We start from the raw sequence: 53,502 nt of genomic DNA, 5'->3' as shown, positions 1-53,502 counted from the left end.
CAAATTTACCGAAAATCCACTCTTGCGCATTGACAGGGTTTTTTCCTTAGGCTTAATATTATTTTCCATCCAGGCTAGGTCAGCTACATTAGCATGTTCCAGCAAATAACCGGCTTTTCTCAAGCATCGATGAATTTTTAACGAGTGAAAGGGAAGAGATAAAATTACCATTGTGAGTAAAACTTGATCTCAAATCAATGCTTACTGTTTTTGACCTATTGATAAAGGACACGGCTACGTAGGAATGACTGTTTGAGAATAGACATCCGCGCACGGCAGACGGAATTGCATTCAAAACGGGGCCTTCATTATCTAGTTTAATTGTAATACAAATTGTGCATAATCCAAATCTTGAATACTTTTACGATTAAGTTACGTCATATTGATGTAAAATTGCGGGGCTGAATAAAGTATGCCCTTGACTCATCCTACCATGTTTCCTTTGCTTAATGGTGCCATGTCAAAGAAAACATGCCAGGTTCAACAAGCCAATACACCTTATTTTCACTATAGTACACCTCATCGATTAATATTGTTATGAAATTGACTTCCCTGTGGAATATTTTACTATGCGTGGTGTTAATTGTTAAATGCTCAAACAAAAAAGGATTGACTTTCATCGCAGTTCAAGCACGAGTGACCATTTTTTCACGAAAAGTCAATTCTGAAAAAAGTCTGGTTGCTTTTTTATTGGTTGTCAATTACGACTTATGGTATCATTTTCACTTGGGTTGCTTTTTCGAGCAAAGCAAGCACATTAAGGTTAAATATGTACAATGATAGATAAACAGCGTCTCATATCATTTGCGGTTCAAGATCGAATTCTTAAGAAAAAAATGGCCATTGTTGTTATGGCTGGCACTCTCACTTCGATTAACGCCTTCCGGCCCCTTTTCTCTACACTACCGCTCGTTTTAGCCGATATGGATTATGTGAAAAATATACCCCAACGTTTCAAAACTGATATTCTCTTACTATCAATGAAAACTTTTTAAATGGGAAAAATCGACCGAAATGACAAAGGATTTCGAAACCCCCAGATGTGACCATTTGAAAGGACATTAATTTTACTGCAAAAACTAACACAAACATTACGCACATCTATAACGTTTTTCTCTTCTGTTTTTTTCTTTTTTTTTTTTCTTTTTCAGTACATGGGAACTAAATTGGCAACAATACGCTGGCTAGTTAAAGGCTTAATCGCACATCAAACACCTGCATCTGTGAGTTTCAAAATGTTCCTATTTGCTCCGATTCGGAAAATGAAGTTTCATTATTTGCTCCCTAGCGAAAGTTTGTCTCCGCTTATTTGCCAACTTTACACTAGCGCTTACTATTCTTCCGTCAATGTTTGTTGATCTCATATGTACCTAATAATGTAATTACACTTGATTGTTTTATCGAATAAATGAAATTTAGCGAGCATTTAATTCCTAAGAGACCGAACGTTACTTTGCTCAATTTGAAAAACTTATTAGTTTCCTTTGAACAAAGAAATCTAGAAAAAGACTGAAATCTGAATATATATAATATTACACATTACACGAGACGACCAATCGGTGCTACTGTTTCGATCGAACATCCAAAGTTTTTCAAGTCAGTTAATGAATCGTTTACCAAATCGTAAGATTAAAAAATGTGAATGAATGAATGAATGAATAAATAAAAAAATAAATAAATAAAGACTAATATACCGATCTTTCAATTAATATATTTTATCAAAATATGCGGATAGGTGAATTAATTGAGGTTATATAACATTACCCTTTTCCTGAGAAAAACCGAACATTTCTGAGAAAAAAGGAGCCTTATATAACATCATTTCCCTTGATCACTTCTGGGTGGTTTAAATGAATTTTGACCTACAAAATCTATAGTAATACATCCAGATGAAGCTGTTCTCTGGATTTCACAGAAAAAAATCTGTACACAACAGCAGTTTGATTCTTGTCAATTATAATTTGCATTCAAAAAATATTGCCATCGAATTATTTAGACTAAGAGAATGACAACGAGACCCGAAGAAGGCATAGAAAAACATTCACCAATGAGAGCGAAATATTGAATTATTTTCTTTCCTTATCTCTCCAACCACCGCGAGGTCCATCATCATGTAAATCACCCTGCCAATATTCATATCACTTAATTCGGTTTAAGACGCTGATAAACTTTTTATCGTCAAATTTTATTTGACTGAAACTAAAGCTGTATAATAGTTACTTTTAATTAGCAATGACAAACTTGAAGCACTCAAACAGGACATACGATACTGGACATCGCTCAAGGGGTTGAAACGCTATCCGTGATATTCGAATAATGAAGTCATAAGTGACGGTAATCCTTCGCAATCGATTGAATATTAATAACTTGATCATATTTGTTCACAAGAAGACACAATAGGACAGATATACAAGAAATGCTTTAAGATTTATTGTTGCCAAGCTAACGTTTGAACAAGTGGACGCGGCCTAAGAAAGACCGGAGGTGCGCGGTGGATGAACGAGGCGAAATGGTGCTATTGTCGGATGGAATTAAACGAGTAAAGCGTTAGAGTTAAGGTTTTTTTTTCTACGATGACTGAAACACCTGTACCCCAAGGCTTTTTCCACATAATTTATTTTCTCTTTTCTTCGATATTAGTTGTCGATTCATATTTCATCTAATCGGGGAGGATTGCCGGTCGATTACTCGCCGAAGGCAATTTTACATTGAAATGAAAATTTGTCAGTTTTATATGCAAACGTTTTTGTTGCGCTGGCTGAGTTGTTGATTTCTTCTTTATAGCTCTTAAAACGATCTCCTTCAACACGGTAAATTGAGGGGGAAAAAAGAATTTGGAAACTGACACCTTCAGCATAATGGCTGAACCGGGATAAATTAGCATTGGGCCCAGATTTCTGCGCAGTACTTGCGCCTTGATAGCAGTTCTTTCAATAGTAATGAAAGTAAATAAATAGGAACGTGAAATGACAAAATTGAATTTTCCTTGATCCTCCTACCACCGCAGGCCATCCACTTAAGTTTTAGAGAAAAAAATGTACCAGTTTCCAAACAATGCGTTTGAAACATTTGATGAACAGTATCCCTGTTTTTCGCGCACACGCCCGACTCGAACCTACTACGACGTCGCCTCAAATTTTCACAAATAATTCTAAAATGTCGCTATCGTCGCGAGGCAAGATGCGGCCTCCTGCGAGAACCTATAATAGAGCTCTTTGATATCGATACAGGGCTAGATTTCCATGTGCGTCGGTAGACCGCGACACGACTTGACAGCCTTGTTGTTTTTGAAAACGATCTGCGTTGTTCAATCGTAGTCAATTTCAATTCATTTTACTGACACTTTGGTGCGAGGGATAGGTTTCACTTTCTAATTGAACCACAACTAAACGGGGCATTTTTTCCACAAAAAAGTTATCCACTCAAATGCAAAGGTGTCTGGGACAGATAAACGCGTTACTATTTATGTCATTTAACGAGGTTATCGGGAAACTTTAATGAAAAGGGAATAGATGCAACACGGAGGCAAAGGTTGTGCTCTCGGTGGCTTTATGCGCAAAATAATATTCTCCCCATTTTGTTTTGCCCACCCGTATCTCTCGCCATAACACAAGCATACTCTCAGTCAGGTGAGTTCAATTTCCCTGGCGGAGACAAGATAAATGTTTTACGATCGATTCAGGGAAAAACACAAAAACTCAGTTTACAAAATTGACGATTTCTGTTATCACATGACTTCAGGTCCCCGTGAATTACCACCGGTGAGACCTCTAAGGACCTTTTTGTTTTCTGGTAGTTTTTTTTTTCAGGGCAGGTTAAAAAAGATGAAAGGGCTGGATGTGGAATGACTAGACTAAACACAAATGTTAGAGGATGTATTTAAGACATCGCTGTTCCGAATCACGTATCAGTCACTGCAATAGAGAACACTTTTCCAAACTTACTAATTAACAGGGTGACTGACCGAGTAACTGTAAGAGAATTTTCAATAATTTAATGGAGTAAGCAACGCTGAATAGAGAAAAGAAAAAAATCACTCTGTTTGAACACCTTGGACAAAGAAAGAAATAAACCCCTACATGTGATCAGTTGTGGTTACTTTCAATGCATGCAAGGACGCAAGAGCGTTTTAGAATGACTGAAATCAAAATCCAACGCACTTCACCTGCGTTCCACCGAATATGACGGCGATTATGCTTGTATCCTTCAATTGTAACCATTCATTGCACGTCAACAGTGAAATAGCGGAGTTTTTGTTTGTATGGCCACTCGATACATTTGAAGTTTGGCGAAATTATACCCTAGCTTGACAGGTGGGGTAGAAAGTGTTCATTTCATCAAAAAGGATTTCATTTCGATTTAATATTCCTCAACCTCTGTTCCATAACCCAAATTGACCACGGATGGAGTAAGAGGCAACTGCAACCATTGTAAACGATGAATTCTTCTATCAATACTAACATCATTGTTGACGCACGTGTGTCACAGAAAAATGTTTTAAGTAACCGAGCTTTATGAAGCTAATAAACATCACAAATCTTCGCTGAAAAATTTGAAAAAAAAAAAAGAAATTTCAAATTTCACTTCACAAGGCACATTTGTCCCTCAAAAAATTTGCATTTTTTTAAAACTTATTTTGCAAAAAACTATAGATGCTCATGTAACAGAAGAAAACAGAAAAATAAAATTTCTAATAAGTTAATTTGTCTCTGATTTATCTTGGAAATACCGCTTTTAAAAAGCTTTAAGTCTAGGAAACCTGGATTTTTATAGAAAGGGCATGCTCGACAAATTTAATTGTTTGAAAATGAGTGTTTTATCAGCGTAATTTAGAACAAACAAATTCGAGTTGCTAAGACATGCTCTAAAATGGTCAATAACACCTGAATTTGGCATCTGAAAAAAAGATTCTCCCCGCAGAAGAAATGCTCAAATAGGTTCATTGAAGATGTATATCGCTCAGCTTTTGAGACAGAGATCTTTTCATTAAATTTCAATTAATCTGAAAATAAACTTAACAGCGGAAAGAGAAAATGGCCAATAATCATTCATTGCAATCGAAATTCTGATGAGGAAATACATACTTAACGATGAGATAAAATCAATTCCTCTAACACGAATACAAACACCTCTTTAAATTCAGTTCTTTTTTCAGCAAAGGAAAATTTCTAAAAAAAAAAAAATTGAATTGTCAAGTGTGGCAATGGTAGAGCTTGTTTCCTCATAATTTATGACAGGAATTGGAAGTGGCTGATTGAAAACAGTCGACCCCACAGAAACGTACACATGTTGTACGAAAAGTCAACGACATAAGATGCTGTGCATTTCAAAGGCCTTGCAAGGAAGCTCCACTTACGACAAAGTTGCTACTGATTACGCATCGCCAGGAACCGAGGGAGTATCCGCACCGGGATCCGCAAACATGACCCGGGCCTTTCGCACATGTTACCACTCACAGCTAACAGTTTTCAAAAATGAGACGAAGAGTTTATTAATTAGGACAAATATGTAATGAAATGGTTTTTTCCCAGGTTGATTGGCTGTGGTTCTTTCTGAAACTTTTTTCCATTTGAATGTGATGTAACTGAAATGTCCGATTCAAATGACTCTTTATACTGAAGCCCTTGCTTATAAAAATATGCATCATTTATTTAAAGGATTTGCTAAGTTTTTTATGTATTTTATCTTGAAAGTATTTTTTAACTTTCTTCTTCATATAACCATTATTATAAATAAATAAATTTAAAAAAAACATTATCAGTTATAATTTTAAAAAATCATTGGACCGTCGACGAGTTTAAGGATATAATAAAGCAGATCGAAAAAGGGAACTGTTTTTGGAATTAAATCCCTGTAATAAAGTTTATCCATAACTGTTATATAGAAGTAATGTATGTCCGACAACCGTGTCCATCATCGCTTCCACCTCAGCTTGTAAAGCAGCCTTGTATAGCTTCCAGCGCTTGTTTCAACACTGATCAAACTGTTGGTGACTAAACACTCGAGTCCATTTCAATTTACTTCTTGATAATCAGGTCTACGATAGCTTAACGCTATTACCGACGACCTTTCGCTGTCTGTGGAGAAAATGTTGCTATTTTGTGCCCCGCGATACCATTACATTTCCCGCATTTAAGGAGAGATAAACTAATCATGCTTTCTCCGCGAGGAGAGGAGCGGGTCGTTAAACGTTTTGATTAAATTTGCCGTGAACTTTGCGGCTTTAATGCTGACCCGGCATCTCAGAAAATCAAATTTAATGAATTTCGATCAAGCTATTACGGTCCCGTTAGTCACGACCCACCACGCCCATTTTTCAGCGGAGATATCCACTTGGTGGGTTAGCCCTTTCCTCGGTGCACTGAATCTATCCTTTGTTCAATGGGATTCTCTTCGCGGCAATTAACACAATCGTTGATGACCGCCGTAGTCGCGTGACAACCCTGTCCTTTCCATTAGCCTTCGATTTGTAACATCAACATTGGGCAGAATGTGGGGATTCTTGAAAACAAATCGACAAATGCACGCAATTTTAGCAACATGCTAGAGGAATACACTTTATTTCATTTCTATTAATTAATGATGCGCCTTCGTTGCAACGAGATTGCGAGGTACAACACAATGTTCAGAGATCTGCACTGCAATCTCACCTAGAGCATTCGCTTCATTACGCAGGCCACCATTCATACTGCAACTAGATCGCGTTACAAGCTTTCAATTCAATTGCCCATTACATTGAAAAGGGGGCGCATGCTGTAAGATTTAATACCTTTGTCCCGAGGCAAGTACAGTGTTGTCCCAGGGGCTTCGGATCAAATTTCGAACTCAATATCTCAATTATTCATAATCTCAAAATGGCACACAATAAAGTTACATGAAAATAACTATTCCTAAGGTAGATAACAATGTCATCCCAGGCACTTAAAATCGGTTCCCATGCACTGCTTCAATTATACACTATTAAGTGGTTTGTATGCATTGTTGCCCGAAGCGTAGAATCAAATTTCCAGAGACTCTCCTTTAAGATTAAAATTACACAGAGTATGTTCTAAATATATGCATCAAGGTTATTGTTGCAGGCACGTTGGAACAGATTCTGAGGACAGTCCTTTTCAATTACATGCTAATCTCATGTAGCACATACACTGGATATTTGATGGAAAACATCAACTTATACATATTTTCAAAGTCATACCAATGTCAATTTGCAACTGAGCACCGAAATATACTAAAATAACACTTCCTGACACATTTATCTCTTATAATAGTACAGTCATGTAAAATAAATGTAGAGATGATTAAAAGATTAAATGTTTCTGTAAATTATTAGATGTTAACTAAGCAATAACACGTAAACATGCTTACTACTAGCTACATAATATTTGGGTTTACAAAATATTTCAAGAGTTGTACTACTCATGAGACATTAGATACATAATTTAAAAAAAAGGCAAAAAATGAGTAAAAACAATGGCCTTAAGTTCGGATTCACCTGAATGGGCAACCATTAGCCCAGTGACCTCTGTGCCCTGAAAGATGGAAAAAGAACATGTTATATGTAAATATATAAAGCTGAAGCTTCACTTTTTGCCTGCATATTTAAAGTGGTCTCATTGTATTTTTGTCATAATTCCCAACTTTTCTTATACTGATATATTACTTATCAGATCTGAACACTTTTGCCACATTATCCAAGTGAAAATGACACCAAATTAATAATAAAGTTATTTTAATAACTTGTTTTTTAAATCTCATTTCTGTGACAATGGAAACAAAACAAAAAAGTTAATATAATTTATTAACAAAAGACAAACACACTGAAAAAAATGACCTGGTTACCAAATCAAACTATATTTAATTAATTGTTAAAGTGATTGTACTACATGTTTCTTTTTATATTTTCTTTTTAAAAAGCTTGTGTCCTAGAGGTGTATTAAACCTTCTTTAAATAATGAAATTAAAATCAATTCTAAAATATTTCAAATTTAATTTTCAGGGTGCCTCTAAGAACTTGACAGGTAAGAACTTGTGGGTACTGGAACTTGGCAGTGACAACAGATATATACACTATAAAATGGACAAGGATGCAGGGAATATTAGACTGCATTTTCCATCCCAAATCATAAATACAGTCCCTTTTATAACTAAGGTAAATTAAAACAGTTTTAGTCTGACAAACATGAGCATAAAGCCAAACTTATTTGCCAAGGATAAAAAAAATCTCACACTTTCAAATCCCCTGTAAATAATTCTGTTGCCTGGGGAAGTTAATCAGTTCCAAAACACGAGTCTTAATGTTGCTTTCATCACAATTACAGTTTGTATATCCTTAGTCAGTCATGGTTTTGGAATTTATTGTAACAAATAATTCTGAAGAAAGTGGTTGGTGCCTTTAAGGCCAAGGGGTTGGGGGTCACTTAGATCTGAAAACCAACAAGAATTTCTTATTTAAATCTGGTTGGGAAAAATCATGTCTGTCATCTTTGTGGTGCACACTGGTGGAAATCTGTTTAACAAAATTTCTTTAAAGATGCATATGAATTCAATTTTTTGACACAAGATTACCAAATGCCACCACATAGTTTCAAATAGTATAACTAAGAGAAATACCAAAGACATCATTTTATATTACCTGAAAAATGATATTTGAATGGATTTTTCCACTTGCTTTCTATGCTGTATATAAATGGGTCAGAAAAGTATGTCAGATAAGTAAGTTAAGTTTATGACCCCAAAATTTTAAGAAGGTGGATATTAAAGCTCTTTTATGGCTGATCAAATTATTAATTCGGTTTATCCCTTGGCATGTTCACTTTATTTGGGTCATATAAGAAAGTAACAGAAGTGCTTTATATGTGTTACTGGGAATCCATGCCCCACTGTTGCTTGGTTCATATGTACCTTAAAACATATTTCAAAACTCACCACAGTTGTAGCACTGTCCATATCCTCCATAGTAAACCCCGTCTTCTCCTTCTACGCTCACTTCACTATCCTCCTCATCCTCATCTTCATCCTCATCCTCTGAACTACTCAGATCAATGACATCATGAGCTCTAGGAGGAACTCTGTGCGTTTGAAGAGATTTCTGTTTCTCATCTATTACTGCCTGCTCCTCTGTAAAGGAAACGGGGACTTCAGTTAACATTTAAGAGTTTGATATTTTTGTTAATTAATTATGAATGTGTTCTTTTTATACCTACTCAAAAACAAAGATCACACATTCTGATATGGGTACAAAGAGGTTTGTTTGTATTTAGTTAATAACAAACATTTCAGTAAAAAGTTTTTCTCTGACAATCAGACTCTTTCTATGAAATCTGATATAGCATTATGTTCATCAAGCAACCTCACTTATTGATAATTGAAATAAAATATTATACCTTTCCTACTCTCTATTAGTATTTTCCTATTCTCTTTCATCTCTTCACTCAAGTGTTCCACCATCCTGTCAATATAACTATCCAGAACTATGGACCTATTGAAATAAATAAATAAATAAATAAATAAATAAATAAATGAATAAATAATAACTAGAATAGCAGTTAGAGAGCACAGCCTGCCACGAAGGCATTCAAATCTCAACTAATTAATTGATTAATTGATTAATGGATCATGAAAGCTAGCCCATTTCTAACCTATCCAGCAAATTTCATCAAAATTCACCCATATGTATAATACATGTTGTGTTATTATTTTAGTTAAATAACAAAACAACAAAGTTAAAAACACTATCTCTACAAGAGCAATGAAATATGCATTTCAGTTTAAAGAGAATATTAAAAGAGCCCTGTAACTAATAATGTCAACATAAGCAACAAAAATTAAATAAGTGTTACTTAAATGTGCCAGCATGCATTCAACTGAAATACATTTTCATGTTTTAAATGCACCTATAAACACTTAGAGAGCACAATCCCTGCCAAGACAAATAATTAAGTAGTAATTAACCATTAATTAATCAAAGGATTATATAATTAATTAATCAATCATCACTAAAATTTTTAAACAATACCTCCTTTTAGGAGACAATTAAGATAAAAGTATGTTATCAACTTCAAAACTCATTAAAAAACACAAGCATGAATTTGTCTAAGAGGATAATACATACCTATTTTTAAATGTAATTGCTGATCTACAAATTGGGCATTCTTTTTTCTTCTCTATCCACTGCCCAATACAGTATGCACAGAAAGAGTGTGAGCAGTTCAGAGATGTGGCCTGGAAAAAATTATAAACATTACATTTATTATAAACAATATTAAAGTAAACCAGGACTAACAACATCTTTACAAAGCAAATAGTCTTATGTAGTATTATGTCCGGAAGTCTTAGTCACAAGAAAAAGTGTTAATAGCCTTATGGGTTTGGGCAAGCTTGTTCTCTTTCTCTCTCTCCTTACACTATGAACAAGTTATACCATATGGTTTCATATTTTTTTGTCTTACTCTGAAAATCTTATCACGTTTCCAATGTGAACTGGTTCTTGAATGTAATGATACATATGCAAGCTAGCGTTTCACAAACCTGGATGAAAAGTTCATTACATATGCTGCACTGCAATTCTGTTTCCATAACATCAGCAAAATTGGTCAACACATCTTCCCTAGCTTTCAACATTTGCTCTTTAGTTTTTTCATTTTCAATCTTAGTTTCATTCAACTGACTTTCTAACATTTTCTGTTCCAGTTCTTTGTTTGATATTATTTTTTCAAGGTTCTCTTTTTCCTTCAGCAGTCTGTTTTCCAGGTCTTTGTCTTTTTCTTCCAATTTTCTTTCCATCTCCTGTTGTAAGTCTTTCTCAATCCTTTCTTTCTCTTCCAGAAGAGCATTTCTCTGGACAGTTAGTTGTTGTCTCAAAAGTTCCTCCTTTTCCTGTAATTGTTTCTGTACTTCGCTTTTCATTTCTTCTTCAAATTTCTTTCTTTCTTCTTCCATGTTTGCCTAAATGCAATGTCAAAAATTAAAGCGACAAACTCCATTACATTCCCCAGTTTTTAATGCTCTTAAATAAAACGTTATTATACTTCCCATGTAAAATTCCATCAGAACTTAAATATTTCAAATTAAAATTTTATATCTTTAATTTGATAAGGTCCTGAAATGAAAAGGCGGATTTAAGTGAAAAAATGCCCTAACGATGTGGTAAAAGTGAGACTTTCAGCTAAAAGATTATCACTCACTGAAGAAACAAACAATGAGAAAAGGGGCCTTTGTTTTAAGTAATAATTTCTCATTGTGATAAAATTCCTAAGCCAGATTATACACCATTTATGTTATCCCTACCCTTTGTTCCTCCAGTTTTAGCCTTGCTTCTTCTTCTTTCTGTCTAATATCTTCTATCATTTGTGCTTCAGTCTGTTCTCTTTCTTTAAGTGCCTGCACCATTTCTGAGATCATATTCTCTGCTTCTTGGAGTTTCTGCTTCTGGTCCTAAAAGAAATAAAGTCAATCTTCAGGGTAGTCTGTGCAAGATTTTTACACTAAATCTCTTTTTATCTAAAAAAAATATCTACTTCACACAAATTATTGCTCAGCCTCTCTCTCCATTTGGATTAAGTGATATGTACCAATGCTAATTAAATAATTAAATCTTAATAAATCATAACTCAATTAGACTGCCATGTTGTCCTTACATTTCATAAGGAAATATGGACGCCAGGTGAATTTATTTGAGAGGTTTTATTATTTTGAAGGTCCGAATTGGAAAAAATCAGTAGCTTTTTCTGGATATTCAGACATGAAAAATGTCTTTGGGACTTTTTTTATAAGTGTGCAGTATACCTTAAGCTATTCACATTTTTTGTGTGACCCTAATAATCAAGTCTTACTGAAACAATAATACTGACATCTATTCTCTCCATAAATAACTTTCTCAATCTCACTACCTGTTTTTCAAGTTTGATTCTCTCTTCATTTTCTCGGAGCTGTTTAAACATCTCTTTTTGTGCTGCTTCCTTTTCCTCTAACTGTTTTCTCATCTCTTCCATCTCCTTTTCTGCAGCTTTCAACTTCTCCTGATGCAGGCGCTCTTGTTCCTCTAGCTGTTTCTTCATTTGCAAAGATGGCGACCAAACTGCGCCCGGATTTCTAATCTGTTCTGAGTGCGGATGTTTGAAAACATGATCATATTTTACACATTTACTTTTTGAACTTACACTGTCCTCGGAATGTTTCCTTTTGGATGAAATTTTATCAATCATTTTTGACTTGACTCTAAGGCAAGTGTGATATTGAAATACAACTACTGGCTCGCTACTGGCATTATTTGGAGGAATTCCCAGCTGAATCCTGTCTCCGTCTTTGAGCAAATAGGGCTGCGAAGGAATTAACTGCTTATCATTGACTTTAACTCCATTAAGGCTCTAAAAACCAAAATAAATTAATAAACATCCTGTCATTTCATGAAAAATCATGACATGCATTTTTGAGATTCAAAAATAATTTGAGTTATTGGGGTTTAAGTCTTGAAGTATTCATTTTCGGCATACCTGATGTTTTATCAAATTATACTTAAAATAAGACATAAAGCAAACTTAAGACATACTTAAAACAAAATAGTTGAGATGTAACCACTGGTCCTATGGCAAGTACCTTGTTATCTGTAATAGTCCAAGAACCATCCTGTAGTTTCTTCAATACCGCATGTTTTCTTGATATCATGACACTGTCAGTGATGCATATGGCATTTTCTTTATGTCTTCCAATGATGACCTGGGATACAAAAAAAAAATAATAAATAAATAAAAATAAAAATAAATTATATATATATATACAGGGCTTGACATTAAGGGTGGCCCACTGGCCCTGGGCCACTGAAAACCAACCTGGGGCCATTGAATCGCTGGGGTCACTGGCCCAAAGAGCAAGTAAAATGTCATATGTCAAATCATCCTTGCAATATTTACCGATATTTTGGGCCAGTATCGAAAAAAGTTAGTGTCAAGCCCTGATATATATATATATATATATATATATATAACACTAAGAATTTTGATGACAAAGTATTTTTACATCTTATGGCATTTGGAGCAGTGAATGAAAAATGAGACTGACAGAAGAAATTAATAAAATTTATTTTCACCAAAATTTGCAGATTGTATGCTATCGAAGAATGCAGATTGCATGTTATTGAGGAATGACTATAAAAATAAATTCACACAAATGACTGGGACAAATGTCTACACTCTGTTTCAAACTAAAAATTAAAGCCATGAAAGTCCATGTCATAGCTGGGAAGGAAAAACAATATCAATGACACAGAAAATAACAAAGTTGCAATTCCATGTTAAGCTTTAGGGCACAATAGAACTTTCATTCTACACAGACAGATCCAACTTCATGGGGACTGTAGCACGAAAATTCATGTGTTAGCACTCCTATTGACGATTCTAATATGTAATGTGTTAGCACAGACAGTACATATCAGAATCGTCAACAGGAGTGCTAACACATGAATTTTCGTGCTAGGGGTCTGTTGCTGAACACTGATTAACAGATTCACATACCCCCTAGCATTTAGTAGAATACAGAATAGCTGGTACAATACATGAACGTTGGAAACAAGAGAAGGGCACATTGATTGCATTCGTCGAGTTCCTAGGGAGTTTGGTCGATCTAAGTAGAACAATAGTTTCAACTGGGAATGAACCCTTGGTGAAGTTAGTCTGCCTCCTGCACTCCCATGAAGTTTTTATATTTCTCTCGTTTACTGATCTTGATGAAAATGCTTCATTCAACATGAAATAAGCGCAAATCACACAAAAAAACTTGATGAGATAAGCGATTAAATATAAAAATTAAAACATAGGTATCACATGTACATTTACTGTACATGTACTTACTACTTGGGTCCGCGTCGTGGCAAGTTCCATTTTAGCACCTATTTACACATCATCTTACAAAAGCTATTTAAGGATAATGGCTATAAATGTCAATAAAATATTTCTTAGATTTACCTCATTTTTGTTTTCTAGTGGCTCTATCCTTCGTTTGTTTGATATCTCTCCAACTCTGCGAAGACAACAAATGAAAGTAGCCATTTCGGACCCCGCGCTTGTGAAAACGTCATCAGATTTACACTAAAAGTGATGACGAAAGAGGATGTGCCCAAACCTGCGCTGCGCGAAAAACTGCGCACTATCTATCTTTTGGAAACCTGCCATTTTGGATTTCACCATCACGTGTAAGTGTGTTTAGTATAAATACGATATTTTGTGCTTTAGTACGATCTAACGATGCCTGATTTAGCTGTTTAAGCAAGCCCAAGAAGTAAACTCTTTGGTGATATAAGTATCTTTTCAGAGGTATGTTCTTTAGTTTAATAATTGGTAGGTTTATCTGCCATAACTTTGTCACATTCGTAGTCCAAGCTGTCCAGTTTTCTTTTAAAATTGTGGGAATCATGCAACCTTACAGATACTTTTATTTTGCGCAAATGTGTTCCCTTTTTGTCGAGTAGCTTCAAATAACTTGAAATTCCTCGTCAGATTGTGACGTACTTAACTCTGGTTGAATGGCATGTTAAAGAAACTGATACTGTTAGTGATTTTTCTCTAAAACTGAAATATTGATGTAAAGTTGGTAATTTTTTTTTAATTTCAGGAACCCACAAAATGCAGTTGTTTGTTCGTGCTCAACACACTCACACCCTTGAGGTGACTGGCAATGAAACCATCGCTGATGTAAAGGTACTTGTAAACATTTTTTACTGCTGCTGTATCACTAAACCTTTATATCAGTAATAATAATACACGTAAGTGAACCAATGGTACAAAGTTATGATTGATCAATAAGACATCAGAATTTCATTTCAGTTGTGCAATATTGTTATGTTTTTGTCATTTAGCCATAACATGCCCATCAGTCACAAATGGTTAAGAAATATCACATACATTCAAATAATCCGTAATACAATAAGAGCATAGAATATTTACATCGTTGTAGATGGTAATGATAATAGTTTTTCCATTATATTCACTTCTGTTCATGTCCTTTTCTAGGCCCAGATCACCGAGATTGAAGGTCTGCCTGCCGATGACCAGGTAGTGACCCTGGCTGGAGCCCCCCTGGAGGATGCTAGCACACTACTGGCCTGTGGACTCACTGACCTGTCCACTCTTAATGTGGAGGTCAGAATGTTGGGAGGTAATTTTTTTTTTAAGCGATGAACTGACTTTTCATGTTAGCCATCATATTGCCTTTGTAGTCCTAACTTGTGTTTCTGCCCCTGTATTACAGTTTTCTTTTTGACAAAGCATGTAGTTTTTTATGTACAGACACAGATGTGTCTGTACATATAGCCATCATCTGCGTCTGTCGTCGTCGTCGCCGTCGTCGCCGTGCACTTTTACCGATAACATGATAAGTGGAAAACCATTTTACCTTTTGACTTGAAACTTGCAGAACTGATGAATATTCATAATACGCAGGTCAAGTTCGAAAATCAGCATGATCGGGTCACTTTTAGGGAATTTGTGCTGTTTTTTCACTTTTTTCAGCATATATGCAGCACCGATAACACGATAAGTGGAAAACCATTTTACCTTTTGACTTGAAACTTACAGAACTGATGAATATTCATAATACGCAGGTCAAGTTCGAAAATCAGCATGATCGGGTCACTTTTAGGGAATTTATGCTGTTTTTTCACTTTTTTCAGCATATATGCAGCACCGATAACACGATAAGTGGAAAACCATTTTACCTTTTGACTTGAAACTTACAGAACTGATGAATATTCATAATACGCAGGTCGAGTTCGAAAATCAGCATGATTGGGTCACTTTTAGGGAATTTATGCTGTTTTTTCACTTTTTTCAGCATATATGCAGCACCGATAACACGATAAGTAGAAAACCATTTTACCTTTTGACTTGAAACTTACAGAACTGATGAATATTCATAATACGCAGGTCAAGTTCGAAAATCAGCATGATTGGGCCATTTTTAGGGAATTTATGCTGTTTTTTCACTATTTTTAATATAAATGCAACACTGATAACACAATATAAGAAAAACGGATTGGCCAATTGTAATTATACTCACAGGAGTGGTCAATCTTACTAAAACGCAGGATGAGTTCGAAAATCAACATAATCGGGCCATTATTTTAGAAGTTATACTGTTTTTTCACATGTCTTCAGATTCAATTATTAGGCATGTTAACAGTCTCATTATTTAACTAATAAGATGCCTAAAAGTGTTTGTTTGATATTTCCTGCATCTTTACAACATTGTTAGTTGATTATGTAAAAAACATGGTAAACTTGTTATCATGTATTGTGTAATAAAGTGTCAAAAATGGAAATAAACTCATATCATTGCAGTTTGTCAGATTCAATCATCCACTATGTTCAGAATCTCAGAATGGAGGAAATTGGACATTTAACACTGTTCTATTGATAGTTTTCCCATCTCATCAATTTTTTTAGCTGGTCATATAAAAATGGCAGTAAAATGTTTATTTTGTTTTATGTTAAAAAAGTGTTAAAAATGGAAAGAAACCCATTTCAGAACAGTGCTGTCTTGTTTACATTTTGGCATTTTCAAGGTGTGACTTTGAAGTTCCATGGGCCTGAAGACCTTTGCTAGTCACATTTTCTGAATATCTGTGATACAAATATTTTATAATTAAAAATTGATGGTCATTAAGCTGTTAAACATTATGTAATATTGCATCAAAATTTGAAGAAACCCCTATTTTGGGCACTGCTTCCATGATGACCATTTAAGGAAAATCATGTCACTTACTGTTCTCAAACTTACAGGAAAGAAACCTGGGACTAAAATACAGCTTCAGTAGGCAATGCAGTCTGTTTGTTTTTTTTTTTTCTTTCTTTTTTTTTTTTTTTTTTTTGGCAGTTAAACAGTTTTTTGTGAAAATTTAATTTTTCACATATTGGCATTTACAAGGTGTGACTTTAAAGTTCCATGATCCTGAAGACTTTTGCTTGTCACATTTTCTGAATGTCCATGTTACTTATATTTTATTAATAACATTTGATTGTCATCATGCTGTTCAACATTATGTAATGTTGCATCAAAATTTGAAGAAACCCCTATTTTGGGCACTGCTCCTATGATGATCATTTAAGGGAAATCATGTCACTTACTGTTCTCAAACTTACAGGAAAGAAACATGGGTCTAACATACAGCTTCAATAGGCAATGCAGTCTGTTTGGTAAATTTTTCTGGCAATTTAACAGTTTTTTGTGAAAATTTAATTTTTCACTTATTTGCATCTTTATTTTCTGTTTTTTTGTCTGTACATTTGACAGCTTTGCTGCCTTGTTTACAAAACTGTCTCATATACTGAAATGAAATTCACATCTTGGCAGGGATCATCTAGGATGCCTAAAAATGTTGCACAACTCCATGTAACATGAAGTGAGGTTTCACAGGGTTTAAAGGAGAGTGAGATAAAGAAAAATAATGGTAGACCAATAGATTCAAATTCAAAGTGGTAAAGAATAGAGTCAGACAGATTTTATCCAGGGATGTTTTCCGATCTTTTTAAGTTTTGTAGAATTAGTCTTTTCACCTTTTGCTATACCTAAGACAACATTCCAGGCACGTAGACTAAGAGTTTCAAGTTAATTGCTAAAAGGATAACCCTACTGGATTCTTACATATTTTCTGGTCTTAAATGGCATTATGGAGTGCCAACAATTACATTTTAGGCAATCTCTGATGGTTTCCATTGATTGGATTATTTTGCTCTTTATGTACTATCTATATGACATAAAATAATGTACTATCTATATGACATAGAATAATGGTAGGCTCATATTCTAATTACAGGTAAAGTGCATGGCTCTTTGGCTCGTGCTGGGAAAGTGAAGGGACAGACACCCAAGGTAAACTTAGTGAAAAGTGACGTGCTTCATTGGAAACACAGTGATAAACTTAACTGATATATCTTTAACAGCTTTCTCACACTTTTACCTGTAGAGTCCCAAATCGATGCTGCTGCCTTTTTTTAAGCAAGGGTGGTCATTTTTATTGATAACAAAATATTGCATTATTTTAGAACACCTTAAAAAGGAATGGAGTAATATTTAAGGCAACAGAAATTTCACGAATTGTTGAAACACAGTTGTTTTTTTTTTTTTTTTTTTTTTTTCTGTCAAATAATGTGTGAATGTTTTTGGCATTGCTAATTGGTCACAGAAGAAAAAAAAGATGAGGTGCATATCAATTCTTATCAGTTCTTTTTCTTTTTAGGTTGAGAAACAAGAAAAGAAGAAAAAGAAGACTGGCCGTGCCAAGCGTCGTCTACAGTACAACAGGCGCTTTGTGAATGTGGTAGCCACTTTTGGCAGAAGGAGAGGACCCAACTCCTCCCAATCATAAATTAACTGTTATTTGTGTACAGAAGAAATGGTTGCTGTATAAAGACAGATTTCACAAGCAAAACAATCTATAGAATAATAAAACCATTTTGAATCAAATATGGCATTTTTAATTATCATTGTCTATAACTGTTAAAAATTATGCCGGTGAAAGTTTTCAGGATTATGCCCTATTTCAGGATTTTTAGTCTTAATTTTGTTGCTGTTTTTCGTATAGTTTACACGTGCTGAAAAATAGCAAGTAATGTTTTCTGAAACACCTGTGGGAATAGAAACATATATAAAATAGATGCACACAAAAGAAGAAAATCAAGAATAACATGATGAAGGGACACCTAAACAAAATAGTTAACATCTGCAGTTGCAACACAAAACAAATTACAAATCTGTTGATAAGAGCACATGAATAAGGGGAAAAAATGAAGACACTAAAGAAATACTACCCTGTGTGTGATCCAAGAACTTGGAAGTCACCCAATAAAAGGAAACGGCCGTCGCCGAAACTTGAATAACAAAACTGGTGGCTGGGAAAGCTGAATATTATCCGAAGAAAATAAAGTCACAAAGTAACAAATAGCCGTCCCCAAACCATGAAACCACATGATGGCTGGTAACCAGTGTGCAAATAAAGTAACGTAACTAATATTACAGTGTAGCTGCTAAAACTGCGGGAAATTATCTCCGTAGCTAAAAAGCTGAATGACTTCTCACTGATGCAGCTCGATACAAATAGTTCCCAGAACATCTTTCATAAAATATAAATGCGTGTGCCTAGATACACAGCAGCTAAGACATTCCGTAACCCTATGCATCTGTTATCACCTTGCCTTGGTCAACTACTTAAGGTCAAAATGTGCAGATACAAGACCCAATTCCTATAAACAAAAAGTTCATGTATTATCAAAAAGTTGTTACCACCACCAAAACAAACCATTTCCTACATAAATACAATTAATTTTATGTCTCCTTGATCAAAACAGGTTCAATATGGTGTCAGAAGAATAGAAAACGTATGTATCGGTAACGTATGAATCATATGAACGTAACATATAAGAAAAGCGGCATGAAAACATGCGACAGCACATGTACGACGTCTCATGCACCCACACAGTCGTGACAACAGAGAACAATGGAATTAGAGAACAATACCTTAACATAACGTATGTATCGATAAATTATGTATCATATGAACGATTTTCACAAATAATTAAAGGCAAGAAACTTTTTTTTGTCCCGTTTTCTTTTATTGTATTGTAACAGAAAAGTAAAATGTTGGCCCACCAAACAATATAGTCATGTCGTATACCGTAAGAATAAGGCGTTTGCTCACAAAACGGACAACAAACAATGAAAACAAACAATGCAACAAATTAATTCATACATTTTTATTGGTTGTTGTCCGTCTTGATAGCAAACGCCATTTTCTTACGGTATACTACATTACAATAAAAAGGAAAAGCAGGGCAAGTAAAGGTTACTTGTCTTGAAACCGTCTGTTGAAATTGTTTATATGATAGATACGTTACCGATACATACTTTACCAAATAACGTGAAGGTATTGTTTTCTGATTCCATTGTTTGTTCTGTTGTCGCGACTCTGTGGTTGTGTGCGACGTTGTATATGTGCGTCGCTCATTCTTTTTAGTTACGTAAATATGATACATACGTTACCATGAAGCGTGTAAATATTTATTTATTCCATTTTCATTGGTTGTCTTTCATTTTGTCTTTTATTTTGCCAACACTCATGTCTTAATGTTACATTAAAATAAAAGAAAACGAGACAAAAAATATTTCTTGCCTTCAACTATCTGCGAAAAATGTTCACATGATATATATATATATATATATATATATATATATATATATATATATATATATATATATATATATATATATAATAACGTCATATACACTAAGAATTAAGTGTTAGCTTAAAAGAGGGACAACAAATTGAAAATAAGAATAAAAATATCTACACGCAATATGGAAAAGTATGTGTCGGTAAATGTATCATATGAACAATTTTAACAAATCGATTGAATACAAGTAATATTTTCTGCCCCGTTTCCCTTTTATTAAAGACAAGTGATGTTTTTGTCTCGTTACCCTTGTATTGAAGACAAGTTATGTTTTTTTTTCAGTATCCCTTCCATTGTTAAGAAACATGCATTAAATGCAGCTAAAACTTATTAAAAATATAGGCAACATATGTATCGAATGATATTAAATTTCGTATTTGTGGGAGTTATTCATGTAAGTAAAGACACAAGGATTGCTCCAGATTATCAGTTGTAAATTACGGTCATTTTTACACTTATAAGTCCATTTGTTAGCAGTGTTAAGCCAAGTTTTAAAAACCAGTATGTTTTTTTATGATTGGCGACATATATTATCTTGAGGATAACTTCTATGCATTTTGAATTTACATTTCAAAAAGAACATACTATTTTTTTATTCTAGGATCATGAATTAAATGTTTTTGGGTCACAGAAACTGGCTGAGCACGTCTACTCCAGGGTGCTCTTGGATTTCCCAAAGAGAGTCCTAATAATCAACTGCCGACTCATCAAATAACCATGTACAAATATAACATACATTGTGGAATTATACGAAAAAGGAGTCCATCTGACAAAATCTGGACTTTTGCAAGTCAATCTATCCAACCTTTAGACCATTTTGCATCCCAATACTGGAGGTTCACAGATTATTAGAAAAAATATTCATGAAGAATTAACTTTAAAAAATTCATGGCAATAGAGATTGACCCACTTTATTTACACAGTAAAAATATTATACAATTAAAGGAAACTGAAAACAAATAATAACTTTAAATCTGAAATTTCCTTCGAAATTATTACATATGGAACATGAATATATATATTATCATATATACAACAAAATAAGCTCCTTAAACATCAGCATGATTTGACAAAAAGCAATTGTATATTGTGCACTTCCTCAGAATACTACAGTCAAAATCTATATCCCCCAATTAAATAATCTAAAAATTGAAACAAACTACACATACCACAAGATCCCAACACATCTTAACCAGCTGCACATTTAATTCTGGAATATACAATAATCTAGGCATCACCCCAGCAAATAAATCAATCCCTCATAATAACTTGCCCTTATTTATAGCCGAGAGATCATGAATGTGAGATGTAACAAAATCAACAAATCTACGACTGAATGATTTCCAGTCATACATAGACAGGGTAAAGAAATCAAATGATGTATACTTTGGGCCCTTCTCACTCGTTTACTTGCCTGTACCGCAACATCAAGACTGACCCTAATGTAATGGGGAGTTATGCTCCCTATCACTAGTTTGTATACAACTGCCTGGATCAATCAAATTGAATCCGATTTTGTGGCCATGGCAGTAACTCCATTTAGATGACTCTTACATAATAGCCAGGCTATTGAGTCATCAATCTCTCAAAACAATGCGATGAAGTTAAATAAACTGCACAATGTGAAAAGGGCCTTGTATTGTCATCTTTTAAAGTTATTGTAAGCCAAGATGGTTTAAACACTAAACAACTTATGCTTCACTTTTAACTCTATATGATGTGCAAACAATTGGGCACGGTTAATAAAAAGTACGTTTTTTTTTCTTTTTAAATACTGAAATGCGCATTTTAAAGTTAACAACTTAAAGAAACAACTTTTGCTTTTAACAAGTTAAAACTGTTAGCTGTCTCATCAATTTTCCCTGTAAGTTGCTTGAGAGATATTTTAGCACAGGTGAGCTAGTCAGAAAGGAGAGGAATGACATCCCAAATAGATATCTTGAAGAGCATGACATCACTGACAATTCCATATAAAGGAAACCCAACCCTTAATAATCAAATCGTGCTTCATCCCTTCAGAAACTAAAGTGTAAATTCATCCATATTTTCACTCCATCTTGGACATCTCAAACTTGGTGGTCATGATTTCTTCATCTGAATCCAACAGGCTTGGGAGGGCACTAGAAGGGAACAGATTTATATTGGGATTAAGAAAAGAAATATTAATGATTTCATTTCACTATATTGTTGTTCAATAATAATTCATGATTATTTTGTGGAAAGCTATAAAGAAAAAGATAACTTCAAATCATTTAACAAATGCAGTTGAAAACTAATTTCGAGTCATTTAAAGGGATAATAACTCTTCATATGAGATCTATATTTCACAATAAAAACATTGTAAACAACTCATAGAAATATTATATATTATGTTTTACCACAAAAACAGCAGTTACGTATTTCTATTATTCTGATATCTGAGCTTGTCATCAGACCACGTGACCTCCATAGATGGCTATACTCTGTAATAATCTCTAAAGAGGTTATCACATAAAACCAAACTTTTCAGAAAAAAAAACAGGGACTAACTTTGATTGTAGAAATGGGTTCATTTACCATTAGTAAGTATGGGAAAATTGTTGTTTACTCCGGGAAATTTCATTTTTTGGCCAAAATGAACAGTTATTATCCCTTTAACAAAGTTGAACTGTGTTATTGTTAATAAAATTCAACATTGATGAAAAGACCAAAACAGAAGTATCCACGAAAATCAATCCTTACGTATCAGCTACTGATGCAGGAATGTTTTCTTCTATCCACTTCAGATCGTCCTCCTGTAAAACAATAAATAAATCAAATACCATATACACAGTTTCAATAGTACAAAACTTGGTACAGAAAATGCTATAATATATATATATATATATATATTTTTTTTTTTATTTCGTAAAATTTTTATTTTGAAATTCACAGTTTCAAAGATAATCTTCATATGCAACATCAGCAAGAGAGCTATCTTTTATACACTACAGGAAGCACTTTGGGCATTAGAGGGGTAGCCAGAACGTACCACTTTGGAGGCTGGTTCCTTGGGCTTCACTTGACCTTCAGCTTTTAATCCTCTCATCTTCATTCCCTCTGAAATGCAAAGAGTGTTGTTAAGTGATCCAGATTTAAAGGCATGTGATGTAAGACCTTTATATAGCATATTTTCCATCACCAAGGTAAACGAGACAGGTCAGGACTAAAACCATGTGTATCGCCAGCGCCACGCTGGGGGTACAACTATATCCAAAATCATTGAGAAAATTACAATCTATCAAGATGTTTTTGACTTCTAAAATTCTTTTTTTAGCTCCACAAGTGAAAATCACCAGTCTATCTTCATTATAAGAGGCACTCAAAAACCAGAAACTTTGAACTTACATGGATCATATATCTGTGAACAGTTTTGAATACTGTGCAACTGACTATATTAATGGAAAGGAATTGAAATCTCCAAGAAATATTAAAATCTGTGTATTAATGTTTAACTTGTGTGCCTTTCAAAAAGTCAAATACTTATCACAACCCCATGCAGTAGCTACTATTAATTACACATTATTGTTGCCATAAGTTTTATGGCCTTTAAAAATTAAACATCAAATCTAACCAAAAGCATCATTCATCATGGGTTCCTCTGCTTCCTGGTCTGCTGCATCTAGCAGTGGGGAGAATGCATATCTGAAACAGAGAGAGCATTGGTGAAAGTTCAATAATCCATGAAAAGAAGCCATGAAAAAGAAAATGCAGAAATATTACATACTGCATTATATCTAATACATATCCATCATAAAGGCCAACAAAAGAGAAAGATATATGAGCTTCAACAGAAAAAGAAACAAAACCAGCAAAGATTCTTTGCATTCAAAATCTTGCCAATTGTGCAGCTTACCTCTGGTTGTTGATAGTGGGTCTCCAAAGTACCATTATCACCATTAGAATAACAGAAAACAGCAGGTGCCAGTAGGCGTCATCTAACCACAACTCTGCCCAGTCCTGAATACATAAAATAATTCATAATAATTCATCGTAGTTTTAATTAAAATGACATATACAGAGTAAAATTACCATAGAATGTATGCAATTTAAAAGCATTACGCATCCTTCTTTATTCCAAAAACATGATAAAAAGGAACTTGTGCTGCACCTGGACTACGGTAAAGTCTTGAAAATTTCGTCGTTCTTGAAAATTTCGTCGACAGACGATTTTCCGCCGACGTAATTTTTTTCCCTTTGAAAACTTCGTCGACCTTGAAAATGAGGTACTCGATAATTTTTGAAAAGTTCGTCACCAAATATGGCGGCGTTGTCCTGCTCAAACGTGAAGGTAATGCGTCAGTTGATTCAAGACAATGATACGATCAGGATATCATTGCCGATAACACTCTCAATGGGAGATAGGAACAATAGTGCGCCCCTGCGAGCAGTTACTCACAATATAGATGGTTTAGATGTGAATTCCCGTTCTCAATTGCGGGAACGTCGGCCTTTTGTCTTTAGTTGCATTACTATTACCTGGCTTAAGGTGCGTTATCAAGCCGGCAAATAGAAGTCACAGGCCGCGTCTTTGTCATTTGTAACGCCGTTATTGTTATCGGCGGCTGTCCTAAATGAGGAAGACACAATGAAAAAATCAAGATATTATCTCAAATGAAATGTACCCGTCACTTCTATTCATGCCCATGTTCAGTTTAGGACCATTTAACGATTACCTGGCTCGTACATGGAGATCATTCGCAATGCGAATGGGACGAGATGGCAATTTTCATATCTTTAGCGGAGAATCGTTCGCGTAATATCGTCAACAGATCGTTCGCGATCCAAACGAGACGAGAAGATAATTTTCATATTTGTAGCGGACTCCGTTCGCATAAGATAATCAGCGGGAGATCGTTTGCGATTCGAGAGAGACAAAAAGGCAATTTTCATATCTTCAGCGGGAGATCGTTCGCGATGTAAGCTTGAATAAAATGCACTTTTCATATTTGTTCAAGGGAACTTCGTTCGTGGAAGATCGTCAGCAGGAGATCATTATTTAACCCCCCCCCCTCCCCCTTTGAATTTTATAAATAATATATATTTTTCATTTTATCTTTAACCCCCCCTTCCCCCGCTCACGGCATATCTTCAGCGGAGAATCGTTCGCGTAATATCGTCAAGACTTTGTTCGCGTAAGATCGTCAGAGGGAGATCGTTCGCGATCCGAGCGAGACGAAAAGGCAATTTTCATATCTTCTTTGGGAGATCGTCCGCGATGTAAGCAAGAATGAAATGCAATTTTCATATTAGTTCAAGGGATTTAGGGAACTTCGTTCGCGGAAGATCGTCAGCGGGAGATCGTTTGCGATCCTTGCTAGACGAAAAGGCAATTTTCACATCTTCATCGATGTAAGCAATAATAATATGCAGTTTTCATATTAGTTCAAGGAACTTAAATTGCGGAAGATCGTCAACGGGAGATCATTATTTAACTCCCTGTAAATGTTTAGGAAGTTACAGATGGTATTTTTAGAAGGCCTGACACTCAATCCTGGGAAAAGCCTTGCATGCAACAAACGTTCCCATATTTTTTTTATCCCGTAATTTTTTTTAACATGTCGCGTCCAGGTTATGATGCAAGGTTGCAATTAGGCTTATCTTGATCCTTCTCCTCTATCAGGAGGTATGTTTCTTACCGAGAAAATAATTCTCAACATGTTTTCGGGTACAGTAAGTTAAATACAACTTAATCGAGATGCACTAATAAATAGGTTATTATTTACCACCAGAAAATGACTTAGGAAGTAGTAATAAATATCCCACCATATAGGAGGGTCAAAGATAACAGTCGCTAAGGATAAAAGCCCAAAGGCCGGATTTTTGAAAATTTCGTCATACCCAGGAGTCGGGGAGAGGTAATTTTGAAAAATTAGTCGGATTTACTCAATTAAAAATATTAATTAATTTTTAAGCGACGAAATTTTCAAGACTTTACCGTAAGTAACTTTCCAACACTAGTGATCACTTATGGGCGGTTATATCAGACAGGTTTTTAAGTACGATTTAACCCCATAGAGCCCGTCACCGCATATGTGCGGTTCAATTATCGCTTACCCCAAACGCCCAGAACCGCATATGTGCGTATCTTGGAAAGATCGTCTTCTGTACTCTTTTGTATCGTGAGTCATGAAATGATATATAGTTTAACATCCGGGTATATTTCTTGTCTATCATTGCCACCATTTTTAAAGGCGATAGAAATATATATGAGCGAGAAAACGGCGATTTTCAAGACTTAGTTGGAGAAAGTAAAATCAAGATGGCGGCTCCTCGCTACGGTAGGGACCTGCGAAGGGATACTGTTATTGAAATGATTGAAAATCTGGACTTTGAAGAGAAGTTTTCGTGTGACAGTAACATAGACAGTGGCGTTGATATTCATTTATTTATGATATAAAGGACGATAGAAATATATATGAGCGAGAAATCGGCGATTTTCTAGACCTAGCTGGTGAAAGTAAAATCAAAATGGCGACTTCTCACTACGGAAGGGGCCTGCGAATGAATACTGTTATTGAAATGATTGAAAACTACGACACTGATAAGGTGTTTTCGAGTGACAGTGATATAGACAGTGGGGATGATATTCCTTTATTCATGATATAAGTTTTAAAGATGTTTTTGTCATAGATGGTGTAAAAATTTGACTTCTGTTCAGCTCTGGCCACTATGTTCAGGTGAGCTGAAAAGCTGGTATACCTGATAGCAAAACGATCATAACTTGAAAATTGATAGAGATAAATTGATGAAATTTCCTGGATTGAAAGTTACTATAATTGACATCATCCCTGTGAATTTTCAGGCAAATGTATGTAGAAAAAAAAAAAATTGATGTGCATAAAATAAATCAACTTTGTTTTATTTTACCCATTACCAAATGAAAATGTAGTTTTTAACCGGCTGTAACTTTTGATACTGCATGTAAAATTTAAATGTAATTCTATTTTCATTTAGCCTGAAATATTGGCTTTTTAAAAATGTATACTTTGTATGGGTAATAAAGGCAAACAAATAAATTATGACCAATTTACTGAGGTGACCCGGCTTTTCAAGGCTAGCTCACAGAATTAATTGGGCACAGCAGAGCTTTATGGGTCAGCATTAACTGGATCCTATGGGGTTAATTCACTTCTCAGTATGCCAAACTTACCTGCAAGCACTCAGCAAATGTATGCTGCTTGATGGACCAAATCATGAATGCTACAGAGGCTGGAAAAGAGATTTTAATTCTTTTAACGAAAATGATCAAGCATAACCAGTTACTTTTCAGAAAAACTAAACAACATGGGTAATACAAGCATCCTTGTGTGAACCAACCACTTCCCTTACTCAAAAACCATGAAATGTTATCACATCACATTACATTTACAGGATGATGACAAACTATTTATATGTCTTCTACAGGCAACTTTCAATGCTCTCATTTTTATCAATAAAATGCCTCAAATTAAACTCTTGCATTGGGAAGCCTGACTCACCTACTACAGCAAATATCAAGGTATTTGTAAAATGCCTGTACAAGCTCAGCTTCACTACATTTCTCCTCAGTCTCAGAGTCCTCGTGGTTTGGACAAGACTGGAGAATACTTGGTAAAGGTCAAGGAAACAAATGGACCTGTTCAATTCATATAATCTTTGTGTTGACAGTCTTCTTAAAAAATCAATCTTTTGAAAATAGTTGAACAAACTTTTTAACACCTCTTCAAATAAAATGAAAATCAGATTAATTATATTATACTAAAATAATTCTTAATATTCTCAAATGAAGCATGTCTCGAACCCTGTTCCTCCAGTTTGAAAACAGTCATCTGTGGCATGTTATAGTAAAAACAGTTGTAATAATAGGACAAGTCATGCTAATTTTTTCGGTTAAAAAAAAAGGTGCTTGTTAACCCCTAGCTAACAATTATGATAAGGTAAGGAACATATCTATTGTTTTATATCGAGCAATTCAGTGCATCTTGGCAATAAAAAAGTTTATCAAAGTATTTCAAAAACTAGAGGATCAGAGAGGCGATACCGCCTCCGAATATTGTACCACCAGCTGGAGCAAGCGCATTCGTACAGACCCCCACATACACAAAATAAGGGACACAGCCACCAGTCTTGTGCTTGACAAGCTGTAAAAATGCAATCAACAAGAATTTTCAAAATATGCAAAAAATATATATAACTAAAAATGGTACAATCAAATTAAAGTTCATCGTAAGGTAGGTCAAAGTTCAATTTCAAGGTCACAGTAAGATTGCCAGTATATGTCTTCCTATTCAAGTTCAATAGTAACTATGGACTTTTCTCTGCCAGTTTTGGAGATAAAAGGGAAGCAAAATTTGCAAAGTTCAGTTCATGGTGAAAAGAAGGTCAAAGGTCACAGTTAATTGCCTCTAATGACTTTCTATTCAAATTCAATAGTAACTATGGGCGTATCTCTGAAAATAAAAGCATTAAAAAGTTGCAAAGTTCAGTTTATGGTGTAAAGTAGGTCAAAGGTCAATTTCAAGGTCACATTTAGATTGCCAGTATATGACTTCCTATTCAAGTTCAATAGTAACTATGGACCTATCTCTGCCAGTTTTGGAGATATAAGGGAAGCAAAATTTGCAAAGTTCAGTTCATGGTGAAAAGTAGGTCAAAGGTCAATTTCAAGGTCACAGTAAGATTGCCAGTATATGACTTCCTATTCAGCTTCAATAGTAACTATGGACCTATCTCTGCCAGTTTTGGAGATAAAAGGGAAGCAAAATTTGCAAAGTTCAGTTCATGGTGAAAAGTAGGTCAAAGTTCAATTTCAAGGTCACAGTAAGATTGCCAGTATATGACTTCCTATTCAACTTCAATAGTAACTATGGACCTATCTCTGCCAGTTTTGGAGATAAAAGGGAAGCAAAATTTGCAAAGTTCAGTTCATGGTGAAAAGTAGGTCAAAGGTCAATTTTAAGGTCACATTTAGATTGCCAGTATATGACTTCCTATTCAACTTCAATAGTAACTATGGACCTATCTCTGCCAGTTTTGGAGATAAAAGGGAAGCAAAATTTGCAAAGTTCAGTTCATGGTGAAAAGTAGGTCAAAGGTCAATTTCAAGGTCACAGTAAGATTGCCAGTATATGACTTCCTATTCAACTTCAATAGTAACTATGGACCTATCTCTGCCAGTTTTGGAGATATAAGGGACTAAATGTTATAATTTTGGGGTTACCATAATGTGCCATAAATTTCCTACAGAAAAAATTAATTAAAATAAAGAAAAGGTCATTTTGGTCAAAATTCTTGAAATGGGAGGTGCTCTGAATTTCAGAAGTTCAAATTTGATGAAATAATGTCATTTTTGACCACAAGTTGTCTGCTTTACCAAGCCTTATGTTTTATTTTTCCGGAGTTTAAAATTTATTATCCATTACCGCACTGCACATTTTGCTTTCACCACCAATATGTACTTTTTGATACAGCGTAACTCGAAAACCGTATGGAATACAAAAAAAAACGGAGACCACCTCCAGTGTTGGGCTTTACATGCTCTACAAAATGCAAAAAAGAATGGGTCTCTAGCATTAACGGTTCCTGAATTAGAGACAGTTTTCAGTTTCGGTATCTTATGGCCGCTACTCCCGTGAAAATGCACCGATTGACCCCAAAATTACGGATATGAAAGATGACCTGAAGGGTAACATTTTCCAATAATATTATTGGTTAAGTCTGTGTGGTGTCTGAATAACAGCGCAAATAATTTTTTTTCTGTAAAAAAATTCATTTTTTTGAAAATTTTGGCCCGTTTGACCTTGAAGTAAAGGTCAAAGGTGAAATCCAAGGGCATATTTGAAATCTACACATATGCCTTTGGAAAGCCGTCTGTAGAAATTTTTCCCATAATTCCTTCCGTAGGGTAGATAATTAGCATTTAATTTTGCCATTTTTGGACAAGGGTGCATTGCAATGAATGCCACACCTAGGCCCCAATACCGACAAAGCCCAAATTTTACGTGGAACGAGTTGAGATTATAGGTGACCTAAATCCAAGAGATGGGTATGGGGGCCCTTACCGTCTAGGAGGAGAAGCGGTAACGGTAACATGGCTGCGGAGCCGGCAGAGCTGGCGGAGCCGGCGGAACGGACCGGACGGGACTAAAACCACGTGTACCGCCAGCGCTAACGCTGGTGGTACAATAATATACTACACCCTCATGCCACAATTGTCAGTATAAGGTAATGATATCTGCTCTTATACCATGGTATATGTTGAGAATAAAAGAACCAAATATGGTGGACCTGGCATACATGCATGACACACCCATCCCCAAGTCAAATTAAAGTGAGTTACTCAATTCCCCAGCAATGTGTATGTGACATCCACTCATGCCTCACACCTGTCTGTGTCAAAAACTCCTTGCTGCCTGGTTGTTTATCTGTTACATGCCTTGCTGACCCAAAACCAATTACTCCTTGTAGCAAGTTAAAAATGACAATTAGCACCAACTACAGCTAAACTAGCATAATCCCCATGCAATACTTTAAGCACAAGGGAATTAATAAATAGAAAGGATATCCACCAACAAATGGCAGCATCCAACACTGCCAGAGGTATGCGTGCCAACATAGCATGGTTATCAGGGTCTTCTCTAGGCTGAAAGGTAACACCATGCATTGGTTATAATATATGTGTGTGTGTGTATGTGGAAAGAGAACATGATCTTGCTAAACCCCATGCTTGATAAGACCAATATAATATATTTATATATGGGGTCATGCAATGTTAGTCATCAAAACTGCTACAACAGGCATAATGGAAGGATATCCAAAATGCAATTGCTGCATCGAGAACCACCAGTGGGATTTTAGCAAGAGCAGCATGATTTTTTGGGTCTTCTCTTGGCTAAAACAAAACAAAACAGTAGCCATATATTTTCCAAACTGAATACGTTCATTAAAACAGCATAAAAAATACCTAATTAAGCAGCTCTGAGTGTTTAACTTGTAGAGGGAAAGTGATGGAAAATTGACTGCGTACACAGTATCTTTCTTCAAACAGTACCAAGCATTGCAATGTTCTTTCATCTTCTACTGGAAGAAAATCAATTACTTTGTGGCCATGTTTTCTATTCAAATGTGTAATAAATATATAGATAAATAAATTATACTCATTCAACAAGGGAAATGCCAACTGGTTAAAGAAGAGATAGACGATGCTAATTTCAATAAGGTCCTCACCCAGCCACACTTGTTTTCTCTGTTGTCTTATATATAGCATATACTCACATTGAGTACTCTCAAGCACCCTTCCACTGATCCAAGAATAAAGTAAAGGGCTCCCATACCAAGCACACGGTGAAGCATTGGACCTAGACGGGGCCTGGAATTTTAAAAAATAAACACATCAAAGAAGCCATCAAAATCAAATGATGGTGACTGTAAAGGCTTCATAAGTAACAACCTACATGTATCTTAGTGTAAATGTAAATATATATAATGAGCTGTAGGCTTTTTCAATTATTGTTATAAAGCAATTAACTAGGGCAATTAGCTGGGCTAAAATTCTGGGGAGTATTTTCTAAGACTGTTTCCTGGTTTTATTCATTTTGTGAAAGCAGTTCCTTGGAAAGATATCCCAAATAATAAATCAGAATAAATGGCTTAAAAGATGGGAATGATACCCAAACACTGTTGTATAGGACAACACATAAAAGAAAACAGTTACAAAGTACTTACTTGACTATTCCAAATCCTAAACTGACAATAACAACAAGCATTCTGGCCAGAGCTCTCTTCATACAGGACACCAACTCTGCTACTATAATGGCTCCTCTTACTGTAACAATGAATAAAGATGTTGCACTCATCATTTAAGGTAGTCTTAGCAATGAATTACTTGAAGTTTCAGAAAAAAAAATTATAAAAGGTTTCAGGCAACTTACACAAAAATAGAACATCTTTTTAAAATAAGTCTAATTTTGGGGGTTTTTTTACCAGATTTTCCTGTTGAGTTGATGGACTGATATTCTGCATAAAATACAGCTTTTTCCAACATTCCTGAAAAAAATTAATGAAAAGTAAATGTAACAGGCTTTTTATGCTGTTCAGATCTATATAGTATTATGAAACTTTTTGCATGAATCAATTTTACAGGATACTACTTATTATCTCAGTGCTGACACAAGGTCCTCAAATTTTGAAATTAAAGTGTCCTTAAAGTGAAATAGTTATATATTAAGTATTCATACCTAAGAAAATGACTGCTCCAATCCAAAACTGAATTCTCAGTAAATCTTTCCAATTACAAAATGACATGATAAGCCACAATAATCCATACAGCACATAAATGATGCACATGACACCATAAAACTGGAAAATAAGAACAATAATATTTACACATTTTACTGCATGAAAAATAACTGAAAAACACCAATGCTTAACTTTAATCCCATCTACGTTGTTCTTTAAAAAAACAGGATCTTTTTACTTTTTGTGAAATTACCAAATTTGGTCTATGCTAATACAGAGGTTATATATGTTTAATATACGGGTACTCACGATAATAAGTGGCCAATCCACAGCTGACAGATAACCATGTGCATTCTCAATGCTGATATCCACTGAAAATAAAGCAGTATCATGACACATGAGGTATGGTTTATATTAAAATATCTCACAAAATGCTCAAAAAATTAGGTGTTACATCAACATATCACCAGACCAATAGTTTAAACAATAACAATGGACACCAATTATTAAGTGTTAAATCCAAGTACAACTCATTCAAAAACTTCCAACACAAAATGCTCAGAAAAATACAGTCACATTTACATATAAACAAGTAAATCAACAAATAGATGACAAAAACTAACAATGGGCTTCAAATATTACCTGATACATCAAATTTTTCTTCTGAAGACACCTTTATCATAAAGACATAGGTACCATCCTGCCAGGCACGAGCCACATATGACGTGTCCTCCTTAATGAGAAAAAAAGTTAAATAGAAGGATAAGCATTTGTTCTCCACTCTTATTGATAAAAACTAACAAACATCAGAACCTTCAAGAAAATCAACCATCAATGAACAAATAATGAGCTTTTGGTCATCAAACTTCCAACTTTTATTGACTGAAGAGAGCCATCTAAAGGCTGCACACATTTCCTACCCTGAGAGGCATGGGCAAACTAACTGTCCAATTTTCTGGCGCAAAACAGGAGACAGCATCAATTTTAATCAAACCAGCCATCCACTATGTCATGGCTGCATAAATCTTAAATTGGAACCTCTTCATTTAACAGTCTTTATTTATTAGAAAAGAACAAGTTAATACCTTGTTACCAGCAGGCATTGGCTTGTTGGTTTGACCTTTTGTACTTTGTTCTACTGGTTGTGGCCCTGCTACCGTGACTGCAGCAGTCGTTACTGCTTTTGTTTTGGTCTGTCAAAAATACATCACAGATGCTGGACAATAAGTCTTTTAAGTCTTAAACTTTAAAACGTTTATCATTCAAAATATATACATGAGTAACTGAAATGTTTTGTCTTTGAAGCAGTTCTTAAACCAAGCTTATTTTCTATTTGAGATTTCTATTAGAGATTATTTTTGTCAAAAATAAATAATTTACTGGTGACATGCAGTCAGAAAGTCAACAAATCATTCAACCTTCAAAGGCAGAAGCATTTTGAAGAATAAGACCATTCTTACCACATTTAAAGGAGGCGTTGCTTGACGTTTGACTTTACCAGCCTGATGAAAAATAATACAACACATATCAACCTTTTTTTAAAGTTGAAATGTAATCAGAGATAATTAACCGTAAATGAAACAAACCTAAAAGCTAAAAGAGGCAGGCAGGGGGATGGGGGGGGGGGGGGGGGGAAGGTTGGTAGGTAGGAAGATTAGTATATACGTAGGTATTAGGTATATGTAGGTAGTTAGATCAAATAGCCAAATTAGAATTTTGTAGACAAAATAAGTCTCTTAATTCACATAAGCATGAGAATATTATAAATGATTTAAAAAAAACTTGTATCCCCACAAAGGAGATTGCAAAAGTCTATATACTGTGACCTCAAACAGCATGAAGGCCTGACACATACATGTAGTGTATGAAGAAGCAGACGTACAAAGAAGGCAAGATTTCAAGACACACATATTACTTATTTACCTTTCCAGCTTCTGAGCCTACACTTTTATCACTTGAATCACTGGCTTTTTCAGTAATATTTGTCTAGAATAAAAATAATTAAAATTTTCATCAAACAAAAATGTAAAATCATTGTACCATTTAACAGACTGTGTCCCACCCTTTAAATCCACCATTATCAGAAATCATGGAATAAGAAAAGATCTGTTCAAATGTAAAACACCAAATTGTAACTATTTCTCAATTTAAGAGATTCCATGTGAAAAGAGCTTTTTTGATCTTATATTCACTGTTGTAGTGCTGCTGGGAAAACCTAAAATTATACAAACTAATACCACACACTTATCTATGATATCCTGCTTTATAATGCCTCTTAATAATTCATAATAATGGTGGGCTGTGCACTAATACTTACTGTGGTAAATCGTATCACATTAATTGGCGCACCACTCTCATCCTACAAAAGTTCAATCAGAAAACTTTATAAAAAGGAACTTTTCAAATGAATGAACTGAAAAATCTCAGCCAATGTTTAAAAGTCACATTTGGTTTACAAGTGCTTCATTTCTGTCCATCCCTTGTTTTTAGAGTTAAATTCAATACATGGAAAAAGTATATTTCATTAATCAAATGCAAAAAGTTAAGTCACAAAAACAAATTGTGCACTTCATTTTTATTGAAAGCAGAGCAATATAATCTTATGAAACTCTTTATAACAAGAAAGGTAAACAATACGTTATAGAGAAATAAAAATTACAAAAATAAAAATAAAATGAAAAAAAAAAGAATAATCAGACTGTGCCCAATTTGAACTTGATGTACATTGAAGGCCAATAATTAACCCTGGCAGATATAAGCTTTAACTTAACAGTGACCATTTAGAAGATACAGTGCCCACAATGCCAAAACTATTGAAAAGAAAATCAGATCAAGCCCATGTTTGAGCTTGACTGTCATATTAGAGCAGTGAGATTTCTACATGTGCTTGAAGCCAAATGACATTATCACTGCCTAGCTATTGCAATAAGAAAAAAGTTGAATGGTCATACCTCCAGCACCAGATGATGGCAATGCTTAAAGACACTATTGTCCTCACCTTTAATGTTAGCTGTCCACAATCTCCAGTATTATTCCCAGTACTAGTTTGGACTCTAATCTGTCCTAGTGTGTTTTCAAACTCCACAAGGGGACTGTGATCCATGTTGTAAAAATTATTAGAATTTTGTTCTTGTGAGTCTCCCTTAAAAAAAAGACATAACTGATCTATCATACTTGTCAATGAATAATTTTTCTATCAAAATCCAATATTAAGTATGCCTAAATTCGTGAAAATCAATGATTAAAATTAATTTGAAGTTATTCATGAAGGTACATCCTTTAAATAAACATTTTTCACTTTACAATTTTTAAATCAACCATCAGAACATTTTTTACAGATAATTTTTTACATTCTTAATGTCTTTGTTACTACTTGTTCTTTCAAAACAATCCATGTTAGTGATTTTTATGCAGTGAAGCATTCTACATACAAAGTTGATTCTGTAAATGTCTGCCAGTATAGAAAATGTGGTTGGTTAAGAAGTAAGACATATATATTGCTAATGCATGATATTTTGAAATAATAAGGATTTTGAACTGTCAGTTTCTCATTTCATTTAGTCATTTTTCTGACAAATGCAAGCATGTCAAAATCAAATGATAAGGGCATGTCTAAACTATACAACTTTAATGATAAAAAAAATAAACATACCCCTTCAGCTGCACTTATATAGCATGGTAGATATCGTAGCTTCCACTGTACTCTTATCTTCACATTACTTGAGCAGTCAACTGCAAATAAAATTCAAATTTAAGATCCAGAAAAATAACATTCACCATCAAACTGCAACATACCACTTTTGTCAAATGAGGAGTGTAAATGTTAACTGAAAATCAAATTATTTTCCAAACACTATTGACTTACCTTTTACTGATACAGGGGTGTTATTATACATGGTCTTGTGTACCATGGCATATGCATTGTCCTAAAAGATAAAAAAAATAGGTATATGTCACTATCAATAATGTAACATTCTATGATTGTGCAGAGCACTTTTAACTGTTATTATATAACAATGTTTTGAGAAATATCTGCACTTGATTTTAAAACAGCTACTCTTCAGGAAAGTTTCTTACACTTCAACAGAATACACTAAATACACCAACTTTAGTATGCATGTACTCCTTGTTTGGACGTTCCTCTCCCATGTATATGACTAGCTTCTAAACTCATTGCATGACAAAGTCCAAGTGACGTTTTTTGAAAATGAAGTTGAGAAACTTTTGACTCATTTTCGTACTAGCATACTGCTCTGTATTACGCATTTTAGTATGTCTCGGGGGGAAAATATAAATACTCAGTATGTAGCCTCTATCAGTGGAAGATGGATTCAATGGGGACGTAACAAGAAGGAAAGAGTGAATAAATGGACAATTTTCATCCAGCACAGACTATATAATAAACACTTAAAGTACTTCTTTCAGACGAAATGTCATATAAAATATCAAATCAGTAAGATATAAGGTTACAACTGTGAAAATAAAAATAATTCCACGTCACATATCCCACTGAAATAAGAACAGACATCTATCCTTCATATTAACGAATGATGCCATCAAAAACATTTAAGAAATGTACCTGATTCAGCGAAAATTGCCATCTTCCTTGCTCTACTGCAATTACACTTGCCAAAAAAAGCGACAACACCAGCACTAGCCCTTCTAAATTATTCGCCATCCTTAATGTTGTCTCGCAGAAACGGGAGTGACAGGTGTAAAATTCACAAGTTTAAGAAGACAAAATGAATTTAAATGCTTATATAACAATCAGTAATAAATATAGAAATTCTATAAAATACTGAGCGAAATAATCTATTCGATAAGTTTATAATCTATATTTTTTAAAATTCCTTGTATCGATGCGGGACTCTTATTGATGTGGCGCTGACCTGTTGAACAGCAAATGGGTAATCTCCACGATGTCGTGACAGTTTCGTGTGTAAGAAAAACATCATGAAGCCTGAGAAGGAAGTTTTCTTAGTTATTTTCGTCAGTATTTTTACTTCAGGGGGAACAGACTTTAATCCTTTTTCTGATGATGTTTTACATACCATTAACTGGGTGCCTGCAGCATCATTTCCCGACGAAGACAATCTTCTAAATGTGAGTTCTAAAAATCACCAAGATGTTTAAATTATTTAATTGTAAGATGACTGGCGTTAATGTTAGAATCGATGGAGGCCCCCAATTTCTTCGTTAACTGCCGTTCTATAGGTATCGTTTTGTAGCTAATTTAAAACATCATAGATTGATATTTATATGAAATGAACAAATTAGTTTTTCCATTTTGTTAACTGAGAAAAACCTTGGGTATAGTACTTTTCCTAAGGTAATTAATAATAAAACAGGTGAAGAACGGATCATACTACAATACATTATACAGTGCAGTATACTAGAAAAAACGAGTTTGGTGACATATAAACATAGGAAAAACTGTTCACAAGAAAATAGGGTGAAATAAAAGCAACGTTTATATGAGGTTATTAATATCGTTCATCCAAATAAAAAAATGTCCAATTTGTTTTTGTTTATCGTCAGATCATCTGCCATGATGGCCACTCATGAAGAGCTACACGTATATGCTAGTAGCTTTTCTTAGTAGCTCTTCGTAGAAATATTATCCTAAGATAAACAAATTGTACCACATATCATACTGGTTTGTTATGTTTTATCAACATGTTCATTCCTAATCAAATATTTCACTTTTATATCACCCTATTTTCTTGGGAATGACCTTTTCCTATGTTTGCTTGCAAGCAGAGTTGTTTTTGCTGTATTGTGCATTTAAGGGGGAGGGGAAAGAAGAAAAGTAGTCTAAACATTTTCATTATCTACTATGTGTATTTGATGAGAATCAATGCCTTTTAATGTATAATGTATGTTTTAATGTATATGAACAAATTATGTATGGATGCTGATTATTTTCTAGGATGAAGATAGTTTATTGCTTACCACAAACAACAAGGAAAAATATAGATGCATTTTCCCAAAGCCTCAATCCTCAGGATCTCGTTCACAGGTAAAAAAGTGCTATGTGTGTAAGTGTTAAGGCTAATGGTGTAGATGTGTAAGGAAGTTGAAAATAAAGAACCACTGTTACGTGGAAAATTGTACTGGACTCTGTGTTATTGATATTGAAAAAAAGAGGGGGAAAAAACAGTTCAAAATTTGGATTAAAAAATTAGAAATGATCAGTAGAATTTAAAAGTACACTCATGCCTTTAAGATGTAAGGTTTTTAGCAATGCAGAAGACTGTCAGAATGAAAAACAGTATGGTAATCTTATTCATTTCATCGTGCTTTGTTATGCAAGGATTTGCTGACATCTGTTTGATTCTGTTTATTTGCAGGAAGAACTGAATCACAATGGTCCAAGTGAAGAAGAGCTGTTAAGTCCATTATATAAGCAAAGTAGCTGTTCATATAGGGTAAGAAAATCTACCAGTTATGTTCATCTGTAAGATTTCTTTTGTGAAAATTACATTGGTATGATTTATTTATGCCAGGTCATCTGCCATATTTCCAAGAAAAAACACTTCCTATAACTTCTCTGGTGGCCAATATGGCAGATGAACTAACAATCCATAAACAAACAGTATCAACAATCAACAATATTTGTTACCTAGTAAAATATTGTGCTTCTATGTCACCCTATTTTCTTGCAAATGACCGTTTCCTGTGAATACTTTATGTGCTATGTTGTGCTGTATTGCACATTTTAGGATGGCCCCATGAACTATTACATTTTTCTGATAGTTATGTTTTATTCATAAATTGTGTAGTATTAATGTTATTTTTTGTTTGTGAGAAATCTCTCATTTACCATTTATATTGTTCTCCGTTTAATCCAATATTTTTTTAGATTGAGAGCTATTGGACGTATGAGCTGTGCCATGGAAAATATTTGAGGCAATATCATGAAGTCAAAGAAAGTGGCAAGGTAACTATATGAATTGACTTTATCTAAAAAAAAAAAGAATATTAAACAAATTTCTTCATTGTGTCACTAAACATGTGAAAAAAATGTCTTGCAAAAATATCCTTGAAAAATTTATTGGGTTATGCATTGCATAAAGCATATATAAGAAGAATCATGTTATATTGTAGAAGGGGCATCTGCAAGAATATTATCTTGGATATTACAAAAAAGAAGATAACAACCAAGAACCACCTGTAGAAGATGCGCAAAAGGTACACTACTTGTTTCTTATTATACCATCAGTTAGAAAAGAGAACAGGTTTTTAAAAACTTGCTTTTTTTTCTTGCAGATTGAGATTGCAATCAGTTTCATAACCTTATGTATGTCACGATTTTAACAACACTTTGTGTCACATTGTATTCCTATCTTTACAAGAACTTAGTCATATTTGCATCTTCCAGCCTCATAAAAAGCGAAAAGTAGACAATATGGAGCTGACTTACTACCAAGTCAACTTCACAGAAGGCACTAAATGTGATCTGACAGGAGAGCACAGAAAGGCTCGATTGCACTATGTTTGTCAACCAGATGGCAAAGGAGAAGTGTATGAACTGAAGGAGACGTCTAGCTGTGAATATGAGGTGGTCGTGTTAACAGCACTACTCTGTTCTCATCCAGCTTATAAGTAAGTCACATAGCATTTCTTCTTAAGTACATAATGTCATAATGTTTTAAAAGATAATTCATTATCTTGAAAATAATAGATTTTGAAATAAAAGAGCAACAGCAAAACTATTTGGTTTACCTTTGAAGTGTATGGTAGAATTTAATTAATTGTCACTTTGACCAAAAATTTAAACATGAAAATAAAAGAGTGAGAACTATATCTATATAACAATGCCTATATATATATATATTTTTTTTTTTTTTACATATTTTTAAATATGTAAAAATGAATTAATAAAATCATAATTCTGTCATAAAGCATTGTTTTGTACAGTTGATGTTTTATGGAGCGGGGAAGATTGGAAATTGATCTTTACACTATGTAAGTCTTGTCAATGAAGTGACGTATGATCATCATCATCATAAAAACTGTTGTTATATTGTTTTATTTTAGAACAGCAGACCAGCCTGTGCAAGGAATACGCTGTGAGCCTTTAGATGGCTCTCCTAGAAGACCAAAAAGTCTAGATTTACTTGAACTAGAAAATACTCAGGGGAGATATAATAGAAAACAGGTAAGATCTAGCCAGATGGTTTGTGCTGAAACAGCTTTTCGATTATACCTACTGGAAAGGTGCTGTCACATTGTATGCCAGGAAGCAGTTATGAAATTCTTAAAGTTGAGCAGTATGGTTTATGGAATACTTTTTCAAGTGAAATAAATGCCATTTCTTTATACATGTAACATACCACCTCGTGCAATTTGGGTTCATCAACCTGTTTTCAGCTTGACCAGGTCACTACTTAAACACCACCTGACCAGAAGACCTTATTAGATATTACAAAACAAAAATGTTTATATTTTAAAACCTGCTTTTGAATTGGAGAAGAATTTCATCGACTGTGTTATGTTATTAGAATGAAGTAATATTTCTTCAGTCAACAGCTTAATATTGAAATAGTTACCTCCAATAGAGGCTGTTCACCTGAAAAGCCTCATTCACTGATGAAGATGTTCTGTTAGACATTCAAATATTGGAGGTAACTTTTTCAATATTAAACCGTTGACTGAAGAAAAATTACTTCATGCTTTTGAATTAGAAATGATATTAACATTCAGATTTATATTTAGACACAAGAGGTGCATCCAGTTATTCAGAGACCCCAGCAGGAAACTGTACAGCAGCCATCGTGGGATTCCAGCAAGGGTTCTCATGGCACAGATCTCAAGTCCAGCACAGACCAGCAATTGTTGAACGACTTTTTAAAAGGAGAATATTGCATCCAAGGGGTAAGATTCTCAGCTCAGGAATTTTATATTTCGTTAAAGGTTTGTTTGGGCTTAAGGGAGAGTCGCTGTTCAGTTTTTCCTCTTCAAATATTTGTTGCTTGGATGGTCAGGGTAGAATTGCCTAATTATAATAATACATATTGCTCTGCCCACTCTACCAAACTCTGGGGCAATAGTCTACAAGATTATGGATAACATGGCAACTATAAGACTCCTGTTGATGAACGAATAATGATTTTTTAAAAAAATATTTCTGATCATTTGCATTATTGAGCAATTATGAGATAGGTGATGCGGATAGGTGAGATAGGTGACTCATTAAAATAAAATTCAAGGACTGAAAAAGTAACAGTATTCTCCATTCTTGGCTCATCAACTCTCACAATCCTTTGTAACATGAATATTTTCCTTTATAGGGACTGGGGTGGTGGAAACATGAATTTTGCTATGGAAAACATTTAATTCAGTTCCATGAAGTGAGTATGAAGTATTGTTACTTGGATAATGTCATTCTGACTATGACAATATTTTGAATGGCTGCTTATTTTCTTGTTTTTCTCAAATGCATTTAATATTTATATTTACACAAGTTTATTTTTCAAATTATTTGTTAGTTTGTAAAGTTGAATTATTTAATTTATGATATATAGACTTTCAAGACTGATATACAGTAATATAAATATAAATATAAAGTTTAATGTGAAATTCATGGTTATAGATAAACTACTGAAACAAAATATCTCTCAGAATTTAGAGAGAGAACTAATAACTTTTTACACCTCACCCATTTCCTGTTTTTAGGAAGGTGGTTCAAAAACTGTGATAACACTTGGGGTGTGGAGTGAAGGAAGACATCTGCAGTGGCTTGGGGAGAATCCTTCTAAGAGACCAAAACCAATAAAAGAAAGGAAGTATGTAAACACATGTGGAACGTCTCTAATTGCCCTTATAAATTTCAAAAGTAAACTACATGTTATCTGCACTGATGGCCATTCTTAATACGTAACCAGTTGTTAAGGATATAGTACAAAGCACGTAAAACATTGAGTAACTTGATTTGCCTAATGTTTTATCTTCTTTACAGGTTTATCAGCCATTTTTATGGTGCTGGTGATTACTGTGATATATCTGGAAAGCCAAGGCATGCAGAAGTCAGGATAAAGTATGTCAATTTCCGTATCGGTATTCTTTTGTCATACTTAAAATGACAGATATAGTAGTAGTTATTTATTACCTGTTATGGCATGGCAATATGAACATTTAGTACACAGTGCACCATAAAAAAGCTTCTAACAACATGTGAAGTGGAGATGTTTTGTTTAATTATCCTTTTTTATTTTTTTTTATCCAGATGTAAGGAAAATACTGATAGCTCGCATGCAGTATCATTGTACCTTGTTGAACCAGAATCTTGTGTCTACATTTTAGTGGTAAGTAATAATCTAGTTACTTCAAATGAAAAAAGATGAAATGCCTAATGAATCATCATGTTATGCTTTTTGTGTGAAAAAGTGTAAATTCTAGTGTTGAATCTTAAAAAATATTTCAGTATGAAATTCTCAAATGGTTTTTGTTAAAAATATAAACTGACTGTTAAGGTGTTTCTTTTTCACTTACAGGTAGAGTCTCCAATCCTATGTGCACTGATTGACAAAGCTGATAACAATGGCATAGTGAAGTTATGATAGAAGATATATATTAGTTCACCTAACAGAAATCAATGACACCATGCTGTAGATGAGTGAATGAAATAAGTATCTGGTTAAGCAATGTGGACAGGTTAAATACCTGAACCAATGGATCTAAAAATAAGAGAAAAAAAACACTTCTTGAGATACAGTGACCATTCAAGAGGGGTCATGCATCCTTGTTATATGCTGAAAAGATTTATGCAATGACAAAAAGTAATTCAGTTTTTTTTTTTTTGCATTGTGTGTGAATCTTATGGTTGATAACACAACTTTGCAAAATAATGTATCATGAGGTTTGCAGTTGCACAAATTTTTAACAAGATATTTTGACAAAATGGTTGCAAATTTCAACAAGAGCTGCTGAGAAAGGGGAAAGTTTGAGGATTGTTTTGGGCAACTATACATAATATATTTGTGCTTCAAGACAACTAACATTGGCGTTTTGTAAGAGTTACATAATTGAAAGGTAGTGTCCATCACACTATTCTTCAATATACTGTGAGCACTTTTAACTGTTCTAATTGACTTGAAGCCATTATTTAAAAAGTGTGTTTTGGATATATATGTATTTTTTCTTTAAATCGGATATGGTGTTCAAGGTGAAAGGCTAATATGGAAAGACCACATTAAAGTTCAGACCAAAGAAATGACTATGGGACTTACTGCAAATGGTGGTCTGAACATTGCATATCTCTACCATATATATGCTTTTTAAGATGATGTCCTTTTATTTTAAGTTGTATATTTTGTTTAAGATATAATTCAAACTGCATAAGAACATACAATATAATTCCTGATAAGAATTAAGAAGCATTGCTTCAGTGGCTGCTGTAAATGTTGCCTTCATTTTTAATGAATTGAGCTTTAATTTATTAGTCACCCTTGTCTTATAAAGTAACATTGTAAATAGATAAGGCAAATTTACTCTAGGACAAGTGAATAGTCTGAAAACAAAAATAAGCCTGTACAGTAGACTTTGAGTGTGTTATGTAAAATTAACCCCCAAATACATCACTTCTTGAATCTTTGAAATTGCAATAAAATGATAAATTACATCTTGCATTGCTTTCTTTTTAAAAATATCGTTTTTCACTTTATCTAAAGTAAGAATCTAAGAATATACTTGTAAGCAACATGTAAAGATGACATGATACAAACAACATTTGTTTTGGTAAATATTATTATCATTCTGTATTTTCTTACAAAATAAAAATAACAACAGCAAATATCATAGCAAATTCTTAAAAATCACATCAAAGATTGTAGTGATTAGAGATGGTAAAAGTTATCCACAATCAAAATAATTAAAGGCATTTGGATACCATTTTGGACAAAGTGTACAAGATACAGTTGACATTCAGTGCTAGGGGGTATTGATAGTTTGATCAAACACTTATGTTGTAATAACCTGTCCCCTATGCCTCCGTTTAAAAAAAATAGATTATTAAATTATGTTTTATACATTGTGATAATCAAAGATTAGGAAAAAAATTAACAAAGCAGTACAAAATCATTGATGACAACTTAACATAATGCTGATTGTATCCATGCGAATGGTAGACATATTTTACTTTACATTATACTTAAATGCGCTGTACAGTATGCAATAATCATTTTGAACATTTCATAACAAAATGGAAGAGAAAAAGCCAAAAAGGAATATCATATTCCATCCATAACCTACAATGACTTATTATAATAGATTTTGAGCACCTCATCTAAAATAAACAAACTTACTTGATCTTCCAATTTATGAAAATCATATATATATATATGCATTTTTTTTTTAAATAACCCCGAGGCATGCCGAAACCTCAACTACAAGTTTCACGTACATACCCATAGTTTTTCTCTTGCATATTTACTGTCACTTATTTGAATATTTTCTTATTATGGCCCTGGATTATTTGCTGCATGTTCTTCATGCTACTGGAAGTAACCTTTAATGTTGATCTGAGTCTGCTTCCACAAGGGAAATGTTTTTCTAAAAACTGGAGAAAGATACGACTTGTGTTTTAACATTTTTTGAGAAAGGCGAATTAAACCAATTCAATTTTCTATTATGTCTTCTCTTTTCACTGGAGCTAAAATTGCTTGGTTTAAACTCAATGGTCACCTTCCTTCTGTTGTACCCCGCTGCTTCTAATGAATTTTTGTACACATACAGATCCTGCAATTTGTCCAACTTGATCATAGAGCTGCAATCTTCCTCCGATGGCTGGGGGCTGCTTCAAGTTCTTACTCATATAGCTAGGTTCTGCATTCAGAAATGGCTTGCATGTCTCAGATTCTAAGTCTAGGTTTGCATCTAGAAAATTAACTAACTTTTGTAATGTTAGTAGTTACAGTTATAAAAAGACCTTGCGTTTTGAACAGTTTGACTAGATGTGTCCTGATTTTGTCAGCTGCACTTTCACCACAAGATTTAAATACACTGAAATTTCACATAGGAAGCACCATGATATATGTTCACTATATGCATATGCCTGGTAAATTGTTATCACCCTTTGTCAGTCATGTGTATTCTGCCTGCTATTATTATTTACATTTTCAGTAATTTTTATCCTGATGGAAAGACAATACTGGCATGGTATGTGAATACTAAATTCCTGATAGTATGCTGTCATTATATATCAGAGACATGCACTATCTGTTTTCCTATATTTCCTCCATTCATCATAGAGACAAATGCCCTTCCTGCATTCTCCAGTCCTTCTGTGACCGTTTCCTTCACCTGCAAAACATTAAGTATGCAATACATGAATGCAGTATTTAATAAAGATTTCACTCAACAGCATTATAAATGCTCCCACTTAGTACAATATTTTCAAGTTGAGATCAACTAAACTAGTACACAAATGCAGGCTCAACACATGTCATTTTATTTGACAAAAGGTTATTGGCCACGTTGCAACATGGTAAATATATGGCACATTCTGCCTGATAGAGAGTTTTCTGAAAGTGCCATTGCTGGAGCAAGGCAGGTCAGAGTTGTCCCCTCAACTTAGTAAGGTATATCAAGTTTAATGTTTTTACCTAAATGGCAACTTTACCTTTAGTTTTCCTGACATGTACCATTCTACCAATTGCACAATGGCAGCTTCAAATTTTTCTGGATAATTGAGGACTAGAAATCTGTCTCTGGAAATGCAAAAGAAAAAAAAAATAGAAAAATTTACTTGAGAAACATACTATCTAGTATAAGTATGGAATAGAAAGTTTGTCCTTTATCTTCAAACTTATTCAAGAAGTGCATTTCTTAATGTCTTGTTTAAAAAACAATATTTTTATAAAACAGTTATATAATCAATTAATGTCAAAATCTTAGCTTACATATACTTTGTTACTGCTTCATATTCATATTACCTTGTTATGTTTTTCGCCTTTAGTAACTGTTCAATGTCTTCAGGTAGTGGAGGGGGGTACGGTACATCTTTATTGTACACAGAAATCTGCCCACACAGTATAACATGAGAATTGGGATTCATCTGAAATGAAAACCATGTCAAATTCAAACACTCTAGTTTTGTGCAGAAAACTATTACTGATATCATAAAAAAACATTGTAAATTAGCTTGTACTACATACGCTGTATTCTGCCCACTGCTTCTTCCAATTAAGTCAGACCACCAATTCACTTAAACTAAAAACAGTAGAATTTTTGGACCCCGTGATCTAATCTCACATTGCCATAACAAGGTATTACATCTCTAAGGAAATTACAAATGCCATCATTTTCTTACCTGTCTTATTACCGTATTTGACATTTCTCCTCCTACATTGTCAAAATAAACATCTATTCCACCTGGGCAACATTCTTTTAACCTACTAGACACATTCTCTGTCTTGTAATTAATAGCATGATCAAATCCCAACTCTGTAGTCAAAAAGTTGCATTTTTCATTGGTGCCACAGATTCCTACTATTTTGCTGCAGCCATCAAGTCTGGCTATCTGGAATTTCATTATCAAAATATAAATGAACCAGTACAAAGCAACAAGTCAGCATCAGACATCATATATTTTATGGATCTGAACCTATCTTTGCAATTTTAGGGACAAATCCATGAACATGCCTATGCTATATTACATCATTCTGTGTGTGTGTGTGTGTGTGTGTGAGTGTGTGTGTGTGTGTGTGTGTTTGTGTGTGTGCATGCATGTGCACATGTTTAAAAGAGGATCTAAAGCCTGTCCACCAAATATGTTTGTAAGCTACATGTAACTTGCACTGGATACTTTTAGATGGATTTATATAATACACTGTCTTCATACTTAAATTTAACTTAGCCCCTTGTGTAAATTGTATATACATGTATTACCAGGTCTGATTATTAAAGGCTACTGCAATATGTGAGAGTAAATTGATTCACTGAAGCTTTAGCAGTGCACTGTTCAGTGAGTACCTGTCCTGCCAGTGTTCCACAGGCACCAGCTGCTCCACTTATTACACAAGTCTGATTGGCTCCTGGTGTCACATGACCCTTCTCCCTGACTCCTAGCAGAGATGTCAGACCCACCAGACCAAAACAACTGAGGTACAGAGAAGGTCTGTCACCTACTAAATTTCTGTCACCCTGAAAAGCAGAACAATATCCACTCCAATGGAAAGTCAAAACAGCAATTTATTTGCCATCTCATCTATTTGAACTTAGAAACAGCAAAATTAATTGGTCAGGCTTAAACATTTACATTTGGAAAAACTATAGAATTGTATCCCTCTTGGAAAAACCAAACCTTCAAAAATTATAAATTTGACAATCTTACTTGAATCTTAGAAATAGAGTAGATTGGCTAATTTATCATTCAGTTAAAGGAAATGAAGAAAGAATTATACCTTTCTAATCCATTTTCTTTGAGAATTGTTATCATAGATGAAATATTTCTTCCAAGGCCAGCCTAAATCTCCTTCCACAAGGTCTCCTTCAGTAAAAGAATCGTCTGCTGACCGAACCACAACACCCATTCCAAGCAGACCTTCTATTGTTTTACCTATCTGCCATGGAGTCAGGTAATCTGCTCCTGTGTCTTCATTCATGCGGCATCTCTGAAAGAGAGAACAAGGTACTCAAAAAGGTATAGTGGATGCACGGCTACAGCAAGAAATAAGATGGAAGTAACTTGATTTAGATAGTCAAGGATTTTAAAATTGTTGCAATACACTCAGATGATTTTTCAAGAAATTTTATAGCTGTAAGCAAAGCATGGCTATCAAAGTAATCTTTTTCATTTTTGGTTTTCATCAGAAGTACCCTTTTGGCAGACATGCATGTACTAGTACCCATTGTGATATAACACGTGTGTCAAGATGCTACCACTCATTATCTCTTGATTAATAATGAATGAATTTAACTGATACTTCTGTATATATGGTATTTATACTACACATGTGGTACATATATGTATGTATATCAAAACAGCATTTAGCAGTCAAATTTCTCTAAACATATGAAGATGCCTTAATCTGGAATAATATATGCATTACTAATGCTGGATCGACAGATAAATATAATGTTTTTATCAGCACTTCCCCTTTCTGTAGCTGCTCTGGGTATGGACATTCAGTGTACTCAAAGTTTTCATCAACAGGTGCACTGTTCACACCTACTGGTACATTTGAAAAAAAAAGATGAATGCATCAATAAATTAACATTAACATAGGAAATTTAGCTGCTGCCTTTATTAACTAGTGTGCAATTTTCTCACATCTATTACAATGTTAACCAAAGAGAGAGAGAGAGAGAGAGGGGGGGGGGGGGAGGGAGAGAGGTAGTGTTTGTGTCACTGTGCCTGCGTGTAAGTATGCGCCCCCCCCCCCCCCTCCCCAAACACAGACACTGACAAGCATGGTATACCAGTGACACAACTAGTATTTTTCACGCTATTGGACTCACAATTATGCAGTGGCATTATAATTTTGTTGTGATAAGGCGATCGTTTCTCTCGACCAGCTGATCTGTATATATGTATCTATGTACGAGAAGCGGGGTTGACTACATATGTATGTAAATGACTGTACGATTAAACTTGGAAACTGATCGCTGTTAATGTTACAAAATGAAAGCATTTTCCCCAATAAAACACGATAAAACACAGGTAACCAAACCTGGTCGACTCCTTAAAATAACGTGATGATTTTGCATGTTCTCCGTTTCGTGTGGGAAGAAATTTCCGCTAGAGGGCGATTCAATCACTACACAGTATCGCACCGCTAGTTGTGCTCACGTACAAGATTGATAACGTGCGCCAAACTTCGTTATCTGAACACTCAGAACACTGAACGATGTGCCTACAAAAATGCCCTGTTTATTTTCACCAAGAAATTTAAATACAATGACTTAAAAAAATTTACAGTGGTTATTTAACTTCAAGCAAAAAAGTTGTATCCACTTTGGATATTCTTTTACTCTCTGCGTTTGTTGCAGGCCCAAGAAGATACACTGGCGGAGCTATACGTAAAGGATTTTGCAAAGCCTTTGCAATGAAAGGGTGGGGCTGGCACAAGGAAAAAATTCAACCTCGCTTTGCTCGGTAAATTTAAAGCTTTACACAATATTATTGTAATATATAAAGGTTGGACACAATAATGTTAAGTTTTTTTTCCGCGTTTCATTTCTTCTTATTTTTGAGGAATGGGGGAAATTTCGTAATAAAGTTAACGCTCTTATCTATTCGAATTCATCAAGTTTTTTATTTTAATGAACGCATTGGAGAACAAACATATAATTTTGCGGACTAAACCGGTCACCAACTAGGGACTGTAGGAAATCGGTTTTATTTTTTGAAAATAACGATTTGAACAGTAGTAGAGTTTACAATTTATTATAATACATTTGATCGATACATGTACATATTTGAAAAATTGATTAAAGCGTCCTTTACGGTAACTAAATATTAACTTTGGTCTGAGATCGTTCTGCGATGCTGTAAGCTCAAGTTATAAAGTCGTCTACATATATGTAAAGAAGTGGATAGTTTGTTTCATGAAGTCGGCTATAGAGTAGGCTACTTCAAAATCAAAATGAATCGTGAAACTTGTGGGAAGAATTGAAGCAGCCGGTAGTTTGCAGCAGTCCTCTAGCCATTGTCAACAATATTGCGGACGCTGCTGTTTGCAGTCAGAGGTCCCATCTCAAGCTGTTCTTCCGCCAACACTTCCTGTCATGACAAAAACGTTGCATATAATAAGTCATTAAACTACATCTCAATATCATAAGCATGGAATGTTTAAGAATGTTTAAAGAAAATAAATTACACCTTTTCCATTGCATACACGTAGGCTATGGAGGAGCTGACATTTGGTTATTTCGACTTATATGCATGTACAATTTGCTTGAAGTCCGTGAAGGTTCACTCTAATGGGGCTATTCCACACCGACTACCAATTCCACGAACAATTTAGAAATTAGTGGGGAATCGTGGGATTTTGCACATTTCTGGTAGAAGTCTTAGCCCTGTAGGATTCAGTTACAAATTGGTTAAGAAAGACTTAAGAATATTCGAGGGATTCTGCTTGAACAGTGCGAATGTTGTCAAGAGATAGTTATGATTTTTTAAAACGTTAGGAATACTTTACGAATATTAGTATTTAGTTAACAGAAAGCTAATTAAGGATATTGTTACCCTTTATTATCATCCAAATTCCGAAAATGAGTTTTTTACTGCATCTAATTATTCAATAATGCATCTGTCTTTGTGCTGATTTAAAAAAATAAAAAAATAAAAAACTCTCAAAAATATAAAATAACAGCGTTTATATTTTTTTCGTTGCAATGTATAAGCATAGGCAACTCAAAGCTTTGATAGTCTATTTAACACCTTTCTATTTGGAGGTGAGGTACAGTAGAAATCAGTATGGGACGTAACTTCACCCTTGAACAAAATTAAGTAAAAACCTGGAATTTATCTATTCCTGTTCATGGCATTCGTAGTCGGTGTGGAACAGGGCTGTAGGGAAACAGCGAGTATTTACTTTATAAGAAGCAGTCAATGTCATAAAACCAGGCGTTACCTGAGCAATGTCTAAGATGGGAGAGGTGACCATATCGGTTGGAAAATTATTCACGTAGTAGTCACAGAGCCAACTGAAATTAAATAAATTAATGAATATAAATGAATATATAATGAATATAAAAGACAAAGGTATAACAGACAAAGAGTATAACAGACAAAGGAATATAGTGAATATATGTAAAAAAAATAGATTAAATACCAAAAAATTAATTAATGAAAATATAAATAAAAATAAGATATGGCTTTAAAAAGTCCAATAAATTGTTAGCGATAAAGCGCCTTGCAGGAAGAAAAATAACATTGATAAATTTCCTACCGATGACTTAAAAGGCCAGTCATGTTGTCAATTCTTTGGTTCACGTTGCTGAAATGAAATGAATCAGTGCTGAAAGTTCAATATGAGACCAGTTGGGGATAATGGCAACTGAAGACAAACTATTTCTTCGGAGTAAGCAAGACTTATTTTAAAAAGTGCATTATTAATTTTTGTGTGTTTAGACAGGCCAATGCTACCCTAGGTTCTAGATTTCACTATTGCCATCTCCGTTTCATATATAACCCATATCAGCAATACGGATACTGTAAAGCTACCCCATAAGGTATGAATAGTAAGCAAGCTAGCTTTATAGTGCCCTGACACTCAAGGACAGCCAATGCTTAAAAGGCTAGTGATAAATTTGTTCACGGCATTTCATTAAGGCATTTGCTTACCAGACTAATCTGTTAATCAGATCCCTGAAGACATGCTCTGTATCTGTGTAGATGATGGTGCCTTGGAGGATTTTCATTATGGCTTCTGCTCTAGTTGGCAACTCGGTCCAAAGTGGGTGTCTAAATAAATCGACTAAAGTTATATGTCTTCCAACACTTCCTACTTTTCTAAAACTATAAAGTTTTTTTTTAATTAGTGCTTAATTTTCAGGTTTTCTGTTCATACGACTTGTAGCTCCAAAGAAAAGGGTGTTATTTTGGCGTAATATTTTCTATCAGAACTATTGGCATGAATAACAGTTCAGTCATTATTCAAATAACTGCATCCTTTTTATTACCTTCCCTCCATCAATTCAAATAACAGGACACCCAAGGCGTAATAGTCTGCTCTCCAAGAGACGGCGCCACCCCTCAGCACCTCTGGAGTCATGTTTTTATATAGGGTGAAATTCATGAACTCCACTCCATGTATACTCTCCCCGGCCTCATTTAAAGGGTGAACGGACCCCAAATCACACTGTAAGAAAGAAATCCGCATTTATAATTGAATGAAAAATGGAATGTTCTGGTTACCAAAAATGAAAACGCTGATTTCATCCAAAGTTTTTTTTTATCAGTCTAATACAAAATCATATTTTTTACCAGTCATAACATGTTTTCATTCAGATTGGTGACACATTACAGTTATTTTAGGTACGTAAAAGCGAGCCTTGGCGAAGAGCGAAGCGGTATCCCAAATCAGACCCGACCAAGGAAAGTCGCAAGGCAAGAAGAGAGAAATAACCTGGATTTATTTACTCAGAGAGACAAAACTAAGCCACAACAAAGCGAACATCTTACCAGTTTGGGGATCCCGTGCACACTTATCAACACGTTATTCGTTTTTATATCAAAGTGAGCTACGCTCCGTTGGTGCAAGTGCCCAATAGCCATACAGACACAAGTGGCTACATACTTCACCATCTGAAGAGGAACTTCGTCCCTAAGAAATAAATAAAATCAACTGTCATTATGATATTTTTGTTAACATTTAGGGAAAATATTTTGTTGAATAACGCATTTTTTAAGAAATAGATATTTTAAGGATCAAACAAGGTAAAATCAGAAAAAAATGAAAGGATTGCTTAAAGAAATGAAAGTAATGTTATTACTTACAAAAATGTTTCCCAATACTCCCGGAGAATGTCCAGGTCCATTGGACATAACTCCGACAACAGGACGGGAAAACCACGTCGTAAGTCGAATGAGTGAACAAGTCTGGAACGGAAATTTCTCATATCAGACTGAGATGAACTAAATCGGGTGGACGAAAGATTCTGAACCTGTACAGAGTAATTTCTCATTGTATGATAAATAATTGAGATTTTACAGTTACGGTTTATGACGGTTTTATCCGTCCAGTACGTATTTATTCTCATTCAATTTATTATAATGGTATTGTGAAATATGTTGATAATTTAAATGCCAAACTTTTAACGAGGTAAAGAGATTATCATTTGGCGTATTTCATAAGAGACATCGTGTTTCATAGGCATCCAAGCTTACAAATTAATCAACATATTAAGTAGTTTGTATTCAACTGATAAAATACCTCAAGATAAATTTGCTGTCTATCCTCTTCATAAAAGAAACTTCTCTGTAGATGGACCTTGCATAGGCCTCGGAGGTTGGTACCTTTAATGCCAGGTTGTCTTTAAACTAAACGTAAAATATTTCGGTTAGTGGAATGTCACATCCGTAAAAAATAATAGCAAGGAT

At 34.4% G+C, this 53,502-nt stretch overlaps 6 protein-coding genes across 9 annotated transcripts; 2 read left to right on the top strand and 4 right to left on the bottom strand.

The window, feature by feature from the left end:
• Positions 1 to 6,530: 6,530 nt before the first annotated feature.
• On the bottom strand, positions 6,531 to 14,101 carry LOC106152459 (E3 ubiquitin-protein ligase RNF8-like). Its single transcript, XM_013526050.2, has 9 exons — positions 13,959 to 14,101; positions 12,595 to 12,714; positions 11,889 to 12,365; positions 11,287 to 11,433; positions 10,528 to 10,944; positions 10,112 to 10,221; positions 9,384 to 9,478; positions 8,926 to 9,117; positions 6,531 to 7,529 (listed from the first exon to the last, which is right to left on the bottom strand). The coding sequence occupies exons 1-9, from the start codon at positions 14,040 to 14,042 to the stop codon at positions 7,489 to 7,491; spliced, it is 1,683 nt and encodes a 560-aa protein (XP_013381504.2). The 5' UTR covers positions 14,043 to 14,101; the 3' UTR covers positions 6,531 to 7,488.
• Positions 14,024 to 18,453, top strand: LOC106176644 (ubiquitin-like FUBI-ribosomal protein eS30 fusion protein). 2 transcript variants are annotated; one of them, XM_013559110.2, is made up of 5 exons: positions 14,024 to 14,185; positions 14,605 to 14,690; positions 15,003 to 15,147; positions 17,804 to 17,859; positions 18,227 to 18,453. In XM_013559110.2, exons 2-5 carry the CDS (start codon positions 14,616 to 14,618, stop codon positions 18,353 to 18,355), a joined length of 405 nt encoding a protein of 134 aa, XP_013414564.1. In that variant the 5' UTR covers positions 14,024 to 14,185; positions 14,605 to 14,615; the 3' UTR covers positions 18,356 to 18,453. The 2 variants fall into 2 exon arrangements, with proteins under 2 accessions (XP_013414564.1, XP_013414565.1); XM_013559111.2 differs by having other exon boundaries at positions 14,140 to 14,306.
• Positions 18,454 to 21,111: 2,658 nt separating this feature from the next.
• Positions 21,112 to 37,176, bottom strand: LOC106152474 (Golgi-pH regulating cation channel). 3 transcript variants are annotated; one of them, XM_087004549.1, is made up of 22 exons: positions 37,033 to 37,176; positions 36,319 to 36,379; positions 36,106 to 36,185; positions 35,452 to 35,595; positions 34,771 to 34,812; positions 34,377 to 34,439; positions 33,914 to 33,955; positions 33,539 to 33,646; positions 33,096 to 33,186; positions 32,763 to 32,824; positions 32,453 to 32,573; positions 32,199 to 32,261; positions 31,941 to 32,040; positions 31,491 to 31,584; positions 31,030 to 31,107; positions 27,716 to 27,824; positions 27,388 to 27,446; positions 24,091 to 24,194; positions 23,809 to 23,879; positions 23,227 to 23,294; positions 22,938 to 22,990; positions 21,112 to 22,336 (listed from the first exon to the last, which is right to left on the bottom strand). In XM_087004549.1, the coding sequence occupies exons 1-22, from the start codon at positions 37,129 to 37,131 to the stop codon at positions 22,264 to 22,266; spliced, it is 1,785 nt and encodes a 594-aa protein (XP_086860675.1). In that variant the 5' UTR covers positions 37,132 to 37,176; the 3' UTR covers positions 21,112 to 22,263. The 3 variants fall into 3 exon arrangements, with proteins under 3 accessions (XP_086860675.1, XP_086860674.1, XP_086860676.1); XM_087004548.1 differs by lacking the exon at positions 31,030 to 31,107 and adding an exon at positions 30,781 to 30,858; XM_087004550.1 differs by lacking the exons at positions 31,030 to 31,107; positions 33,914 to 33,955 and adding an exon at positions 30,781 to 30,858.
• Positions 37,177 to 37,322: 146 nt separating this feature from the next.
• On the top strand, positions 37,323 to 44,076 carry LOC106157861 (endoplasmic reticulum lectin 1-like). Its single transcript, XM_087004551.1, has 13 exons — positions 37,323 to 37,556; positions 38,383 to 38,472; positions 38,804 to 38,881; positions 39,316 to 39,393; positions 39,561 to 39,644; positions 39,835 to 40,058; positions 40,494 to 40,614; positions 41,172 to 41,330; positions 41,747 to 41,806; positions 42,132 to 42,241; positions 42,415 to 42,492; positions 42,682 to 42,760; positions 42,950 to 44,076. Exons 1-13 carry the CDS (start codon positions 37,407 to 37,409, stop codon positions 43,013 to 43,015), a joined length of 1,377 nt encoding a protein of 458 aa, XP_086860677.1. The 5' UTR covers positions 37,323 to 37,406; the 3' UTR covers positions 43,016 to 44,076.
• Positions 43,848 to 49,271, bottom strand: LOC106152468 (prostaglandin reductase 2-like). Its single transcript, XM_087004552.1, has 8 exons — positions 49,127 to 49,271; positions 48,506 to 48,624; positions 47,858 to 48,067; positions 47,427 to 47,597; positions 46,765 to 46,974; positions 46,388 to 46,509; positions 46,075 to 46,162; positions 43,848 to 45,755 (listed from the first exon to the last, which is right to left on the bottom strand). Exons 1-8 carry the CDS (start codon positions 49,161 to 49,163, stop codon positions 45,648 to 45,650), a joined length of 1,065 nt encoding a protein of 354 aa, XP_086860678.1. The 5' UTR covers positions 49,164 to 49,271; the 3' UTR covers positions 43,848 to 45,647.
• A 660-nt stretch (positions 49,272 to 49,931) lies between these two features.
• On the bottom strand, positions 49,932 to 52,222 carry LOC106152463 (cAMP-dependent protein kinase catalytic subunit-like). The gene is made up of 5 exons (XM_087007159.1): positions 52,083 to 52,222; positions 51,745 to 51,864; positions 51,350 to 51,397; positions 51,032 to 51,104; positions 49,932 to 50,178 (listed from the first exon to the last, which is right to left on the bottom strand). The coding sequence occupies exons 1-5, from the start codon at positions 52,196 to 52,198 to the stop codon at positions 50,098 to 50,100; spliced, it is 438 nt and encodes a 145-aa protein (XP_086863285.1). The 5' UTR covers positions 52,199 to 52,222; the 3' UTR covers positions 49,932 to 50,097.
• Positions 52,223 to 53,502: the final 1,280 nt, after the last annotated feature.

This window comes from Lingula anatina, chromosome 2, assembly GCF_051362555.1.
Source record: "Lingula anatina isolate TDL-2025a chromosome 2, LinAna3.0, whole genome shotgun sequence".
Classification (NCBI taxonomy): Eukaryota; Metazoa; Brachiopoda; class Lingulata; order Lingulida; family Lingulidae; genus Lingula; species Lingula anatina.
Note: the sequence above shows the minus strand (reverse complement) of the source record. Positions and strands in the feature narration are given on the sequence as shown.

Coding starts and splice junctions, on each gene's coding strand:
- LOC106152463 (XM_087007159.1), bottom strand. CDS start 52,198: ATGAATTTCACCCTATATAAAAACATGACTCCAGAGGTGCTGAGGGGT. Junction 51,398..51,744: donor CTGATTAACAGATTAGTCTG/GTAAGCAAATGC, acceptor ATTTCATTTCAG/CAACGTGAACCAAAGAATTG. Junction 51,105..51,349: donor ACTGGCCTTTTAAGTCATCG/GTAGGAAATTTA, acceptor ATTTAATTTCAG/TTGGCTCTGTGACTACTACG.
- LOC106152459 (XM_013526050.2), bottom strand. CDS start 14,042: ATGGCTACTTTCATTTGTTGTCTTCGCAGAGTTGGAGAGATATCAAAC. Junction 12,366..12,594: donor GGACTATTACAGATAACAAG/GTACTTGCCATA, acceptor TTTGGTTTTTAG/AGCCTTAATGGAGTTAAAGT. Junction 10,222..10,527: donor GTAATGAACTTTTCATCCAG/GTTTGTGAAACG, acceptor AATTTTTTCCAG/GCCACATCTCTGAACTGCTC.
- LOC106176644 (XM_013559110.2), top strand. CDS start 14,616: ATGCAGTTGTTTGTTCGTGCTCAACACACTCACACCCTTGAGGTGACT. Junction 15,148..17,803: donor GGAGGTCAGAATGTTGGGAG/GTAATTTTTTTT, acceptor TTCTAATTACAG/GTAAAGTGCATGGCTCTTTG. Junction 17,860..18,226: donor TGAAGGGACAGACACCCAAG/GTAAACTTAGTG, acceptor TTTTCTTTTTAG/GTTGAGAAACAAGAAAAGAA.
- LOC106152468 (XM_087004552.1), bottom strand. CDS start 49,163: ATGCAAAATCATCACGTTATTTTAAGGAGTCGACCAG. Junction 46,510..46,764: donor CAAATACGGTAATAAGACAG/GTAAGAAAATGA, acceptor TTTTCATTTCAG/ATGAATCCCAATTCTCATGT. Junction 46,163..46,387: donor AAGGCGAAAAACATAACAAG/GTAATATGAATA, acceptor TTGCATTTCCAG/AGACAGATTTCTAGTCCTCA.
- LOC106157861 (XM_087004551.1), top strand. CDS start 37,407: ATGAAGCCTGAGAAGGAAGTTTTCTTAGTTATTTTCGTCAGTATTTTT. Junction 38,882..39,315: donor AAAGTAGCTGTTCATATAGG/GTAAGAAAATCT, acceptor ATATTTTTTTAG/ATTGAGAGCTATTGGACGTA. Junction 41,331..41,746: donor GAGAATATTGCATCCAAGGG/GTAAGATTCTCA, acceptor TTTCCTTTATAG/GGACTGGGGTGGTGGAAACA.
- LOC106152474 (XM_087004549.1), bottom strand. CDS start 37,131: ATGGCGAATAATTTAGAAGGGCTAGTGCTGGTGTTGTCGCTTTTTTTG. Junction 35,596..36,105: donor ATATAAGTGCAGCTGAAGGG/GTATGTTTATTT, acceptor CTTTTTTTTAAG/GGAGACTCACAAGAACAAAA. Junction 23,880..24,090: donor CCCACTATCAACAACCAGAG/GTAAGCTGCACA, acceptor TCTCTGTTTCAG/ATATGCATTCTCCCCACTGC.